The following is a 72,089-nucleotide window of genomic DNA, read 5'->3' as shown; positions in this document are numbered from 1 at the left end:
ATATTTACTATCCATTTACCTTGAGATACCATTGTAATTAGAAAATCAAACCGCCCTTAAAAGTAATTGTTATTTTTAGGAGGTTTTAAAAAACTACCTAACCTATTTCCTCTGATGATAAAACTTGAATTAATAAGGTAGTTTATCAAAAACTTTTATTGAAAACATTTTTTAAAGGTAATAGGATGTAAATATCTAATTAATAGGGTAGCAATTTGTAAAATTTTCTACTTTCAACAACCGCCCATGGGAGGAAATGGGTTATCGGCTCAGGTGGGTCCCACCGTGAAATTTAGGTGAAATTCATCCCAACAGGTGGGTGTTTGCATCTGAACTGTTTGCTATGGTGTAGCTAACCTGAATCATGGATAGTTTTGAATTTTGGGCCACTGGCCTAAATTTTAACATGGCATCTAATGAGTGGTTTGGATTTTATATCATCATTAGCTTATAAAAAGCAATGGTGGACATCTGATGTAGAACAGGTCATAGATAATTTCATGGCGAATATGGACCAAACGAGACCCATTTGAAGATGGAGATGATCCGGACCGTCAGAACTTAAAATGGATGTATCTCGCAAACCGAAATGAGTTATCGGATGTACCATATATTATTTTGGGGGACGAAGAGCTACTTTAGCCACCCAACCCCACTATGCTGGGTCGCACGCCAAATTTGCGAAATATCATCTGATTGACAATCGAATTCCTATTTTAATTTTGTTTTTACTATTTATATTAAGTTTTAGTTTGATTGTAACTCTTTGTACGTTGGGCTCAGAGTTGGGCATCGAGTCGAGTTGGACCGAGTTAGGGCTGACCTGACTCGATCCGATTTTGAAATGGGCCTCATCCGAACTCGACTCGATTCAGTATCGAGTCCAGCATGCCTAAATCGATCCGAATCTGGGTCTTGCCTGGACTAATCTGGATTGAATCCGACCCGGTAAAAGGTACTGAGTCGGTTCGAGTTGGAGAGAGAGAGAGAGAGAGAGAGAGAGAGAGAGAGAGAGAGAGAGAGAGATGATGGCCCGCGGAGAAGACGAGGGTGCTGTCAACATTCGTACTATTGGGCCAATGCATCAGCCCGTCGATTTGAAGGAGATGTAGGGAGATGATGGCCTAAAGGGCTTTGTTCTATTCAAGCAGCCACGACTCTCGATCGTTCCCATGCTAGAGAATGTCTAGGAGGGGGTTTGTGAGATGTGTGGTGGGTATGAGGAGGGAGGTGTTTGATGTGTGGTTTTTGAGAACTAGAGTGTTCATAGATGGGCCATAACCAATAATCTCAGGTTGAAAGTTGAAGAGAGTATAAGACCTGCAGGTCTCGACTTTCTAAACTAGAGTGTACATCGATGAGCCTCCTTGACTGTGGTTAGGATCACGCAGGTTTGGGTTTTATGCATATGGAGCCTCCGTTTCCTAATCCTAACCGTAGAGATGGGGTTTTCCACTTTTCTTTAAAAATAAATAAATAAATAAAAAGAAGAAGAAAGAAAGAAAGAAAGGGGAGGGTGGTTCCCGGGATTTAAAGAGGACGATGAGGGAGGAAAAGAGAGTTTAGGATTAGGTTAGGGTTATATATATATATATATATATATATAGAGAGAGAGAGAGAGAGAGAGAGAGAGAGAGAGAGATGGTCACACACAACTAGTTGGACCGTCCAACTAGTTCTAATTAATTAATGCTAGTTAATGTGGAAAGAGAAATTGGACTTTGTTTGGCGTCAGCTTTCAAAATGAGCATTGGCTTGAGTGGGACCTTTTGTGCTGTTAATGTAAAATCCACCCTGACCATCACGTGTGTCACATCATGTTAGACTTATGGACTGAAAATAAATCCCATTGTTGGTTCAGATGGAACACACAATTGGAAACAGTATGCTAAAAAAGCTCACCCTCCAAAATGATTGTTTGATGAGGCCCACTTGAATCACGTATGGATATGATTTTTAAGTCCCGCACCTAGCCTTTACTTTTGCATCTAATGGTTGGAGTGGATTTCACATGCTCATGATTGGGGTCCTGTAAAAATCAAAGGTGGATGTCACTCCTTCAAATATTCCATTGGTGTGGTTCACCTGAATTACAAATATACCTTATATTTTCTCTGCAGACCTACAATAAGATTACACATCTAATGGGTGGAGTGGATCTTGCATACATGATAAGTTGGGCCATATCAAAAATTGAGGTAAGCTTTCTCTCCTACCATGAAACTTCTTCGTATTCGAGGAAAAGGTGCCTCTTCCCAAAAACAGTGGGAGTACATTGGGTGCAGCCTGCACACATGCAGTTCTGCACATCCCTCATCCTGGACCTAGTTTGATAGACGTATTATATATCCATTCTTCACATCTATATTTTTAGCTAAGACAGGATTCGAAAAACAAAATAGATACATATTTCACGTAGACCACACCACAGAACTTGTAACACCCAGAAAATCGGGGGTCGAGCAGGAGCCCAACTCCTGAGTTCCAATGCATCACTTATGCAACATAGATAATGATGATTAAATGTTGTCTGTATTAGTGCATTAAACATGAGTGGGATTATACCAAAACAACATATCATACTCTAGAGACAATTTAATTATGCACGCGGAAGACTGTGATAAATATATAAAGCATATAAGTGATTGTAAGTCTCCTGAGTATGAACATGTCACCAGGTTAAATATTTACATGTAAAATTTTCAAAATATATAAAATGTATAATGTTCAACTAATCATATAATCCTGTAATCCCGACGATCAGAACGGTCTACATAAACCCGCCTGATAACTACATGTAGGAGAACTCCTCCTCATCATCGAAAAAGTCCGACTCTGCTTCGCAAGCATTGCCATCATCTGCAACTAAACAGGGTCTGGTTGGTGTTTAAAACACCGTCCCAGAATGTAGGAGCGAGTGATCAACTCAGTAAAACTATAAAGGAAATGTTAACATGTTATTAATTCAATCAAGCAGTAATGATAAAGCAATACAATCAAACATCCCTAAGTACTTTGGTTAATGCAAAGATGATATGTATTAATGATGCATGCCCTCGTCTGCACTCCCTCTTGCGACAACATCTAACGATCGCGGCATGCAGCACTCCCACTATGCTCAACTCCAACGCCAAAGGCACATACAATGCGATGCATGTGCGTGATTAGCCAAGTTCTTAATTAGGCATATTCATACAGCATGATTGGAAAGTTAAGGCACCTCCCTTATATCAATTCCCAAATAATGATCCATTCTAGGGTCGTCAGTCCTAATAAATCTCATACGATGTTATAGTTCTAGGTCACTATAAAGCGCTCGTCATCTGATCAGTGCAGGCCTAGTTTATACTCTAATTGATACAGAAAGGCTCGTCGCCTCAACACAGTCTCAGAGTATGCTCGAGGTCACTACAAAGGGCTCATCACCTAATCAGTGTAGGCCGATAGCTCGAATACAGTGTCCCATACCACCGTATTTGGCTCACGAGATGATGTTACTCACTGGTCACTACAGGGAGGCTCGTCACCCTAGCGTAGGCCGACAGCATGACCACGGTGTTCCATACCACCATGCCCGGCTCATGAGTCTTAACGGATCAAGGTACCATGGTTAGATGGGTTTTTACACTAGTAAGTTGGTACCTTAGATTCAAACAGTAGCGTCCATACATGGTGAATATACATCGGGTCAACCGGGTTACTTGACAAGCTAGACTGGTACGAGCATACGCCGAGCCAATCGACATAGAGCGCGTAAACACTTCGCGTGGCCTAACCACTGCCGACAAGCAGCGTACGACTCAGATTCATTGGCCGTGTCTGTCGTGGTTAAGCAGTTCAACCACCGTTCACAGACAATTACCGATTGCCTGGACTATATCGTAGCCCCAATCACATTCCAAAGATAGCATTCACATATAGTAATCCAAAACAGCATGTGACAACAGAAATCAGATATAAATCGTACTTAAGCAATTTAACAAACACATACTACACATAGTATCATACATAGACATTTCATCCATACTGCACATAGTAGTAAAATAGGTTATATAAAGGTTACTATAACCATAGTTAAAGGAATTGAAAATCCTATCCCAACGCACTCATTACATGCATTTAAATATGCATTTTCACATTCAAGCATTTTATCAAACACTTAGGTTACACATATTACATACATGTAATAACTTAATTAAAACACATATTATAGCAAATCTTTTCACAAAGGAGATGCCACGTATACAACGATCACTCATTTGCAATCAATAATTATGGCAAGCATGAATCATAATTCCATATTCATTCAAGCATATCAACAAACACATGGATTTCACTATATTCAACATAGTTCATATATATGTGTAAAGTGCGGAAAACATTGCATCTAAGCATGTGGTAGCATTCAAGTCAGTCATAAATTATTACTGACATTAAAAGCCTTGAAAACTATAACCTAAACTTTTATAGTCCGCACCTTTCACCGGTAAACAAGTATCGAACTCAGTTTGTATATCGAGTCTTTGTCTGTGACACAACGACAACCTACAGTATGAAATAGGTTAGCTATTTCATCACTTACACTATTTGAAACCCTAAAACAGATTAGGGTTAGGTTTTTTTACATAAGAACGGCGTCGGAATCGCTGGAATAACGATATAGAAGTGGCAGTTAGGTACGTGGAGCGGCGGGATTGAATCCCAAGAACGATCTCCCACTTTCTCTCTCTTTCCTTCTCTTTTTCTCTCTTCTCTCTCCTAGGGTTTAGAAATTCGTATGAGAGAGAGAGAGAGGTGAGTTTAAAGCCCTTATATAGGCCCAGAACTGATGGGAATGGCCCCAGGGCCACGATATACTTATGTTATAGCCAAATAGTGGTCGTTTCGGTCCAATGGAGCTGATCTGGAGGCCCTTTTTCTACATGCACTCGGACTTAAGCTTCCTGACATTGGATCTAGGTCAGGTTAAGATCTCGGCCCGATAGGATCGGTGGATCGGCCGCAGAGGACTAGTTTCAGTTCAACGGTCACCGGTACTCGATCAGGGCCATAAATACTCTGACATGTGTTGGACATTTTTCCTAATCTAAGGGTGTAATTGGATTAGATTCTAATGGTCCGAATCCTTAGATTTGACCCACAAGTAAACGAATCAATTCACTTAAGTTTCAATTCATTTCCTAAAGATATTCGCGTTTCTCACATACTTTGCTTCGGGCTCAAGTTGTGCGTTTCTGGATATCTTTAAGACTTAATTTCTGAGATGGTTTTCAAGTCCAACAAGGCGGTCATAACCTTATAGTTTTCGGGTAATTGGACTTTGGACGCGCGGTCCAGGTCCGATACGGAGTTTCAAAGCACTCCCAAGAGCAACTGGGTTTAGAGATTGATCCTAGGTTTCTAGGTAACGTAGCATTAGCAGTCCTACTTGTTTTGGATTTTTTAGTTCGTATATAAAGTGGTTCAAGCCAATTCTATTGATTACTCCGTTTATGCCCTAATTACGACAGAATATGGTCCTAGAGCAGTTCTACGCCCCTTTCTGGCACTTTTAAGTATTATATTATTTTAATTATTTTTAGTGGTTCATCATTAATTCTACTTCATCTCTACCAAATTTTATTAAATTTTATGTTGTAGAAAATTTTTAAAAATTCTAGAAGCGGTAGTTGTCCAAACTAATGAATTCCAGATAGTTGTCACAATGACCTATATTTAACTACATTAAAATTTTTATTATATTTTTTAATTATTTTTATATGAAACTAAACTTACCAAGCTTCAATTTGGCTTTTGAATCACCTAAATCAGAGTTATAACGAGGGAGATATGACTTTTTGAAGTCGGACAAAAAATTGTAGAAAATGGACAGAAAACGGGCCGCCTGGCACGCTGTGGCCCGCCCGGTTTGCTAACCGGCGAGGCCTCGCTGATCCAGCGATACCATCGCCACTGGCTGGACCCCCCCGGGGTGTCGAAAATGTCTGGGACCCACCTCAGGTACCCTTGATTTGTGTTGTTTGGCCCCCCGAGTCCGTTTGATGTTGTTTTGCCACCCGATACTTGAAATGGGTACATCTTTCAATCTGGAATGAGTTACACAACATGAAATATATGATTTTGGGGTAGGAGAAGATTTTCTATCCAAATAATCTATTTATTTGGTCAAATTTCATAAGGTTAATGGTCAAAATCCCATTTTATTTATTTATTTACTATTTATAGTAAATTTTTGTTTAAGTATTGTTCTTCATCATTTAAACTTTAGGATTAGTGTCTAATGTGAAATTACTTAGAAAATTTTGAAGGACAAGGTGGTGAAAGGTGAGATTTTGAAGGAAATGAGTTAAAAAGGGAATTTGAGACTTTGGGATTTAGTTCTGAGAAGTTAATAAGGTGTTAGGATCGACACATTGCCTAAGGACGCCTATTTCCAAGTTGGCAAAAATTCAGTATGTTACAATCTACCCCCCTTAAAAATTATTTCATCCCCGAAATTGCCTAAGGGGAGTACGTAAAGATTTGATTATTACATTTGCCTAGGTTTTATTGATTTCAAGTTTATATGCGTGGCAGAGTGTACATTATCTATACTAGTCTGGCTCGTTTTAGTCTATCTCCCTTAAAAACTTATTTCTTTATCTCTTGCTTTATACCCTGATGGTTTGCTACAATTTATTTTTTCATCTATTTGGAGTCTTGACGACGATTCTTATTTATTTAGAGTAAGATATATGTTTTCAATGATCGACCAATACGGAGAGACGGTCGTAGTGGGCTTGATCTTAATACATCGATCATCTACCTGACCAGGGTAGAAGGCTCATCGTATCCCTTCTTAGTCCTGGTAGATTCTGGTCTTCTAATCGGTTAAAGCAGTGAGTCCATTGGTACTCGCCCAGGATTGAGAATTGGGTCAAGCCGCAAATGTTTCGCAGTTATACATTTTAGTAATTCCGTAGTCCGATCACTCTAAAAGCTTAGGGAATGCCCAGCATTGAAAGGTTCAAATTTTCTATTTATAAGGTTGCCCTTTAGGTCTTGGTCTAAGAGAGTCCTCGTCTTAATTTATGTCCAAGGTAGGGGTTAATAAACACCTTAATAGATCATCATAAAAGGGTTTCTAATCGTATAACATTGGTTTAATACTCAAACCCTATTTATTGTTATTCCAGTAACTTTGTTGTTGACATTCTAAAGAAGGTTCAACTCTTATTTGGTGACCATTTAGTGACCTAATCTTTTGTCTAACCTGGATCAATTTTCTTCGATCTTGGGCCAGTGAGGCAGGGGCGCACCACGCTTCCACTGTGCCACTTTGATCCAAGAGGTGTATAAAAACTGACCTAACTAGATTGGGCTCATAATGTTCTACCCCCTTAAAATTTATTTTCACTCTCAAGGCTCAAGGATTTATGTCCTGATCCATATGTCGGAACAAGGTGTAATTTAGGACTTATCCTTAACATGAAATGGGATACGATCTCTCAATACATTGGCCTTCCTTTCATTGATGATGTGTGCTATGGCATTGGTACCTATGGTTATAGAAAGGAGCTAAAGTAATGGGTGTTGTGGTTGATTTTAGGGACGGGTGTGAGTTTGTGGCAAGATGCTTAATTCCCCCAAAGAAGGACTTTTACTACGGTCCCGACTTACCCTCTTTAATCATGTCCAGTTTAATACCATAATATAACCTATACATTATTAGTACACAAGGAATTCAGACAAAATAGGTTAACGGGCAGACTATCTTTCTAAGTTCATATGCATAATATGGATGCTAGAATGGCCTATAACTCGAGACCTAATTCATAACTGTCTGTTGCCCATTTGAGAAATTTCTTAGACCTAAAAAGAAAAAATCTCTATCGGCTACATATTCTTAACACTTCTCAAAGGTGAAAGGAATAAACGTTTAGTTATAAATGGTCGGGCTAACACGGAAGGAAAGTTGTGTAGTGGGTCTGAGCTAGATACTTAAAGAAGCCTATAAGTATCAAGGGGATCCGACGAAGGAATGAGGTCTCCCTCCAACCTAATCAACCCTACTAACTAAGTCTATCCTTCAATCTGCTAATCAGTCCTTTACATTCATTAGTATAACCAGTAGCCTAGTCTTAATTTAGGAGTAGTGGTAATCCACTAGTTGTAATCTAAAGTCTATGTTTATACGCTAGATGATTTTATACCATTTCTAATACAAGAAATTATTTTATCACTTAAGGTCAAAAGTTGTCTAATAGAAATTGAGTTGTCCGGAATTGAATTTAACTATGCTCGAGCACTTCACATATGCCCATACCAGCTAAGGAGGTCCTAGGGTTCACGTTATTAATTTATTGGGTTTTCTAACTGTCAGACTTTATATAATTCTCATTCCCAAGGTCCTAGTTATCTCATTACCTCGCTCTGAAACTCTTGGTTTGGGTCCATTTCAGGTTTGGAATTCATCAACTAACAACTCAAACCCATCGACTGACGGCCTAGAGGTGACCTAGGTCAATTCACGTGATTGTAGATATGTTGTGGACTAAATTACAGTATTCGATTTCGCCTGTCGATGAAACCTTGGGATCTTAATGTCGTCTCTAAATTCCATCGCCCCCTTCCTAAGTCAGAGTTCGACAGAGTACGTCGTGTTACCATAACCTAGATCCAGTTTAATCTAAATCATGCTCTGATACCAACTTGTAATGCCCTGAAAATTGAGGGTCAAGTAGGAGCCCAACTCCCGAGTTCTAATTCATCACTTATGCAACATAGATAATGATGATTAAATATTGTCTGTGTTAGTGTATTAAAGATTAGTGGGATTATACCAAAACAGCATATCAGATTCCAGAGACAGTTTAATTACGCAAGCGGAAGACTGTAATAAGTATATAAAGCATATAAGTGATTGTAAGTCTCCTGAGTATGAACATGTCACCAAGTTAAATATTTACATGTAAAATTTTCAAAATATATAAAATGTGTAATGTTCAACTAATCATATAATCCTGTAATCCCGATGATCAGAACGGTCTACATAAACCCGCCTGATAACTGCATGTAGGAGAACTCCTCCTCATCATCGAAAAAGTTTGGCTCTGCTTCGTAAGCATCGCCATCATCTGTAACTATAACAGGGTTTGGTTGGTGTTTAAAACACCGTCCCAGAACGTGGGAGTGAGTGATTAACTCAGTGAAACTATAAAGCAAAGATTAACATGTTATCAATTCAATCAGGCAGTAATGATAAAGCAATACACTCAAACATCCCTAAATACTCTGGTCAATGCAAAGATGATATGTATTAATAATGCATGCCCTCGCCTGCACTCCCTCTTGCAACAACATCTAACGATCGCGGCATGCAGCACTCTCGCTGTGCTCAACTCCAACGCCAAAGGCACATGTCATGCGATGTATGTGCGTGATTAGCCAAGTTTTTAATTAGGCATATTCATACAGTAGGATTGGGAAGCCAAGGCACCTCCCTTATATCAATTCCCAAACAATGATCCATTCTAGGGTCGTCAATCCTAATAAATCTCATACGATGTTACAGTTCTAGGTCACTACAAAGGCCTTGTCACCTGATTAGTGCAGGCCTAGTTTATACTCTATTTGCTAGGGAAAGGCTCGTCACCTCAACGCAGTCTCAGAGTATGCTCGAGGTCACTACAAAGGGCTCGTCACCTAATCAGTGTAGGCCGACAGCTCGAATACAGTGTCCAATGCCACCGTATTCAGCTCACGAGATGGTGTTGGTGATTAGTCACTACGGAGAGGCTCGTTACCCCAGCGTAGGCCGACAGCACGATCACAGTGTCCCATACCACCATGCCCGGCTCATGAGTCTTAACGGATCAAGGTACCAAGGTTAGACGGGTTTTTACACTGGTAAGTTGGTACCTTAGATTCAAATAGTAGCGTCCATACATGGTGAACATACATGGGTCAACCGGGTTACTTAACAAGCTCAACTGGTACGAGCATACGTCGAGCCGATTGACATGGAGCGCGTAAACACTCTGCGAGGCCAACCACTGCCGACAAGCAGCGTATGACTCGGATTTATCGGGCGTGTCTGTCGTGGTTAAGCAGTTCAACTACCGTTCACAGACAATTATCGATTGCCTGGACTACATCGTAGCCCCAATCACATTCCAAAGATAGCATTCACATATAGTAATCCAAAACAGCATGTGACAACAGAAATCAAATATAGATCGTACTTGAGCAATTTAACAAACACATACTACACATAGTATCATACATAGACATTTCATCCATACTGCACATAGTAGTAAAATAGGTTATATAAAGGTTACTATAACCAAGTTAAAGGAATTGAGAATCCTATCCCAACGCCCTCATTACATGCATTTAAACACGCATTTTCACATTCAAGCATTTTATCAAACACTTAGGTTAAACATATTACATACATGTAATAACTTAGTTAAAACACATATTATAGAAAATCCTTTCACAAAGGAGATGCCACGTATACAACGATCACACATTTACAATCAATAATCATGGCAAGCACGAATCATAATTCCATATTCATTCAAGCATATCAACAAACACATGGATTTCACTATATTCAACATAGTTCATATATAAGTGTAAAGTGCGGAAAACATCGCATCTAAGCATGTGGTAGTATTCAAGTTAGTCATAAATCATTACTGACATTGAAAGCCTTGAGAACCATAACCTAAACTTTTATAGTCTGCACCTTTCGCCGGTAAACAAGTATCGAACTCAGTTTGTATACCGAGTCTTTGTCTACGACACAATGACAACCTACAGTATGAAATAGGTTAGCTATTTCATCACTTACACTATTTGAAACCCTAAAACAGATTAGGGTTAGGTTTTTTTACATAAGAATGGCGTTGGAATCGCTGGAATAACGATACAGAAGTGGCAGTTAGGTACGTGGAGCGGCGGGATTGAATCCCAAGAACGATCTCCCACTTTCTCTCTCTTTCCTTCTCTTTTTCTCTCTTCTCTCTCCTAGGGTTTAGAAATTCGTATGGGAGAGAGAGAGGTGGGTTTAAAGCCCTTATATAGGCCCAGAACTGATGGGAATGGCCCCAGGGCCACTGTATACTTATGTTATAGCTAAATAGCGGTCATTTCGGTCCAACGGAGCTGATCTGGAGGCTCCTTTTCTACATGCGGTCGAACTTAAGCTTCCTGACATTGGATCTAGGTCAGGTTAAGATCTCGGCCCGATCGGATCAGTGGATCGGCCATAGGGGACCAGTTTCAGTTCAACGGTCACCGGTACTCGATTAGGGCCATAAATACCCTGACATGTGTTGGACATTTTCTCTGATCCAAGGGTAGAATTAGGTCAGATTCTGATGGTCTGAATCCTTAAATTTAACCCACAAGCGAATGACTCAATTCACTTAAGTTTCAGTTCATTTCCTAAATATATTCGTGTTTCTCACACACTTCGCTCCGGGCTCAAGTTGTTCAATTTCTGAGATGGTTGTCAAGTCCAATAAGATTGTCATAACCGTATAGTTTTGGGGTAATCGGACTTTCAACGCGCGGTCCAGGTCCGATACGGAGTTTCAAAGTGCTCCCGAGAGCAACTGGGTTTAGAGATTGAACCTAGGTTTCTAGGTAACGTAACATTAGTAGTCCTACTTATTTTGGGTCTTACAGTTTATATAGAAAGTGGTTCAAGCCAATTCTACTGATTATTCTGTTTAGTACTTAACTAAATTATGCTCTAATTACGACAGAATATGGTCTTAGGGCAGTTCTATACCCCTTTTTGGAACTTTTAATTATTATATTATTTTAATTATTTTTTTAGTGGTTCATCATTAAGTCCACTTCATCTCTACCAAATTTTATTAAATTTTGTGTTGCAAAAAAATTCTAAAAATTCTAGAAGAGGCAGTTGTCCAAACTAATGAATTCCAGATAGTCGTTACAATGACCCATATTTAACTATATTAAAATTTTTATTATATTTTGACTTATTTTTATATGAAACTAGACTTACCAAGCTTCAATCTGACTTTTTAATCACCTAAATCGAAATTATAACGAAGGAGATATGATTTTTGAAGTCGAATGAAAAACTGTAGAAAATGGGCTGAAAACGGGCCGCCTAACCCGCTGTGGCCCGCCCGGCCCCCTGGCCGGCAATGCCATCACCACTCTCTGGATCCTAAGGTGATGGCTCGCCTTGGCGGTGATGGCATCCCCCCCCCCCCCCCACGGGGTGCTGAAAATGTGTGGGACCCACCTTAGGTCCCCCCGATTTGCGTCGTTTGGCCTCCCAAGTCTGTTTAATGTGGTTTCGTCACCCGATACTTGAAACGGGTGCATCTTTCAATCTGGAATAAGTTACACGATATGAAATATATAATTTTAGGGTAGGAGAAGCTGCTCTATCCAAATAATCTATTTATTTTGTCAAATTCCATAAGGTTAATGGTCAAAAGCCCATTTTATTTATTTATTTATTATTTATAGTAAATTTTTGTTTAAGTATTATTCTTCATCATTTAAACTTTAGGATTAGTGTCTAATGTGAAAGTACTTAGAAAAATTTGAAGGACAAGGTGGTGAAATGTGAGATTTTGAAAGAAATGGGTTAAAAAGTGGATTTGAGACTTTGAGATTTAGTTCTGAGAAGTTAATAAGGTGTTAGGATCGACCCATTGCCTAAGGATGCCTATTTCCAAGTTGGTAAAAATTCAGGATGTTACAGAATTAGTGGTGATTGGCCATTAAAAACTTTTTGTGAGCCAAAAGTTTTGGATTAAGCTGAAATTTATTTTTATTTTTATTTTCCTTCGTTAAGGTTTTTGTGACTTTATCAATAAGTTGGGTGACAAGTAAAAAATTACGGTGGGCCTTAGAAAATTTTAATGGTAAAAGTTCAACTTTCATTATTTTCTATTTGGTGTGGACCACTCAAGATTTATAATTGGTTTGTTTTTGGATCACTATTATAAGGCCCGTATTATAGTCTATACCATTCCATAGGCTTTCGCGGTCATCTCGATTGAATTCCAGCAACCCTCGACCCGTATCCGACGTTTGCGCGTGATCGCAAGCCGAGTCCTGCATATTAGAGTCGACTTGACTCAAAACTTATACCCTAGCGACCGCACCATCGCCGCGGTTTCAACGCCATGACTCGCGCACCGATCCGATACCTGGGCTAAGAGATGTGGGCCCGCGTTCATTCCGAAGAAACATCGCGCGTTGCGAATTTCAAGAGAATCTCTACAACATATCACATCAAATCAAGTGAAGTACACCACCCATACCCTATGGCACCTCACCCTATTCCAAGTACAAGCATCCACTCATTCCTTTTTATAAGTCAACTCTCTCTCTCCCTACCCATCCCTCTTTTACCAAAATTTCCAACAAACCCATGCTTTCCCATTCCCCTTCCTTACAATCCATCATTCCTCTCTCTCTCTCTCTCTCTCTCTCTCTCTCTCTCTCTCTCTCTAGCAACTTCTCAAATCCCATGGGAGCTTCCAACGTCTAAGCTCTCTCTCCATGTGTGGCCCACTTTCCCACTCTCTCATCTCCCATCTCAACGTTCCAATCTCCATCAACCTCCATCAAAATTGAAGGCAAAGAGCATATAAGTCTAAGGAGCTAAAGAAGGAGGCTGATAGGTGGGTGATCCACTGTTGATTTTGATTTTTAAGGGCCCACTTGTTATAGGACCCACTTGATGTATGCATTGTATTTGGGAGGGCCCAATAGTGGTGGGGTCCCTCCCCTTCTTGTTTTTCCCTTCTCTCTCTCTCATGGATGATGATGTGTGTGTGTGGCCCACCATGAAGTATGTATTTTATCTATGCCATCCACCAAGTGGCCCACATTGCAGTTCGTTTTGGACGGGCCTAAATGAAGGAAAACATAAGTATCAGTTTGATCCGGATCTGATGTAGGCCACATGTGTGGACCCCACCATGATGTACATCCCTATCATGTAACAGTAGGGAGTGGGGACCACTCCACACGATGCTGCACGTGTGGAGATGGCCCACAACGGTACAACAGCTCCAGCCGTCCATCCAGCGTCCAGAGAGCCTGGACGCTGGCATCTCACTTCCTCTAACACACACGTGCATTTATATATAATATATTATATTATATCAGTTATGGTGAGCTACCCTCCCACGTGGGACCCACCTTTAACGTAGGTTATCTGTACCGTCCAGATGGATCTGGACGGTGGGCAGCCACTTCCTCATTGCATATATGTATTATATTTGATTATATAATATATGATATTATATTATAAAATATAATATACTGCTATGGTGGGCCATGCTCACGTGGGACCCACCGTACCTACTGCAGCTATAACAGTTGACGTGGGGTGAAAACCTCACCGTTCAGAGGTCTGGATGGTGGGACACACCGCTACAGGTATGGATCCCATCCAACCATCCATCCATCGATCCAGCTGGACGTGCACATGTTGTATTCCAACCGTCTATCCATCTTGCTGGAACCACGTGCAGGAGCTTTGAGCAGCCACCGTGATGAACGTGTTGTATCCCTACCGTCCATCCATTTGGTGTGCCAAGCACAGTCCCACCATGATGCACGTGTCGTATCCCTACCGCCCATCCATCTGACCTGATGGGCCATGTATGTGGACCCCACTGATGTATGTGAACCTTCCATCCTTTTGGCTAACTCGCCTTCAGGGTTGAGACAAAAAAATAAAAATAAAATAAGACAGATCCATTATCACATGGACCACACTGCAGGAACAGTGGAATTGAACGTTTACCATTGAAACCCTTTCTGGGATTTACAAAAGTTTTGAATCAACATAATATTTATTTTTCCCTCCCTGTTCAGGTCTTTGTGACCTTATAAACAGTCTGGATGAGAAATAAATGCTATGATGGGCCCTCTAAATTTTTAACTATGGGAATCATTATCATCGCTGTCATTTGTGGTATGGTCCAGATGATCTTTTGATCTAATTTATTGTTAGGATAATGCTCTAAAATGATCTCTATAGTTGGATGAATGGTGCGGCCCAAGTGGTGCGGCCCACTTGTCGTATTTAACATATTCGGGGCCCATGGGTGGAGGCCCATTATGATGTATTTAGAGGGTAGAGGCCCATTTGTATCAACCCAATTGATTCGGCCGATTTGTACCAGCCCATTTGATTCAGCCCATTCGATCAGCCCATTTAATTCGACCCATTTGATGTAATTGAGGCCCCATGATGATGTATATTAGGCCCTTGTGCTAGGCTGTGGGCTCCTATCCGATTGGCCCTATGAGCGTCATTCCTTGGGAGTAATGTTGGTTAAAGGTCTACATTAATGGGCAATGATGGTTGGACATTCACATTGTGACCTTCCCTTAGGCCTTGTTAGGCCCGTTCTCATAATTCTTTAGTGGGTTAACCCAAACGCTTAGGCCCTATTGATTTTTTTATTGATCTATCATTGACCGTCCATCAAATTATTTTTCATTGTGTTTATTTAATATAATATTATTTTCATAATGTTTTATATACATTAAATACATATGTATCATTTTAGCATGAAATTTTAAATCTTTACAAAGTATATACACTTCATAGTGTATATATATTTAGGTTGTATTATTCTTTGTATTTATATTAAATTAAATTACATGGTAACACTGAGTACTGGAAAGTACGGGGTGTTACACATTAAGTTTTTAAAAGAGAACATACTTTCCCGATTTACAGGACAAGCAGCCAACAAAGTCGAGGATCTACAAAGTCAAAGTCAAAGCCCCAGAGGCCCACATTTCAAAGCCCCATATGCCCACATTTTAAAGTCCCAGAGACCCACAAGTTCAAAGCCGCATAGGCCCACATTTCAAACCTTACAAGGCCCACAAGTTCAAAGCCCAAGAGGCTCACATTTCAAAGCTCATAAGGCTCACAAGTTCAAAGCCCCAGAGGCCCACATTTCAAAGCCCACAAGGCCCACAAGTTCAAAGCCCACAAGGCCCATAAGTTCAAAGCTCCAAAGGCCCACATTTCAAAGCTCACAAGGCTCACAAGTTCAAAGCCCCAAAGGCTCACATTTCAAAACCCACAAGGCCCACAAGTTCAAACTTACAAGGCCTACATTTCAAAAACCCACTAAGCCCATTTTCCAAAGGTCCATGGTTCAAGGCCTATGTTTTCAAGCCCATTTCCTAGGCCCACATATCCAAAGCAAGGCCCACTTCACAAGCCCGATTTCAAGGCCCATGGTCCTAGGCTCATATGTCCAAATCAGGCCCATGTTCCCCAATTGCCCCATTAATTCATTACTGGAGGCCATCTGGCTATTCGATCTAGACCGTATAATAAAAGTTGGACGACGACGCCCTCCCATGAGATCGGACGGATGATTCCAAAAAAAAATATTTCGAATAAAAACCATTAGCCCCGCTAGCTCATCAGTGGAGGCAATGCGACTATTAATTTTCAAAAATAAAAACCGAACAACGACGCCCACCCGCGAAATCAAACGATTATTTTCTAAAATCCAAAAATACTTTCAAATAAAATTCCTAAGGAGTCTAGTTCTAAAGGGAATAGCTTCTAAACAAAATTTTTAAAAAAAATGCACGCAACACGCAGTACACTGAGGAATCTTCCATATTCTCAAGTTGCGGTCAATGCAAACAACTAAATAAGATCTGATCTCTCAGTTTCCCCGAAAGATGATCAAATCCATACATGATACATGTACGATTGGCCTGATTTCTATATCTGGACAGTCGTACGGAAGCCAGTAAAAATGATTGGATCTATCTCTGGAAAGAATAATCAAACTTGAAGTAACAACAATCTATTGTAACTAAAGTATCAGAATCAGTAGACTGCATGACAAAGGATTACCTGCACATACCTAGTCCGGGATGTTCATAAAATTTGATCAAGTCCAAGTCGACGTAATGAGTTCCCCGTAAGGCGGTACTAACACGCAGGGCAACTAATCACTTTGATGATCAAATGGATCGAATACTCCTGGGGTGATTATGTAACAAAGGAACGACAGACTAAACAATACGTGAATCCTCATAAAGCCGCACCAACGTGCAGAGGCCCTACTTTTCAGACTTACCCTGCAAAGCTATTAACAATCTGACATGAAAGGGTCATGGTTGGTGACCCGTAATGCCACACCAACACACAGGGACAATCACAACGTTTTCCTCAACTCTCATGATATGTGCAAGTCATCTCTTTTCCAAACAGTCGACTGACAATGATACAATGGTAGGTAACAGATTTGAATCACTGCCCTTTTCTAACCAGAAGGGTGGGGTGTCCACTCACTTTGGTGCTTGGTTGCTCACAACCTCAGCCAAAGAGGGGCATCTGTAGACACCCCACTCAGGCTAATATCTTGAGAAAGCTAAGACAATTCGTGTAACGCCCCGACTTTTCGGGACTCGAATATACAACCCGTTTCCCAAAAATCCGAGTGTTAACCTTAAAGGATGGTCAAATTCAAATATATATATATAACTATCAGAGTAAGCAGATGAGCGTAGAATGGACAAGCATAAAGGAAAAATTACAATTACATTTAGAATATACAAGATGTTGCCCACAATGACTTATACAAACCAATGCCTCAACATTAAGAATTATAAGATTTACATATATGAGAAATATAAAACAAAATATATAAGCATAAGCCGTAAGATCGCGCAGCTTCCTTGACAGGTACAACCACGCGTCCTTGACCATTATAATGGCTCCTCATCAGTCTGAACCTGCATATCACTTAAGCCACCTGTACTACCTGTACGGTTGTATAATTGATGGATGAGTGGCCAACTCAGTGTGAATTTTCCTCAAGATTATACACCGCCACATTAGGTAAGCATAGTTGTGAAAATATACAAGACATACAAAATAATCATAATGTAGTCTTATTAAATGCATGGATGTATGAGTACGCATCAACTGGGGATGCTCATTTAGTTGGCTTTTGGGCAAAACCTATGCAATGTGACCAGTCACCAGCGAAAGTATATAGTACATACGTAGTGTCAAACTCACCAAAAGTGGGTCGATAGTCGATGGTTTGGGAGCTAACGAAACGATACTCCAACTAAATCCTACTGGGCACGTGCTACAACATGCAGAATTAGCCACCCATCATCGCCCAAATGCTATGAATGTATGATTAGCCCAACTATTATTAATCCGTTTACAACCAGCAGGTTTAATAAGCTCAAAGGTCACTACGGGGAGCTCAGAGCCCAGCGTAGGCCGACAGCTCGAGCATAGGTCCCATACCACCATCTCCGGCTCATGAGACTACCATCTTAGGATGTTTAATGGAAGCCTATCGACTAGTGGCCAATCATAATCCAGTATATGGGGCTTACCATCGCATGGTTACACAAATAATATAATGAACCCATATAGGAAAAATACCAAAATAAAGCCACCTAGGGCGATATCAAAACAAGCCACTTAGGGCAAATATTGAAATAAGCCACGTGGGGCGAGTATCAAAACCATGCGATAAAAGACCGTCCTTAAAAAACACTTAGACACAACAACCCTGGATGGTAAGCCCACACTCATGATCCATCTAGACCATCACTCAATAACCACTAACCCGAAGGTCTATTACAATCACAACTAATCAGGTTACATCTCAAGTATGGAAATATATTTATAGGTGGGGGTTTCCCACTGATGTACCAGTTTAAGTTTCATAAGTAATCCACAAGTAATCCAATAGCATGAATTAAATATACAGGATAAACATTAAGTATGTGATGTAGCAACTCAATTCCAACAATTAACACATGTGGTTATAGAATGGAGATATCATTTATAAATTAAAATAAAATAATAACTTAAGTTAATGGGAAAATGGAAAGCTCAAGGGGAAGAATCATCACCTTATGTTTGAATCGCCTTCTAGTATCACTGAGTGCTTAAGCCCTTAGGATTGTATCCTATCACAAATCATGAACTTGTCCGATTAGATCCAAGTTCTAAGTACTATCTAGGGCTTAAGATCATAGTCTAGGATTATCTTTTTAGGGTCTTAGTGTAAAGTTAGGGTTTTCATCCTAGGGTTTAGTCTTAAACTTAGATTCTATGATGCATCCTAAATCATTTTTAATATTATTATTACTATTAATACTGTGCAGTGGGTCAAATAATATTCATGATGGGAGTATTAATCCGTCAATATTAATAATGTTGGTTCATAAGTTCATATACCAATATTATCTAATCCTCTTATAATGACTAATAATCTATTAAATAATACAAGTAATAGTAACAGAATATTTACCAATGATAATATAATAAGGGCTACTACTAATAATTAAGTATTATACTAATTTCATAAGGAAAATGATGGACCTTTTCTAATGTTATTAGTCACGACTATTAATAATGAATCTAGCCATGGTAGTACATACCATGACCTACCATGAATTATAAGATTCTATAATTAGCCCAAACCTAACACAGTATCTACATTTAGGGTGTTGACCTAGAGTTTAGATTACATAGGATTTAGGCCTAAGCTAGATTCTTTAGGGTTTAGTTCGAGGAGTTAAACTAGAATGTTTGTGTAGTTTAAACACAATGCAATAATAGGGTTAATTACCATTTAAGGTTAATGATATAATTATATTTGTGACCATGGTAATAACAAGTATTACAAGGGTAACAAAATAGTAAAATCTATTATTAATGATAATATTCTCAAGTGATGGATACCATGCTAATATCATTAATGGTAGTTTCATTCATAAGGACTAATATTGGTGTAACATTTTAATAGTAGTCATTATGAAGATAATTAATAATAGAATTATAATTGATGATAATAATAATAACAAGACTAATTAATACATTGTAGTATTTATTAAACCTTCTAGGCAATAACATTAAAATAACATTAGTCGTTATACAATTAGAAACTAATAACGATATTATCCATAATAAAAGCAACTAATGGCAAATCTTATTGATGAAAAGAGGAAAAAATCCTTACCTTGTTGAATCGGTTCGAGCCGAGTTGACTCGGCTCAACAAGCACCCATCTACTCTCTCTCTCTCTCTCTCTCTCTCTCTCTCTCTCTCTCTCTCTCTCTCTCTCTCTCTCTCTCCTTCCTTCCTCTCCTACTGCTGGAAAATTCCAGCAAGGTGACTCACTGGTTCGAGCTGTGACTCAAACCGAGTCGAGTCCAGTTGACTCGATAGCAACCAACCCGACTCAACTCCCCTACTTATTCCTTCTCCTTTCTTCCTCATTTCTTTCTTTTCTTTCTTTACCAACAACCTAACGGCGGTTTGGGTAGACCCAACACAGTAGGCTCGGTTCGTTAGTGACTCGGCTCGGTTCAAGCGGGTGTAGGAATGTAGCCACCCACCTTCTTCATCTCTTCTTCCTTTCCTTCTCTTTCTCCTTCTCCTTTCCTTTTTCTTTCTTCTTCCTCTCTGGACTTTCACAGGGGTTTGGAGTAGCCCGAACCCATGCCCAACTCGGACCGAACTCGGTCCAGCGAGTTGGTCTCGCCAGCAGTCGGGTTCTCTCGACTCGGCAGCGAGTGCAACGGCTGCACTCACTCCCTTTCATTTCTCTTCCTTTCTCACTCTCTTCTCCCTCCTTCTCATTCTTTGCCTGCTACAGATCTGACAATGATAATGGGCCCTGCCTGACTCGGCCCGGACGAACCGGTCATGGTGGTGCGGTGCAACAGCCGCACCACCCCATCTCTCCTTCTTTCTACTTCTTTCTTCTTCTTCCTATCGTTTTCCTTTCTTTATTTATTTCTTTATTCCTCTCAACTACGACCAGAAAATGTTCTGGTTCGACCCGATTCCGCCCCTGACTCGATTTGGAGTAGTGGAGAGGATGACGGCCATTAATGGCGTCCTAAGTCTCCTTGCTTTTCCCTGCAATCCAGCCCTTTAGGACAGTCCGTATGGACTCTATGAAGCTCACAGATGTGTGGTTTTGAAGCTTGGGAGAGTCTTGGCCGGTGGGTTGGAGTTTAGAAAGAAACGAACTCTTTTCTCTCTTATTCTCTTTCCTTTCTGAAAACCTAGCTAGGACGGCTAGGATCAATTTAGAATGGACGGTATGGATGGAGAAAGAGGGATTCACATGGATTTCCAAGCTGGCGTGAAGACAGGTTTCCATTTTTTGGAATGTTGTGCTTTGTAGGGCCTGTTTACGGCAAGGATTGTGCGCACGCAGGTGCATTTGAACGTGCGAGACAGCTGTGTTTTTGTGGGACCTAATCTCTGGTCACGATGGATGGTTCAGATCAAGCATGTGGCCACAGGTGGTGGGCCACGGACCAAAACAGACGGACGTCTGTCCGTCCGCTGGCTAAACGGAGAGAGAGAGAGAGAGAGAGAGAGAGAGAGAGAGAGAGAGAAATCCCTCTATTTACAGAGAGTTCGGGTCAGCGGTTGCTTGACCGAGCTCCCGCTCCGGTGCACAGTGAGTGCACCAACCTGGTGCACATGTAACACATGTGTGGGGTCCAACACGATGTTTACGGGAAATCCACTCCGTCCATTATTTTTTGGGGCTTAATTGGGCCATCTGGACCGGGGATGAGACAGATCCAATGCTTATTAATTGAATAAGGATTTTACATGTCTCTTGTAATGATCCGATGGTCTCACTTTGCTGGTATCTTTGGTAGGAAGCCATTTGGTCCCACTTTGCTGGTATCTTTGGTAGGAATTTAGTGGGGGCCAGTTCAGTTGAGGGCAGATTGATTCAGTGGTGGCATGGCCCTTCTCCCAGGGCTGGGCAGAATCCTTGTATAGGCTAATCCCATGTGTGATCCTATGGGAGACATGGAAAGGCAGAATGAAGTTAAGTTCGAAGGAAAGCACCCTCCAGTCCAAGTCCAGATTACTCGGGTTAGAGGGTGGATCCAAGCGATCTCGAATAGATGGTTTCTTGCTCGGTCACAATTGAGGGCCAATAGTCGGGCCCTATCGGCATTGGGGATTGCAGTCCAATCCTTCCCAGGGAAAAGGAGTCAGGTGGTTAGGTGGCTCAAGCCTCCCTCAAGCTGTTTTAAGATGAACGTGGATGGCTCGGCCAGGGGCAACCCGAGTGAAGCAGGGGATGGGCGAATTTGTAGAGGAGAAAAGGTGGAATTCATTTTTAGATTCTTCGCGGGTTATGAGGTGGCATCAAATACAAGGGCAAAAATCAGGGCGGTCCACGATGGTCTGTACCTTTGCTTCAGTAGGGTTTTGGTTAACGTCATTATAAAATCAGATTCTGTGCTAGTGAGTTGGGAATGGAAGTATTGGCTATCGAGGATCAACGGCCTTTTGCAAAAAGGTCATGTAAAGGTTCAATACATATTTCTCAGGGAAGGGAACGGGTCAGCTGACAGGACCAGATTGGGTAGCAGATCTCAAGCTTCTGCTTTGATACACATCATCGCCGATCTTCCTAGAGAAGTCAGGGGTCAGATCTTCCTTGATAGAGTGGGTTTGGGCACAGTCAGGAACTAAATGTTCCTTGGCCTGGTTTTCTTCTCTCTACTCCTGTGGTCTTTATGTCTGTTTCCGGTCTTATGATAGGTTCCGTCTAGGTCATTTTCCTCGTGAGGAACCCGAATTTGTAAATCAGAGATGTAAAGGTTTTTTGTGATATGGAACGAAAAGCTTCATTTAAAAAAAAAATAAAAAATTGACCATGGACCACGACGGTGCTTGTGGGTGGTTGGTTAATTTGGTCTAACAGCAGGTGGGGTGTGACGGAAAGAAAATGTGCAACAATTTCGGCTACTCCTACTTTAGCATGAATGCTGCTAAACAAAGGTGATTTCAATCTGATTATTTCTTCTTTACTGAAGAAGTTATTGTATTTCAACTCAATAGGAGCGCCCTTCCATTGGGAAAGACCGCAACTTGGCATGGTAAAGGCATGGAATGTATACTCCTCGTTGGACGCTCCACCTGATTGTGAGAAATCCACCCCCGTCCATCCATTTTGCCAGTTCATGTTAGAACATGGGCCGAAAACTAAGTCAGATTGAAAACTCGACAGGAAACAGTGGGGATTGAACACCCACCGCTTAAACATATGTGAGACTACAAACGTTTTGGATTAGGCTAACATTTTATGATTTCAGTTCATACTAGTGAGAATGACCCTATGAACAGTTTGGATGACGCCAGGATTCAACGGAGATCTTCCTCATTTTTGGGCTCATGCCCGAACATGAGCTGGAAAAATGGACGAACGGGGTGGAATTCTCACAAACATCACATTGGGCCCCACCAAGAACTTCCAGTCCCCATATATCATCTATATGGTGGGCCCCACTTGATCTCAGCTCCATTGCCTTGCACATGTTCTAGGTTGGCATGTGTGGATCTCTGGAAGAGCACTGTGTTGCTAAGCACACACGGACCTCTATGATCAGCCATCCGATTCATTCATCAGATGGGTCCACCATGTATATGACCTGGCCCAAAAATAGGATCGCCAGCGCATCAGATGGGCTACGTGAGTTCACATCCAGCGTCCTCATGTGGGCCACATGATGCATATTCTGATATTTTTGGCCAGACCATTTACACAACGGGCCGCACATGATGCGGACAGCTCACATTATCTCGGTACCAGATACTTGAAAATACACTGATTAGGTAACCTAATCTCCCAGCCCCAACTAAAAATCTACATTGTCCTGAATGTAAAAGATATGCTCGCAATGTACATGAGACAATGAAAGTAAATGAGAAGTGATGGGAAGATTATACCTGGACGAGGGATTCAAGAAGCTTTTACACAAAGATCTCAGCATAAAAGCAAGTCAGCACAAGAGAGAAACCAACAAAAGAAAACTGTCCTAAAATAATGTAGAAAGCAAATTAACTTAGAACAGCATAAAGCAAACTACCCTAGTCCTATGAAAACAGGAAACCTACCTATACCTCCATCAGACTAGGAAATCAATCCTGGTAACAGGATCAGTCAGAGGTATGGACATGTCCTCTGAATCAAATTTCTCAACAAATGGCTTTAAGCGATGTCCATTTACTTTAAACTCCTTGCCATTGTCAGGATCTCTTATCTCAATGGCCCTATGAGGATACGCAATGACCACAATGTAAGGGCCAGTCCAACGAGATCAAAGCTTACCTGGAAAGAGATGTAATCGCGAATTATACAAAAGGACTTTCTGACCAGGTATGAATGATTTCCGTAGAATACGTTGGTCATGAAATGCCTTCATTCTGTCCTTATAAATTCTCGAGTTCTCGTATGCATTGTTCCAGTTTGTTCGAGTTCATTCAACTGAAGTTTGCGTAACGAGCCAGCGTTGTCCAAATTGAAATTTAATTTTTTGATTGCCCAGTAGGCTCTATATTCCAACTCCACAGGCAAGTGGCAAGCCTTCCCATAGACAAGTCTAAAGAGAGACATTCCAATAAGGGTTTTAAACGTAGTACGGTAAGCCCATAAGGCATCAGTCAATCGGATTGACCAATCCTTATGATCAGGGTTAACCGTTTTCTCCAAAATGTGTTTGATCTCCCTATTGGAAATCTCAACTTGCCCACTTGTCTGTGGGTGATATGGGGTGCTCACCTTATGAGAGATATCGTATTTCTTCATTAAACTCTCGAATGGCCTATTACAAAAATGTGAGCCCCCATCACTAATGATAGCTTGAGGCGTTCCGAATCAGGAAAGGATGTTCTCTTTTAGGAATTTAATAACCGTGCGATGGTCATTATTCTGACACGGAATCGCTTCAACCCATTTAATGACATAGTCTACAGCGAGCAAAATATATAGATTTTCAAAAGATTGGGGGAATGGTCCCATGAAATCAATGCCCCAGCAATCAAATGTCTCGATGATAAGAATGAGATTCAAGGGCATCATATTTCGACGAAACAACACTCCTAATTTCTGACAACGCTCACAAGCTTTGCAAAACTCATGAGTGTCCCTGAACATAGTGAGCCAGTAAAAGCCACACTACAAAAACTTGGCTGTGGTCTTTTTGGCAGAAAAGTGACCACCACAGGCCTATGAATGACAGAAAGAGATGACACTCTGATGCTCAACATCTGGCACACATCTCCTTAAGATTTGATCTGGACAATATTTAAATAAATATGGATCATCCCAGAAAAAGTTGTGTACCTCGGTGAAAAATTTCTTCTCATCTTGCGCAGTCCAATGTGTCGGTATGGAACCTATGGCAAGATAATTCGCGATATTAGCAAACTAAGGTGAATGGGAGACTCTGAACAGTTGTTTATCAGAGAACATATCATTGATATGTGTCGCCTCAAGGGAATCAGAGGTATTAAGGCGAGAAAGGTGATCGGCCACTACGTTCTCTACTCTATTTTTATCTTTAATTTTCAAATCAAATTCTTGGAGTAGAAAGATCCATCTTATCAGGCGGGGCTTAGAATCATTCTTAGAAAGAAGATACTTGAGTGCCGCATAATCTGTGTAGATAATGATCTTGGATCCGATCAGGTAGGACCTAAATTTGTCCAAGGCGAACACTACGGCTAAGAGTTCCTTTTTCGTAGTTGAGTAGTTCACTTGGGCAGGATTTAGAGTCCTACTCGCATAATGAATGACGTAAGGCCTCTTATCTTTTCTCTGACTTAGAACCGCTCCAAGAGCATAATTAGAAGCGTCGCACATAAGCTCAAAAGGAAGGCTCCAGTCGGGTGATTATATGATGGGTGCACTAGTCAACATGCCCTTAAGCTTAGTGAAAGCTTCCTGACATGGCTCAGTCCACTCATATGGTGCATCCTTTTGAAGTAGATTACATAAAGGACGAGAGATGAGACTAAAGTCCTTTATGAATCTCCTGTAAAATCCAGCATGTCCTAAGAAGGATCACACATCCCGTATGTTCTTGGGTGGAGGTAGGTTAGAGATAAGATCAATTTTTTCCTTATCCACCTCGATTCCTTTGGATGAGATAATATGTCCAAGGACAATTTCCTTATGAATCATGAAATGACACTTCTCCCAATTAAGTACCAAGTTCTTTTCTTCACATCTTTTCAGCACACATTTAAGACTCTCTGAGCACTCGCTGAAAGATGAATCAAAAATAGAAAAATCATCCATGAAGACCTCTAGATATTTCCCCACCATGTCAGAAAAGACACTCATCATACATCGCTGAAAGGTGGCATGGGCATTACATAATCCGAATGGCATCCTTCTGTAGGCAAAGGTTCCATAGGGACATGTAAATGTGATCTTTTTCTAGTCCTCTGGGGCAATTTCAATCTGATTGTAGCCTGAATACCTATCAAGAAAACAATAATAGGAATGACCAGTTAGCCTTTCTAAGATTTGATCAATGAAAGGCAAAGGAAAGTGGTCATTCCTCGTGACGGTATTCAGCTTCCTGTAGTCAATGCACATTCTCCAACCAATAGTAACTCTTGTTGGCACGAGTTCATTATTGGCATTGGCTACGATGGTGATCCCGGACTTCTTAGGAACCACCTGAGTTGGACTCACCCATTGACTATCAGATATGGGGTATATGATATCCACATCCAATAGTTTAAGAACCTCGGCCTTAACCACTTCCCTCATGTTTGGATTTAGTCTATGTTATGATTGCCGAGCGGTCTTCGCATTATACTCAAGATATATGCGGTGAGTATAAATCGAGGGGTTGATTCCCTTGAGGTCGGCTATCGTCAATCCAAGGGTTCCCTTATGCTTAATGAGAGTAGATATGAGCATACTCTCCTATTCTTTTTCCAGATGGGCAGAGATCACCATCGAGTATGTCTCATCTTGACTTAAATATGCGTATTTCAAATCAGAGGTCAAAGATTTTAGGTCAAGCTTCGGTGGCTTGAGGTTAGATGGTAGAGACACTACATCGGTTTGTGGTAATTCTTCAAATTGTAGCCTCCACCGGTTAACTTCAAGTACCGGTGTAGTATCAAGCAAGGCACACGTCTCCCTAATCATGTCATCATCAAAATCATGGGAGTGGGCCAGAAACATCTCTAGAGGGTCAGAGGATAAGGTCAGATGTGTCGTATCTTCCACTAAAGAGTCAATCATGTTAATGTCGTGGAAATCGTCATCATCCACTAAGTTTCTGCCGTTATTGAAAAAGATGTTTGACTCCAATGTTATATTCCTAAAAGACATAGTCATAACATCATTCCTACAATTGATAATTGCGTTTGAAGTGGCAAGGAATGGACAACCAAGAATGACGGGAATCTGAGTGCTCATGTTATTGATAGGTTCGGTGTCCAGGATGATAAAATCTACAGGGTAGTAAAATTTATCAACTTGGACCAACACATCCTCAATTATCCCTCTTGGTACATGAACAGAGTGATCAGCAAGTTGTAGTGTGGTTAGGGTGGGTTTTAATTCCCCCAAACCTAACTGTCTGTATACTGAGTAAGGAATCAGATTGACGCTCGCTCCTAAGTCAAGAAGTGCATGATCAATTCGATGGTCCCCGATTACACATGATATAGTTGGGCTACCGGGATCTTTGAATTTTTGTGGCACGTTTTACTTTAGAATGACACTCACTTTCTCAGTCAAGAAAATCTTCTTTTAAATATTCTGCCGTCGTTTAGTCATGCATAAGTCTTTCAGGAATTTGGCATATGAATGTATCTGTTTTACGACATCTAGTAGAGGAATGTTGACCTTCACTTATTTCAACACCTCTAGGATATCTTGAGAGTTAGAGAGAGGTTTTGGTGCGACTAATCATTGGGGAAATAGAGCAACTGGTTTTTCTAGAAGTTCCGGTTCTAATTTTTGTGGGGCATCACTAGGTCCATCATTGTTGTCCTCTTCTAGTTCTTGAGGCTTTTCAGGCCTAACCGGAAGGGTTTTATTAATGATATTTTCACTCCTAAGAGTAGTGATGGATTTAGCGTGCTCCATTTGATTTGAAGAGCTAGGGTCACTTATTTCATATTGCGGTTTGAGATTGGGGAGAGGTTGAGCAAGAAGCATCCCATTCCCTCCACTTGTTAATTGTGACTCTATCCTTTGAATAGACGACGCAAGTGTTCCTAATGATGTGTGGACATCATGAAACGCTTGTGCCGAATTTTGATTAAGTAGCTCTTGTTCTCGAATATGTTTTTGAACTGGATCCTCTTGAGGTTTCCCTTGATTTGGAATTTGATTGAAGGAACCTTGAGGGGTAGCAGTTTGTCCATTTCTCCAACTAAAGTTTGGATGATTTTTCCAACCAGGATTGTACGTATTAGAGGTCGGTCCATTGAAAGGTCTTTGATAAGTATTTACGGCATTGGATTGTTCATTCAACACTTCTTGAAAGGCGGGTATTGTAGGACAATTTTCAGTTGTATGAATGTTGCAATCACAGATGCCGCAAACACTTTCATTAACCTTATCCTTCTTTCCTTCCATGGCCTCAAATTTCCTTATGATCGTAGTCACTTTATACTTGAGATCATCCTCTTCTTTTAAGAGATACAATCCACCTTTCTCCTTAGATTGAGTCAGCCTAGACGTGGTGTTCGATTTTGAGTAATAGTTCCATGATTGTGTTTTTTCAGCAAGACTATCGAGGTAATCCCATACCTTGTCGACATTTTTATTAATGAATTCTTCATTACACATTGTCTTGACCATTTGGCGCATAAAAGATGTCAGTCCATCATAGAAAAAATTTATAATGCGCCACGTTTCAAAGCCTTGTTGTGGGCATGAACTGACCAAATTCTTGAACCTTTCCCAACATTAGTAAAATGTTTCATCCTCCTTTTGGGTGAAGTTCATGATTGCTTTTCTAAGGGTAATCGTTTTATGATGTGGAAAAAATATCTTTATAAATTCCCTCTGCATATCATTCCATGTGCCAATGGATTTAGGACACAGTGAATATAACCACGTCTTAGCCTTTTCCTTCAAGGAAAAAGGAAAGAGTTTCAGCCTGACTGTGTCCTCAGACACATTTTGAAAATATAAAGTAGTTATGATCTCATCAAACTCTTTCAAATGTAGATATGGTTCTTCAGATTCAAGCCCATGGAATTTAGGAATGAGTTGGATAATCCCTAGCTTGATGTCCATATGTCCTGTATTTTTAGGAAAAATCATGCATGAGGGCGTACTCACCCCCGCTGATTGTAAATAATCTCGTAAAATACGAGGCGGGGGTGCTGATGCACCTTATTCTCATCCTGAATGTCCTCCACCCTATGTTGGGGTAAAAGAGGTTGGTTTTCAGCCATCACTTCAATTAACTCAGGAGATTTCGAGTGGTGTTTAGTCCTGCGATGGATAGTTAACCCCTCAACCAATCCTCCTTCAATCAAGAGACGTCAAGTGTTGTCACGGGCCCACTTGGGTATGAAACACTCGCAGCCCTCAATCAAATTCGAAACCTAATCCTAAGAAAGGAAAAGAAAATCTAGAAAGAAAGAGAGGGTTGGAAAGAAGTTACCAAATTGGAGTCCCTAAGTTAAAAACCTGCAAAAGAAAACAAAATAAGTCAGTTTCTAAAGAGAAGGTCTAAAATTAGAAATTCCTTAAAAAGAAAGATAGAAATAAACTAGTTTATAAAAGAAGAAATTCCTAAAAGAAAGTGAAAATTTAAAATAAATTAGGAAAGTCCTAAACTAGAAAGTAAGTTACTAAAAGAGATCTGAAAAATAGAAAGTAAAGAAAGGGCTTACTGAATTAGAAAGTTCTATCTTAAAAGCCTACAAAATAGGAAGGTTAGTTTCTAAAAAAAAATCTATAAGTAGAAAATTCCTAAAAATAAATTAGGAAACAAAGTTAGATTCTAAAAGAGTTAGAATTAGAAACTTGCTAAAAAAAAATAAATCCTAATTTAGAAATAGCAAGAAAGAATTTAAGAAAGAAATTACCAATTTAGAAACCTGTCTCAGAATCCAAATTAGAAGTTTATGTCAAAATCTTACAAAATAGGAAACAAGTTAGTTCTAGAAATCAAATAGAAATAAAAATCTAAAACTAAAGTTAGTAAAATCCTAATCTTAAACTAATTCTAAAACTAATTAATTTCAAAGAATCGTAACCGTCAATCCCCAGCAACGGCGCCAAAAACTTGTTCACTCCCCAAGTATAGGGTTGTGATGTAGTAATAAACTCGGTGAGACCGAGGTCGAATCCCAAGGGACTGAAACCTGTACGTTATCTGAAACTAGGTAGAATTAGAATTAGACTAAGATGAAATCTAAATTGATTATAATTTGAGGAATAATGGTGAAATATTAATGTAAAACTTAAGAAATTTAGAGGTAGGAAACTAGGGATTCAAAGGATCCACTTGTAAAGATCAGAGAGATCTTATGCCTGTTTCAAGAACTCAACTGAACTTAGAGTCTCATCTTCATTCAGTTGAAGGGTGTAACCATGAAAATCAACTGAACTTCCCTTGATATAGTTTTCAAGAGATGAAAGGTATATGAATTAGAATGGATTCCATCACTAAACCATGCCTAGGAGACAAAGTAAACAACAGAATTAAACTAATTAAAAACCATTCAACATGATATGAAGGTTAGGAAAGGTACCATCATCCGACCATGCCTAGGAGACGATGGTGAACAACAGGGCTTCCTGACGTCATAAACATAAAAAGGAAAGGAACATGCTCAAACCTATCGCAGACTCATTGTAATTTTAGCCATAACAGACCATTAAAAACTAAAAAAAAAAAATATTCTTTTAATAATCAAACTAATATCAAGTTCAGTTCACAAATTAAATCAAAGGCATAAAGTAAAGTCTCCCATCACGTTACAAGCTTCACCTCTTAGCCTTAGCTAAGAGGTTTAGCCTAAGATAGACATGATTAAGCTGATTCCTAAATAAAAATAATAAAAATAGAAAACAAAAGAACTCAAACTGCTCCACGTCCACCACTGCTGGCCCACGGATCTCAAGATGCTCTATCTCACGTTCTCTCTCTCACTTATAGGATGTTCCAGTCGGTGGCTGGAGGGAGTGTTGGAGTCGGTGAACAATTCTTATGCAGGTTTTGCAATTGCAACCGACTCTGGTTTCTTGGGCAGCAGTGATCGGCGTAGCGTGTAAATTCACAGTCCCTTCTGTTGATAAGTTCCACCTCCATAGAATCAGATTCTTCATCCGTGAAGTTTGGACGGTCCTGATCAGGGCCAAGATTTTGGTCGTAGAGCTCTCGGACGTGCAGTCTGCTACGTAAACTTCTTACGTTGAAGCTTGGTGGGGCACTGAAGCTTGGTGGAGCCCATTATTGATTTCTACGAAAGAATCCAAGCCGTCCATTATATGCAGGACGAAAAACCCATCGGGAATGGACGATTCTTGACTGATTTTGGTGTGGTCCACGGAGTTCTTCTTGCACCGTTCGTCTTCCCTTTAGACGGTTGAAAATCGATCTTCATTTCTTCCTGTAATTTCGTCATCTAGGCTTGGGTGATAGGAAGCGTGACTTCTGATGGACGGTCCAGATCAGATCATTGAAGCACAGTGGCGGCCCACCAGATTTGTCCGCAGGCTCTGTTTGCGAAACAGAGTCGACGCATTCACACTGTGATGGTAGGTGGGTCCCAGATTTACAGTGATGGAGAAATCCACGCCGTCCATTAGATTCACAACGAAAAATCATCTGGGAATGGCGAGATTGGATTGATTTAGATGTGGTCCACTGAACTTTACTCGCTGCTGTCCATCCTGCGATTTATGGTGGAGATTTCCTAAGTACATGTATGGGACCAAATGAGCACAATGAATGTGATCATACCCACAGTACGGGCACAGCGCACAGTCTTGATCTTTAAGAGGATCAATGGGTGGGGCCCACAACATGAAAACGGACGAACAACGTCGTCTGCTGTTTGGTTTACACATGGGCTCGGGTCAGTGCCTACTGACCGAGTGCCTTGATTTGGTGTGGCTCGGGAGTGCACCGCACGATGCACTCCCACCTCACATGTGGGGTCCACTCGTGATGCTCGTGAGAAACCCACACCATCCTTCCGTCTCATCATCTCATTTGAGACGTTGAGTCCAAATTGAAGCATATTCAGATATCAGGCGGCCCCCAAATCAGGATTTTAGGGGATGATTTGTCCGTTGTACCACTTCCACAAGGATCCAATAGCTGAAATTTTATTTATACAGTTAAATTATGGTCCTCAGGCCATATATGAAGTTTTGAACCGAACGAATGCTGGGAACCTTGTGACCTTGTGAGTGGCCTGATTTTCTCGAATCTCTGACTTCTAATTTCTTCGATCTTGGACCCTTGGAGTCCGTCCCTTCCCTTGGTGACTTCAGAGCATCAAATCCACACTTTTAGTACCTTTTTTCAGTCCAAGCTCTTAAATTCACCTTGCATCACAAACACGATTAAAATAGGGCGTTAACCGGCATCATGCTCATAAAATTGGGTAATAACTGGGGTCTAATATGCAATATTTGACCCTCAACAAACGGATGTGGAGTTCTGCGCTAGAAACTTAGGTGGGGCTCACCTCGATGTTTATGAGAAATCCACACAGTCCAATCGTTTTTTTAGATCATTTTAAGATATGAGGCCAAAAATAAGTCAAATTCAATACTTAAGTGAGCTGAAAATGTGATGATTGAACATCCAAGGTTGAAATATTTGTGTTTTCAGTTCATCTCAATAGGACTTATTAACATTATAAATGTCATGTAAGCATAACCATTGACGGATAGATTTCAACAATAGGAATTTCCCTACCCACCTTTTTCTTTAGTGTGGCCTACTTGATTCTTGGATCCTTTTCATTTTTGCTCTAAGTACTAAAATAATCTCACGAAATGCATGGATGGGTAGATATCTGACAAACATCACTATACCCCACTTAGGTTTCGAGCGCAGGAACTTCTTGCCAAAGGCTTTGTTGGCTGTGAACCTGTATAAAGACGCCTTTGGTCCCACTGTGATGTAATGTTTGTATTATATCTACATTGTTTATTCATTTATTTTTTTTTCAGCTCATTTTAGGGCCTGAGCTCAAAATTGAAGCCTACCCAAAGGCCAAGTGGACAAAAAAAAAAAAAAAACAGTTGCATAATGACATCCATTGTTGAAACCTTCCTAAGGACCACACCTAGGGCCCACGGTGATATTTATCTGTGTATAACTTGTTCAAGAGAGTTCATAGAAATGGATGAATGGAAAACACCCATATAATCTCGTTCTAAAATTTTTGTGTCCCTAAGAAGGTTTCAACCATAGGCATTTTAATCCTCACTTTTGCGTGTGGTGTGGTCCACTTAACCTTTCCATCTGCTTCGTTTATAATTTCAGATACTAATTTGGATATGCTTCATTCTTATGATCTAGCTCTAAAATAAACTCCCAAAGAAGATAGACCGTGTGGATATTCAATGCATACATCACCTACCCACCTTGCTGGTCAAGTCTCCCTCAGCCTCAATGCCGTGTGGGTCACGTCGGGCAGACCGCGTCTCAATGCTGCGTGGGTCCAGTCGGGTAGACCACGTCTCAATGCCGCGTGGGTCACGTCCGGCAGACCGCGTCTCAATGCCGTGTGGGTCCCGTCGGGCTTAGGTCTCACACAATTGGGGTACCGAACTAACTTGGTCGCATTTTCACATTGCATTATAGCAGATAAACATTACGGTACGTCTTAGGAAGTTTTTAATAATGATCACTGTTTTCAATGCTGTGGTCCACTTCAGATATAGATTCATTTCATTTTTGGGACTAAAATGAGTTCGAGAAAGTGATGGATGGCATCGATACAACGCATGCATCAAGGTGGGCCACACGGTTAGTTTTTTTTTTCCAAAGACATGCACCAGACACATGGAATCTTGGAAATTAACCAGAACGTGGATCTTTTTCAACATATCACCGGCTCCATTGAAATGGACATAAATAATTTTTTATTTTAAAATTGAATCTCTCAAATCCTTAAGGGGCTGTTTAAATTTTAATTTCCCTAATAAATACATGAAAATAATTAATTATGACTTACTAAATTGGAAGGAATTACGTTTTGAAAGTTGGTGTATAAAAACTATGTTATTACCAATTTAAATATGTGGGACCATCATGATATATGTGACTTATCCACACCGTTCATTCTTTTTAACAGAACATTTTAAAGTATGAGCCCAAAAATGAGGCAAAGCCAAAGCTCAAGTGGACCATATCATAGGAAAAAATTATCATAAAGATGTCAGCGGTTGAAAGTTTTTTTCTCAATATGGCCTACATTGATGTTTATCACGCAGTAAAGCAAATTGTAAGTGGCGTTGGTGGGTTCCAAAATTCTAAGTTATTCAGTCCACCTGAATTGTGAATGAATGAGGCTGATTTTTCAGCATTAGGCGTAACGTAGGGTGACACTTGTTGGTTAGAGGGGATTTCACATCAACGCTACAATGCTGCTCACTCGAGCTATGGACCCTCATTGGCACATCTAAACCTAACTTCCCTTTAAGCAATCTTTTAACTTCCCTTAATGCAATCTCAACGGATGATGAAACTTGAATTAATGAGGTAGTTTATTAAAAATCTTTATTGAAAGCCTTTTTTGAAAATGATATTTAAAAGGTAATAGGATGTAAATATCTAATTAATAGGGGAGTAATTTGTAAAATTCTCTACTTTTAACAACCGCCCATTTGAGGAAATGGGTTAGCGGCTCAGGTGGGTCTCACCATGAAATTTAGTTGAAATTCATCCGGACAAGTAATTGTTTGCATCTGAACTGTTTGCTATCGTGTAAGCTCACTTGAATGATGGATGGTTTTGAAGTTCGGGCTGCTGGCCTAAATTTTAACATGGTATCTAATGAGTGGAGTCGATTTTATATCATCATTAGCTTATAAAAAGCAATGGTGGACATCTGATTTAGAGCAGGTCACGGATAATTTCACAGCCAAGATGGACCAGAATAGGCTTGATCGGAGGCGGAGATGATCCGGACAGTCAAAACTTAAAAAGAACGTATCTCGCAAATCAGAATAAGTCATCCGATGTACCATATATGATTTTTGGGGTAGGAGGAGCTACTTTAGCCACCCGACCTCAATACACGGTCGCATGCCATATTTGCAAAATACCATAAGTTTGACAGTTGAATTCCTATTTCAATTTTGTTTTTATTATTTATATTAAGTTTTAGTTTGATTGTAACTCTTTTGGGCTTTAGGAGTTGTGTACAACGCCAAAAGTGCTTAGAAAAGTTAGGGAAACGCCATGGTGTGGCTAAATAGGACAAACTTCACTACCATGATGTGAATGGAAGCTTGTTTATCTGCCTTCTTTTGTACTCTAACCTTCCAAGTCTCTCTTCCATTATTATCCGGTATACCCACCAATTGAGTTGTTCTCAGCACCAGAATGTTGCGTCCTAGATATCCTATGACACCTATTAGTTTAGGGGTGTCGACAAGCCCAAGCAAGATCTTGTTGAGCCCAACCCACACTATTCAACATAGGCCTGAGCCCATCTTAAGCCCATGACAGGTCAAAATACTCCAGCCCAAGCCCAGCTTGAAATGTTTCTGTTCAACCCAAGTTGAGCCCAAGGGTTAGTGTGTGTGTGTGTGTACACACACACACATGCACACATACTGAAAAAGGTAGCATGATGTAAAAACCCATTACATAACCCTAATGGCCATATCTAGGGCAGATTCAGGTCAGGCTGTCAAACTGTTGTACATGGTCCAAACCCAGTCCGATTGGAAAATGTGCCTGAATTTTAAGACTAGGTCAGATCTCAGTCTGATTTCTAGCCCAAGACCAACCCAAGAGGGGGCAAGTCCAAAAGCCAATCGGGCCAGCCTGGCCCATTAACAACCCTAATAAGGATTTCTCTATTCTCATCAAAGAACTACCAAACACATGCAGACATGAGTTAGTGGGAGAAAAACACTGTTTATCAGGGGTGAAAATGGGTCCATTCAACTCAAGGTTGCCATGCCCCATGTGAGTGCTATAAAATCACAAATAATGGTGGGTACGTTCAACTAAACCATTATTCGAAGCGATATAGGCCGCAAGTCAACAATAGAGAGCTCAGATCAAAGATCATCAATCTGGACCGTTTAAAAGACCTGGGACGTCCTAAATTATCTTCTTGAAAGTTAATAGCTGAAATTTAAGTCCTAGAACTGCCAATTTCAAGAAACTAAGTAATCCATAGGCCCAGATCTACTTACAGGTAGAGGTGTCAATGGGCCGGGTTAGGGTAGGGCAGGGCCAAGCTCTATCAAGGCCAGCCCGCATTATTCAACATAGGCCTGGTCAGCTCGGGCCCATGACAACCCAAAATAATTCAGTCTGACAAAAAATGCTTATGATAGGCCTAAGATCGGTAACGAGTGTTTCTTAAGGGCCCGTTTGGCCGGGTGGATTGGGAGGGATTGAATGGTATTAGAGTGGATGGCATGGATTTCTAGGTAATGATGATGTTGTCAGTGGATTGTCTGGAGATCCATGGGATTGCAATATCCCTGGATTGCTATATTCAATCTGTTTGGTGCGCCCGGCCAATCCTGGGATTAAACCTTCTCATCCCTTCCAATCCCTCAAACCAAACACGTCCCAGGCAAATTTGAAAGGATTAGGTTGGATTGGATGGGATTTAAAGGTAATGATGGTGTTGTCAATGGATTGTCTTAAGATCCATGGGATTGGGATCAGATCACCGCCTCTGTTTGGCACGCCAGGCCAATCCCAGGATTTGACTTTCAATCCCTTCCAATACCATCCAAGCCCTTCCAATCCGACCGGCCAAACGGGGGGGTTTGCAATCCGCAGTGATAGCTTGGATTACACCTAAAATCATTTCAATAATTGCAGGTGTAACATGTGTGTCACTGTACACTATCATTTTATTGGGCATATGGCCCACTAATGATGATCAGCACCATCCAAACATTGTCCATATTAATCAACAATTAAAAATCGTTGGTTAGTCACTCAGACATGATCTTGTGCTTGTAGTCTATCCGAGACTTGGAATTTCATCATTTTCAGGCAAAACAGATATTTCAGCGGACTTATCACAACCACAGTGTCAAAAATTATATATCTCACTAATTAGGGATATTAAAGTTGAGTAATTAAATTCAAACCCCCGTAAATAACCATGCATAGGTATTTTTGAATTAAAGTTGATTCACACTCTAGGGTGCCAAACACACCAGGAGTATTGCCAATCCTGAGGTTCCGAATCCAGGGGGTTCCAAATCCAAGCTCCCAAACAGGCCCTTGAAATGACAGGCTGTTGTACATGGTCCAAACCTAGCATGATTGAGAAATGGGCCTGAATTTTAAGCACGAACCCAAATTGTGAGCCTATATTCCAGCCCAAGTCCATCCCAAGGTGGGCCATCCTGGTCCATTCATTGCCCTACTTACAAGAGCTGAAAACAATCCATGGATGTGATAAAACTCCTAGAAACCTTGGCAGGATACTAGTAGTAAGAAAACAAAAACCCAAGTAGGCCGAATACACAGTTTTGGTTGCATAACTAGGTTACTTTGGACTAAAGGTACGGGCTGGTGGACCGGGACTGGCTTGTGCCTGGTCTGGCCTAGCAGGGCCAGGGCTTGGGCCTGATGTCGGAGTGGGCCACGGCCAATGGAATTTATTGTGGATAGAAGATATACTAAAAAAAATCTTAAACTGGACCTCTTTCAAACCCTTGATCGGTTAACTATCGAAATTAGCTGTCACGCACTTTGATGGCTTGCATCTAGATCTCCTCCACCGTTCGTATGTTGGTCTATTGCTAGAGACAGACGGTCTTGTCAGGGACTCTGTGAGCCCCACCGTAATATATATGTTTTATCCGAACCGTCCATTTATTTTGGCAGGTCATTTTAGGGCATTATCTAAAAGAAGAGGCAGATTGAAGGCTCAAGAGGACTAGCAGTGGGGATCGAAAGCCTACCATTGAAAACTACCTAGGGCCCAACTTAATGTTTATTACCCATCTAACTTGTTTATAAGGTCACATGGACCTGGATGAAGGGAAAACATAAATATTAGCTTGATACAAAACTTTCTTAACTAGAAGTTTTCAACGGTAGGCTTTCAATCCCCACTACTTGATGTGGTGTGGTCGTGGTCCACTTGAGCCTTTGATATGCTTTCTTTTTAGAGCTTATGTCATAAAATGATGTGTCAAAATAAATGGATAGCGTGGATAAAACATATACAACATGGTGGACCCAAAAGAGCCCCTGAATGGACCGTCAGCCTTTCGCTAGGTCTTGGTGGGGTTGACAGAGGAGATACAAGATCCGTAGAGATATTAACCATTGAAATCAATATAAAATTATTTTAATCTAATTAAATACCCTAATTATTCTAATTAATATACTTCTAAAGATATTGGGCTAGGGTTGAGCCCAAATCTTCCCGAACCTGGCCCATGTCTACTCAAATCCAGGTGGACCCCACAAAATCAAAGAAAAATACATACAATAAAAGCAAATTTTACAAAGAAGATAGACCGTGTGGATATTTCATGCATACATCACCTACCCACCTTGCTGGTCAAGTCTCCCTCAGCCTCAATGCCGCGTGGGACACGTCCGGCAGACCGCGTCTCAATGCCGCGTGGGTCCCGTCGGGTAGACCACGTCTCAATGCCGCGTGGGACACGTCCGGCAGACCGCGTCTCAATGCCGCGTGGGTCCCGTCGGGCTTAGGTCTCACACAATTGGGGTACCGAACTAACTTGGTCGCATTTTCACATTGCATTAAAGCAGATAAACATTACGGTAGGTCTTAGGAAGTTTTTAATAATGACCACTGTTTTCAATGCTGTGGTCCACTTCAGATTTAGATTCATTTCATTTTTGGGACTAAAATGAGGCGGAGAAAGTGATGGACGGCGTCCATACAATGAATGCATGAAGGTGGGCCACACGGTTAGTTTTTTTTTTCCAAAGACATGCACCAGACACATGGAATCTTGGAAATTAACCAGAACGTGGATCTTTTTCAACATATCACCGGCTCCATTGAAATGGACATAAATAATTTTTTATTTTAAAATTGAATCTCTCAAATCCTTAAGGGGCTGTTTAAATTTTAATTTCCCTAATAAATACATGAAAATAATTAATTATGACTTACTAAATTGGAAGGAATTACGTTTTGAAAGTTGGTGTATAAAAACTATGTTATTACCAATTTAAATATGTGGGACCATCATGATATACGTGACTTATTCACACCATTCATTCTCTTTAACAGAACATTTTAAGGCATGAGCCCAAAAATGAGGCAAATCCAAATCCCAAGTGGACCATATCACAAGAAAAAATTATCATAAAGATGTCAGCGGTTGAAAGTTGTTTTCTCCATATGGCTTACATTGATGTTTATCACGCCAGTCAAGCAAATGGTAAGTGGCTTTGGTGGGTTCCAAAACTCTACGCTATTCGGTCCACCTGAATTATGAATGAGGCTAATTTTTTAGCATTAGGCGTAACGGATGAGGGTGACACTTGTTGGTTAGAGGGGATTTCATATAAACGTTACAATGCGGCTCCCTCGAGCTATGGACCTTTATTGGCACATCTAAACCTAACTTCCCTTAAAGCAATCTTTTAACTTCCCTTAATGCAATCTCACAGATGATGAAACTTGAATTAATAAGGAAGTTTATTAAAAACCTTTATTGAAAGACTCTTTTGAAAATGATATTTAAAAGGTAATAGGATGTAAATATCTAATTAATAGGGGAGTAATTTGTAAAATTTTCTACTTTTAACAACCGCCCATTTGAGGAAATGGGTTAGCGGCTCAGGTGGGTCTCACCATGAAATTTAGGTGAAATTCATCTGACAAGTAATTGTTTGCATCTGAACTGTTTGCTATGGTGTAAGCTCACTTGAATGATGGATGGTTTTGAAGTTCGGGCTACTGGCCTAAATTTTAACATGGTATGAGTGTCGTCGATTTTATATCATCATTAGCTTATAAAAAGCAATGGTGGACATCTGATTTAGAGCAGGTCATGGATAATTTCATGGCCAAGATGGACCAGAATAGGCTCGATCGGAGGTGGAGATGATCCGGACAATCAGAACTTAAAAAGAACATATCTGGCAAATCAGAATAAGTCATCCGATGTACCATAAATGATTTTTGGGGTAGGCGGAGCTACTTTAGCCACCCAACCGCAATACGCGGTCACATGCCATATTTGCAAAATACCATAAGTTTGACGGTTGAATTCCTCTTTCAATTTTGTTTTCACTATTTATATTAAGTTTTAGTTTGATTGTAGCTCTTTTGGGCTTTAGGAGTTGTGTACAATGCAAAAAGTGCTTAGAAAAGTTAGGGAAACGTCACGGTGTGGCCAGATAGGACAAACTTCAGTACCATGATGTGAATGGAAGCTTGTTTATCTGCCTTCTTTTGTACTCTAACCTTCCGAATCTCTCTTCCATTATTATCCGGTATACCCACCAATTGAGTTGTTTCTCAGCACAAGAGCTTTGCGTCCTAGATATCCTATGACACGTATTAGTTTAGGGGTGTCGACAACCCCAAGCAAGTTCTTTTCGAGCCCAACCCACACTATTCAACATAGGCCTGAGCCCATCTTAAGCTCATGACAGGTCAAAATACTCCAGCCCAAGCCCAGCTTGAAATGTTTCTGTTCAACCCAAGTTGAGCCCAAGGGTGTGTGTGTGTGTGTGTACACACACACACACATACACACATACTGAAAAAGGTAGCATGATGTAAAAACCCATTACATAACCCTATTGGCCAGATCTAGGGCAGATTCAGGTCAGGCTGTCAGGCTGTTGTACACGGTCCAAATCCAGTCCGATTGGAAAATGTGCCTGAATTTTAAGACTAGCTCAGATCTCAGTCTGATATTCTAGCCCAAGACCAACCCAAGAGGGGGCAAGTCCAAAAGCCAATCGGGCCAGCCTGGCCCATTAACATACCTAATAAGGATTTCTCTATTCTCATCAAAGAACTACCAAACACATGCAGACATGAGTTAGTGGGAGAAAAACACTGTTTATCAGGGGTGAAAATGGGTCCATTCAACTCAAGGTTGCCATGTCCCATGTGGGTGCTATAAAATCACAACTAATGGTGGGTACGTTCAACTAAACCATTATTCGAAGCAATATAGGCCGCAAGTCAACAGTAGAGAGCTCAGATCAAAGATCATCGATCTGGACCGTTTAAAAGATCTGGGACGTCCTAAATTATCTTCTCGAAAGTTAATAGCTAAAATTCAAGTCCTAGAACTGCCAATTTCAAGAAACTAAGTAATCCGTTGGCCTAGATCTACTTACAGGTAGAGGTGTCCATGGGCCTGGATAGGGTAGGGCAGGGCCAAGCTCTATCAAGCCCAGCCCGCATTATTCAACATAGGCCCGAGTCAGCTCAGGCCCATGACAACCCAAAACAATTCAGTCCGACAGAAAATGCTTATGATAGGCCTAAGACGGATAACGAGTGTTTCTTAAGGAGTCATTTGGCCGGGTGGATTGGGAGGGATTGAATGGTATTAGGGTGGATGGCATGGATTTCTAGGTAATGATGATGTTGTCAGTGGACTGTCTGGAGATCCATGGGATTGCTATATCCCTAGATTGCTATATCCAGTCTGTTTGGCGCGCCCGGCTAATCCTTGGATTAAACTTTCTTGTCCCTTCCAATCCCTCAAACCAAACACGTCCTTGGCAAATTTGAAAGGATTAGGTTTGATTGGATGGGATTTAAAGGTAACGATGGTGTTGTCAGTGGATTATCTTAAGATCCATGGGATTGGGATCAGATCACCGAATCTGTTTGGCACGTCAGGCCAATTCCAGGATTTGACTTTCAATCCCTTCCAATACCATCCAAGCCCTTCCAATCCGACCGGCCAAACGGGGGGGTTTGCAATCCACAATGAGAGCTTGGATTACACCTAAAATCATTTCAATAATTGCAGGTGTAACATGTGTGTTGTACACTATCATTTTATTGGGCACATGGCCCACTAATGATGATCAGCACCGTCCAAACATTGTTCATATTAATCAATGATTAGAAATCGTTGGTTAGTCACTCAGACATGATCTTGTGCTTGCAATCCATCCGAGACTTGGAATTTTATCATTTTCAGGCAAAGCAGATATTTCAGCGGGCTTATCACAACCATAGTGACAAAAATTATATATCTCACTAATTAGGAATATTAAAGTTGAGTAATTAAATTCAAACCCCTGTAAATAACCATGCATAGGTATTTTTGAATTAAAGTTGATTCACACTCTAGGGTGCCAAACACACCAGGAGGATTGCCAATCTTGAGGTTCCGAATCCAGGGGGTTCCAAATCCAAGCTCCCAAACAGGCCCTCGAAATGACAGGCTGTTGTACATTGTCCAAACCTAGCGTGATTGAGAAACGGGCCTGAATTTTAAGCACCAACCCAAATTGTGAGCCTATATTCCAGCCCAAGTCCATCCCAAGGTGGGCCATCCTGGTCCATTCATTGCCCTACTTACAAGAGCTGAAAACAATCCATGGATGTGATAAAACTCCTAGAAACCTTGGTAGGATACTAGTAGTAAGAAAACAAAAACCCAAGTAGGCCGAATACACAGTTTTGGTTGCATTACTAGGTTACTTTGGACTAAAGGTATGGGATGGTGGACCGGTCCTGGCTTGTGCCTGGTCTGGCCTAGCAGGGCCAGGGCTTGGGCCTGATGTCGGAGTGGGCCACGGCCAATGGAATTTATTGTGGATAGAAGATATACCCAAAAAATCTAAAACTGGACCTCTTTCAAACCCTTGATCGGTTAACTATTGAAATTAGTTGTCACGCACTTTGATGGCGCGCATCTAGATCTCCTACACCGTTCGTATGTTGATCTATTGCTAGAGACAGACGGTCTTGTCAGGGACTCTGTGAGCCCCACCGTAATATATATGTTTTATCTGAACCATCCATTTATTTTGGCAGGTCATTTTAGGGCATTATCTAAAAGAAGAGGCAGATTGAAGGCTCAAGAGGACCAGCAGTGGGGATCGAAAGCCTACCGTTGAAAACTACCTAGGGCCCAACTTAATGTTTATTACCCATCTAACTTGTTTATAAGGTCACATGTACCTGGATGAAGGGAAAACATAAATATTAGCTTGATACAAAACTTTCTTGACTAGAAGTTTTCAACGGTAGGCTTTCAATCCCCACTACTTGATGTGGTGTGGTCGTGGTCCACTTGAGCCTTTGATATGCTTCCTTTTTGGAGCTTATGTCATAAAATGATGTGTCAAAATAAATGGACAGCGTGGATAAAACATTTACAACATGGTGGACCCAAAAGAGCCCCTGAATGGGCCGTCATCCTTTAGCTAGGTCTTGGTGGGGTTGACAGAGGAGATACAAGATCCGTAGAGATATTAACCATTGAAATCAATATAAAAATATTTTAATCTAATTAAATACCCTAATTATTCTAATTAATATACTTTTAAAGATATTGGGCTAGGGTTGAGCCCAAATCTTCCCGAACCTGGCCCATGTCTACTCAAATCCAGGTGGACCCCACAAAATCAAAGAAAAATACATACAATAAAAGCAAATTTTACAAGCCTTAGAATTGGTGGGCCACAACAAGAAATGGCACTAATGAAGTAATGCTAACCTTTCCATTAGAGAAATTATTATAGAACAGTATGGACAGTTAAGATATTTGGGCCCCACTTTAAATGGACCTGTGTTGACATCCGTTGAATTTAGACCGCTGGCTATTTTCCTTTTTAACCATCCATTTGATGCCTGACAATCAAACGGTTAGGATCATCTTTTTAGATTTTTTTAAATTTATTTAATCATTTTCCTTTTTTACCATCCATTAGATTGATGTACACGTATACTGAATAGCCCCACGCTCACCCCTCCCCACACGTGCACATGCAAACCTGAAAGTGCATGAAACATCCTCGGATCGGCCGAGCTGAGCCTTACATCTCAAAGGCAGGAGACGTATTCCGACCACATACTCTGACCACAAGGTCCTATCAATGGCTGAGAGCCTAGCTCTTGTATGGAACTCTCTCTCTCTCTCTCTCTCTCTCTCTCTCTCTCTCTCCATGTGAGAGAGAGAGACTTCGGTATGCTAGACACTAGCTTACTATTTTAATTTGAACAATTATTTCTAACAGGTTCTGGGTGGTACCATGGGTTCATCCAGATATTTGAGGGTCCATCTGATCCTTTGCAGGGCTCTGAACGTATGACCTCAAGGCTTGAGGAAGCAATACATACATGGGGCTGAGGACCATGTAATTTCCTCTTGTCCTTTCATTAGTTTTAGGGCTATCTGATTGCAGACTTGTCCTCGAATGAGTTGGTGTTGGGGGCCTTGCACAAAACCTTAGGATCTATCCTCCCAAAACAAACCAGAATTATGGAATAATAAAGCAATGAAATAAATCAAAACATAAACCACAACACACAAGAGATTTTTACGTGGAAAACCCTCAAAGAGGTAAAAACCACGGGACTTCGTCCAGATCAACAATCCACTATGAAGTAGAACGTTACAACCTTCTTCACTCACGCAGGAGTGGATAAACAATAAGAGAAACAAAGAAAACGGAGAGATCTCACCGATTACGAGGACGTGAAAGCACTGAGATATAGTAGATCATCTCTACGAGTATAGCCTCCCTTCCATAAGCTTCCTCTCTCTCTTTCTCTCTCTCTCTCTCACACACCTTTGATAGCCCTAAGCCCTCTTAGAAAACCTTTATGAAACCTTAGAATACCCTAAAATGGAATTACTTTAATCCCGTTTTGGAACCCCTTAAATAGAGAATCGAAGGAATTAGAGTCACATAAGGAAACTGCGCTACCTCTCCTTTGAACTGAGGAGGAAAACCCCATCAAATCTCCCCTTTTCCGACTCAGGAGGAATTTGTATTCTTCAAGCCAAACAGGTTTTTACAAACCTCAAACTTGCCCTTGAGCAATGCCTTGGTCATCATGTCTAACCCATTATCGTCCGTATGGACCTTCTCAAGCTGTAACATATTCTGTTCCAAAGTATCCCTAATCCAGCGATATCGAATTTCTATGTGCTTCGACTTGGAGTGCTGACTTAGATTCTTGCTCAAGTGTATAACATTTTGACTATCGCAATAGACCACGTGCTGCTCTTATTTTAGGCTAAGTTCCTGTAGGAACCTCTTCATCCAAAACATCTCTTTACATGCCTCTGTGACCACAATGTACTCGCCCTCTGTCGTTGACAATACTACGACCTTCTGTAGCTTGCTCTGCCAACAGATTGCTCCCCCTGCAAACGTGAACATGAACCCTGATGTAGACTTCCTAGAGTGTATGTCACCTGCCATATCTGCATTTGTATAGCCCTCTAACACAGGTTTTTCATCACCATAGCATAGGCTCAACCTGAATGAGCATCTTAGATACCGTAGTATCCACTTCACCGCTGCGCAATGCTCTTTGCCAGGATTGACAAGATACAGGATGACAACACCAACCGCATATGCTATGTCTGGGCGTGTACACACCATAGCATATATCAAACTTCCTACTGCTAATGAGTAGGGTATCTTCTTCATCCCATCCACTTCTGCCTTCGTCGAGTACCTCTTGGACGGCTGTCTATCCCTAGATAACCTCCTCACCCGTGGGTCAATCGGTGGATCAAGTGGGGGCTGCTCCCCTTGTCCATCTTCTGAAGGAACTCCCTCGTCCTCTGCACCTTGTTGTACTCTCCCGTCATCAGGCACAATGGGAGGAATAATTAGATCAATGTCCTCTAGCTCACCTGAACTAGGCTGGTTCTTCTCTTGCTTACCAATGTCTTCTATATACTGATCTTTAAAGAAAATCACGTCTCTGCTCTTGACGAGCTTCCTCTCGGTCAGATCCCACAATCTATAACCGAACTTTTCATCTCCGTACCCTAAGAACACACACTGTCTGATCTTCATATCGAGCTTGGACCTCTCGTCCTTTGGTACATGAACGGATGCCCTGCATCCAAACACCCTGAGATGACTGTACGATGAATTTTGTCCAGTCCACACCTTCTCAGGTACTTCTCCATTCAACGGGGTTGATGGAGACCTGTTTCTCAGATACACTGTTGTGTGCATTGCCTCTCCTCAGAACGTCTTGAGCAACTTCGCATGAGATAACATGCATCTAATTCTCTCTACAATGGTGAGATTTATTCGCTCAGCCACACCATTATGCTGGGAGGTCTTGGGAATCGTTTGTTCATGCTGTATACCCAGGGACTTATAATACTCATGAAAGTCGCCAATGTATTCACCACCATTGTCAGTGCAGATGCACTTCAATGATCTACATGTCTCTCTCTCGACCATAGCATGAAACAATTTAAACACACCAAAGACCCCGTCCTTGGATTTCAAAGCATAAACCCAAACCCCCATAGATGCATTATCTATAAAAGTGACAAAATACATGCGCCACCCAAGGTTTTTGTCCTCATAGGACCACAAACATTAAAATAACCAAATCTAATGCATGTACTTTATTAACGTGAGAAGAAGTTTTAATAAATGAAACTCTATGCTGTTTCCCTGATAAATAATTAATGTAGGTTTTGAGAAGTGCATCTGTCACGTTTAGAAGGAGCCGCTTCTTTGCTAGTACCTGAAGCCATTTTTCACTCATGTGGCCTAGACACCTGTGCCACATGTCAGTAGCTGAATCTTCTGCTGCGTTCAACCCACCCTTATACAAACTGACACTTGCCTTGTAAAGGGTGCAACACTTCTTTCCTCTAGCCGCAATTAACGAACCCTTGATGAGTTTCCATCACCCACCAGCAAACCGGCTTTCATAGCCATCATCATCCAACCTTCCCGTCGACATTAAGTTGAGGCGAAGGTCTGAGATATGCCTCACATCACTGAGAACTAATGTGCAGCCCACATCAGTCTTTACACAAATATCACCGACCCCTACGATCTTCGATACGCCAGAATTTCTCATCTTCACTGTCCCATAGTCACTTGACTTGTAGCTTGTGAAGAAGTCTCTGCGTGGCGTCGCATGAAAAGAAGCTCCTGAGTCAATCACTCAGTCGGTGCCCTGACTCGTAGCCATGAGACATATATCGTGATCTACTGAAAGAATAACTACAATGTCACCATCTGAAGTGACCGCAGTGGAATCTGATTTATCTTCCTTTCCTTTTTCTTTCTTATCATTCTTAGCCTTACAACATTCATGCTTATAGTAGCCCTTCTTGCCACAATTCGAGCATTCAACATCCTTTCTGTTACTCGACTTGCCTCTTGATTTATCTCGGGTCTTCCCGCCCTTTCTATTCTTTTCTCTCCCCCGTTCCTGTGTCACAAGGGCCTCTTATTGAGTAGATCCTTGAGACTTCCTCCTTGTCTCCTCATTGAAGAGACAACTAGTAACTTGTTCCATAGAAATCTTTCTGTTTGGCGCGGAGTTACTTAAAGACACCACCAATGTCTCCCAACTGTCAGGCAATGAACTAAGCAATAGCAAAGCCTGCAATTCATCATCCAGACTCATATTCATAGAGGAGAGTTGATTCACTATATTGTTGACTTCATTCATGTGCTCGGCCACAGAACTATCATCCTTGAACTTGAGATTCACAAGTCGCCTTATCAGAAAAAATTTATTATCGGCTGTCTTCCTCTCATACAGCCCTTGTAATTTCAGTCATAGGCTAGCAGTTGATATCGCCGTAGACACATGGTGGAATACGGAATCGTCCAACCATTGTCTAATAAACCCTACCGCCTTCCGGTCCATCTTCTTCCAATCATCATCAGACATATCCTTGGATTTCGCTGATATGCCTAAAATTAGAGAATATAAGTCCTTGCAATAAAGTAAGTCCTCCATCTTAGCCTTCCATATGGTCTACTTAGAACCATTGAGGCTGATTATCCTTGATGAACCACCTTCCATAATTCAAAACCGATCCTACCCGTTCAATGAAAACTTAGCTTTGATACCACTTTGTTGGGGGCCTTACACAAAACTTTAGAATCTAGCCTTCCGAAACAAACCAGAATTATGGAATAATAAAGCAATGAAATAAATAAAAGCATAAACCACATCACACAAGAGATTTTTACGTGGAAAACCCTCAAAGAAGTAAAAACCATGGAACCTCGTCCAGATCAACAATCCACTATGAAGTAGAACGTTACAACCTTCTTCACTCACGCAGGAGTGGATAAACAATAAGAGAAACAAAGAAAACGGAGAGATCTCACCGATTACGAGGACGTGAAAGCGCTGAGATATGGTAGATCACCTCTATGAGCATAGCCTTCCTTCCACAAGCTTCCTCTCTCTCTTTCTCTCTCTCTCTCTCTCTCACCTTTGATAGCCCTGAGCCCTCCTAGAAAACCTTTAGAAAACCTTAAAATACCCTAAAATGAAATTACTTTTATCCCATTTTGGAACCCCTTAAATAGAGAACCAGAGGAATTAGAGTCACATAAGGAAACTGCCCATAAGCGGAGGAATTAAAGTCACATAAGGAAACTGCGCTAACTCTCCTCTGAACTGAGGAGGAAAACCCCATCAGTTGGGACTGGTATGTGTCGGTACCATGAGTCACCACCCCAATTCAGCCCCAACTTGGGCAAGTCAGGCCGATTTGCCCCTGATTTGGGAAAGTCTGCTCCACCCCGAACATGTCGGGACAAGTCGCCTAGTCAAAAACCATGCTAAAGGGGCCTTGCATCTGCTGTGGTTTATTATAAAGCACTAACAGTTATGCAGATCTGATTTCTTTGCGAAAAACAAGTTCTCTTTTGAAATCTTGTAACCTTCTTCTCTTCACAATCCACAACAGGACCGAAGGAGTTGACCTCTGTGTTTTACAGCCTTCAGAACTTGCAGGTAAAGACTCATGAATCATGAACCTGTTTGTTTATGCTCAGGCTAACGGTGCTGTTGATTTATTTATATATCTTAAATGTGCATTTGTGGAACATGATTTCAGGGGATCTTCGAGAGGTTTGATAGTGATAGGAGCGGGAAGATCGATGCCTCAGAGCTACTAGAAGCTCTTCTGAACCTTGGATTTTCAGTTTCTCCAGTCATCTTGGATTTACTCGTCACCAAATTCGCTAAGAGTGGGAGCAAAAATAAGGCAATCCAATATGATAATTTCATTGAGTATGAACCTTCTCCCTCTGCACTTAATTTCACTGCTTGAGCATTCCGTTGGGCATTCGAAAAGAATTACTTACACCCAGTTTTTTAGATTCATTCATCAAATTTTCTATTTTCATGATAAAATAGTACTTTTGGATCGCATTCTACTACCATACCTAGAAACTGTGTATAGTATTTAAAATAATAATTAAAAAAAACAGTATCAATATTAAGCAGCAGCTTCATATGTGTCTGTTTTTAAAAAAAAAAAAAAAAAAATTTCATTGATTCCTTTTATTTGGCTCTTATTCAGGTGCTGCCTAACTGTTAAGGTGAGTCTGGTTCTTATCTTTGAATGAAGCCAATATGTTACAACCTTATGTTTTTTATGATCCCTAGATTGCATGTTTGGAATTGTCAAACCAAAGTGCTGCTATTTTGGAATCATAGGCAATACAAAGTGAGAACTACTAAATAGATGTTTCAAGAAGATGATTGGACCTATTCTTTGCTCAATCTTGACTGTCCATTTTCCATGCTCTATATGAATGTTCAGGATCATCTGATTGGCATGATTTTTGCACCATGGTTGTCCCTATGCAAATGAATGGATGGCCCAAATCGACAATTGGCTGTCTCATGTGTCATTTAAGAACCTTAGGGATGTTGCTAACCTCCACATGGAGGTGGGGATATTAAGGTATCCCCCGTACATGGATCTAAAAGCTGTGGTTATTTGAGTGCAGGGGCTGACAGAGAAGTTCAAGGAAAGGGACACCGCGTACTCAGGCTCAGCAATTTTCTCGTATGAAGCTTTCATGTTGACCGTTTTGCCCTTCCTCATTGCTTAGAAATCTCTCCCCCCTTTTCCTGGCTTCGTTGTATGAAGTTAGATGTGGTTTCCGTGTGCTTTGGATTTGTTATAGTGGAACTAGAGACCCTACGTGTTTCTCACCACTTTTTTTTTTTTTTTTTGTTACTAATCTAAAACGTGTACTTGTAATATTAGGGTGTGTTTGGACGTGCCTTGAATTGCAATACAAATAATGCAATCTAGTCAAATATCATTCCCCTCCATTTTGAATTACGTTGATGGTTTTAACTGCAAAATACCATTGACCATGGTCCACGACAGTGCTTGTAGGTGGTTGGTTCGGTCTAACAGCAGGTGGGATGTGACGGAAAGAAAATGTGCTACAATTTCGGCTACTCCTACCTTAGCATGAATGATGCTAAACAAAGGTGATTGCAATCTGATTATTTCTTCTTTATTGAAGAAGTTATTGTAATTCAACTCAATAAGAGCGCAGGTTTGCATTGGAAAGACACATCAACTTAACATAGGAAAGACACGGAATGTATATTCCTTCGTTGGGCGCTCCACCTGATTGTTAGATCATGTGCCCAAAACTGAGGCAGATTGAAAACTCGACAGGAAACGGTGGGGATTGAACACCCACCGTTTAAACATATGTGAGACTAGAAACGTTTTGGATTAGGCTAACATTTTACGATTTCAGTTCATACCAGTGAGAATATGACCTTATGAACAGTTTGGATGACGCCAGGAAGGTTTCAAAGGTAGACATTTCCTGTCGTATGGCCCACTTGAGTTTTGGATCTTCCTCATTTTTGGACTCATGCCATAGCACGAGCCGGAAAAAAAAGGACCGACTCATCTAGTTGGATCTATGGGCCGGGCCTATTCATAATTTTGATTTTGCTCGGCCTGTGCCATGCAATCTTTCCTGATAACATCACACTCATACATGACATCTGCAACGGTGGGCCCCACCATGAATATTACAGTTCTCGAACATCAGGTTGATCCATTCACTAGGTGGGCCACGCCTATATGTTGAATCAGACAGACAGTTATCCAATGATTACAGTGATGTGGCCTATCTGATGAACAAATCAAACTGATTTTTGTTCCAGTCGATCATCAGGGTGGAGCCTGAATGTTTTGATGGCATGGATGTCCCACACAAGTAGCACTTTAGATCATCGGTTCTCGCTGAGAAAACCACTTAGGCTGGTTGGGCTCCCATCGAGATGCAACCCGTCGTGGCCCATTTAGGTGTCGGGCCCACATCCAATCTATGGGTTGTTACACATCCAAACCCAGCCCAAAATAGACTGGACTCGGACGGAGCTGGGCCTGTCTAGCCCAGCCAATTTGAACTCTTAACTCTTAACATTTCTTTTGCTACTATGAAATGGTTTTAAGACATGAACGAGTCGAGTCAATCCAACGAGTTACTCAGATGAGTCACAACTTGACTCAGACCAGACGAGTTGGGCTGAGTCGACTGAGTCATTTAAACATGACTTTATCCAAGTAACATACATATCCACAAAAGGGAATAAAGACAACATGAATACAAATATTAGGTGGTTTAACAGCAATACAGAAAAGCAAGCCCAGGCCCAGGCCCATATCAAGGCCCATGAACATTTTCAGCACTTATATTAATCAAAAGCCTAAGCTAATGCACCATACTTATGGTGTATAGTAGAAAACATGTCTGCCTATCATTGGTTGAACTGACCTTGCATTTTGCTTAATTTCCTGTATTAAAAAAAAAAAAAAAAAAAAAAAAAAAAAAAAAAAAAAAAAAAAAAAAAAAAAAAAAAAAAAAAAAAAACTTCATTAGATGAGTAAATAAAATAGGAGAATGTGACCCAACTACCCCAAGTGGGGCCATGGTTCAGTACTCTGAATGTATTGATGAAAATCCCGGTGCGGATTGGGTACTACCCCCACCAGGACCTACCTAGAGAGGGACTGTCATGTCAGGCCCTCTGTGGGGCCCACTGTAATCTATATGTTTTATCCATGCCTTCTATCTATTTTGAGAAATCATTTTAGGGCATGAGTCCAAAAAAGAGGCAGGGCTCAAGTGGACCACACCGCATGAAACAGTGGGACTGAACTCTCACCGTCGAAAACTTCTTAGGGCCCACCATGATGTTTATTTTCAATCCAACCTGTTAGTAAGGTCACATAGATCTTTGTAAAGTGCATAAATAAATATTAGGTTGATCCATTTATATGCACACTGTACATATGCATCTATGCATATTGAACAAAGGATGTTTGGAAATGAAAAAAAAAAAAAAAAAAAAGAAGAAGAAGACGAAAAAGAGGAAAGACAATCAACCATGGAAAGGCAAGAAAATGAATAGCTATGATCTTTGAATCCAAAAGATTTTTGTTGAGTACTCTTCATCAACACCGGTCTACCTCATTAGGATTGTTAATGCTTCAATAAAGGCCCGAGAGCCTGCTGCTGAGCCAGGCTCATTTGTACTTAATGGTCCAGGCTCAATCATGAATTTCAGGCCAGATCATCAAATGGGCCAGGACTCATTTAAGTGTTTAACATGACGGTGAATGCTCAGTGCATTCAAGTTTGGAAAGATTTTTTCAGAATAAATGAACGGTTAAAAGAAAATGAGGATCCAATATATATGTGGCCCATCTCATGCTCTTATATAACTGACCTTTGAGAAAAGGCAACTATATAGTGTTGGTCACATGATCCTTATTTATGTCTTTATTTTTGTTGTGTGTGTGTGTGAAGTTGGACAGTACCAATACATGCTTTATTAAAAAAGGAAAAATTACAAGAGATGGAGGGGGGCAAAGAACCTGACCTCCAAAACAAACAACATGTGTTTATTAGAAAAACAAGGCAGCAACCCAGCAAACTAGTCTTCCTAGATAGATTATAGATTGACATGAATTAAAAGTAAATCCATTGAAAAATAAAATGTACACAATTCCTTGAAACAAAACCAAATGAAAAGCTGTTGTTGATTTCCTCTCCAACTCTCCTCATATTGGAGTGGATCATTGAGATGGATAAATGGTGATATTCAGGATGTGGGCAATCTTGTGATGATCTTCTCCTCCATCTTGGCAGCGCACTTTTAAGAGTGGACAGTCGATGATCTTCAATCGTTGAAGCATTGTGAGGTGTTGCAACTACTCCGGTAGAGACCTCAACTCTGGACAATTACAGATCTGCAGAATTTGGAGGGCTTTGAGTTGTCCCAACTCCTCTGGTAGAGACTCCAACTGTCGACAATTCCAGATCTCCAGAGTTTGGAGGGCTTTGAGTTGTCCCGACGACTCTGGTAGAGACTTCAACTGTCGACAATTACAGATCTTCAGAGTTTGGAGGGCTTTGAGTTGTCCTAACTCCTCTGGTAGAGACTCCAACTGTGGACAATCCAAGATTTCCAGAGTTTGGAGGGCTCTTAGTTGTCCCAACCAATCACCAGGTAGTGACGTCAGCTCACGAATTCCATCAATCCTCAAATCGTTAAGGTTGGGGAGCACAGGTAAGGGCCCTCCTGATAACATCTTAATACTTTTTAAAATCAACCTCTGGAGGAGAGGTAGAAGGTTGCAGTGCAACGCCTTCAGCTTTGGGCAGTCATATATCCTTAATTCAAGGAGTGATGGCATAACCTCTCCATCTCCACCTCTCAATTCCCACTCCTCCCAATTTGGCATTTTATTGAAAAAGTGGGTCTCCAGCTTGGGGAATGAGACACCACCACCACCACTTCCATCATTTTGATCATCCCCACTAAACTCACCACCCACTTTTTTCACCTCTACCATTCCCTTAATAATAAGGAATTTAAGGGACGGTAGTTTCCCAAGACCTGGAAGTTGTATACACTTGAGACAATGCGAGAGTTTCACCTCAACTAGATTGGAGAACATTGGATTCCCTATCCACTTGGGAAGCTTGGAACCTTTGTAATACCGTATGTTCAACTCTTTCAAGTTTGTGTGAGGCTGGAGGCTTTCGAGCACATCCTCCATCCTCTTCACCTCATCATCCAACGGTTCACCATCTTCGTCATCGTACTCCAAGGATAGAGCATGAAGGTGCTGCTTCTCATGCAGTTCTGCATCGCTAGCTTCGTCCCTGCTCTTGACATTTTGCAAGCCGGTAATTCGAAGACTTCCTTGAAGATGATTGAGGTGTTTCAGTTCACCACATTTACATCCTTGGTTGTCACCCCCCACAATGAACTTTGTTAGCGTCCGAAGCTCTGTTAGTCTCCCTATAGCCTCTGGTAAGTAGCTCAAACCATTGGAGTCTTCAAATTCTAGATGCCTCAGGCTAATCATTTTCCTCATCCCACTAGGCAGTTTTCTTAACTTCTGACAGTAATTGAGTCTCAAGGTCTGTAAATTGATGCAATTACTCAATTCCTTAGGCAACTCCTCTATGCCTGTCATAGATAAATCAAGATATCTCAAGTGTTTCAACTGTCCCACCGTCTGAGGCAATTTCTTGATGTCAGTGCCACTCAAGTCCAATGCTCTTAAGCGTCTCAAATGATGAAATAACTTGTCTGGCACCTTGGAGATTCTTGAGTATTGTAGTAGCAACGTCCGCAACTTGTGGGCCTTATGCAAGGTGGCCGAAATGGAAGCCAATTTATAAGCTTCATCACCATCTCTGTCATAGTCAACTAAAAAAGAATGCCGGACATTATTTAGGCCTAACGAGGCTTCCTTGCTAATCTCCACCACTGAACAATCACTTCCTGCAACATATTGCGCTAGATCATGAACTAAATCATGCATCCTGCACCTGAATATACTGTCGTCACTATTGATTTCTGCATCTTGGAGCAGTGAGCGCCTTAGCAAATCATCGAAATACAGTTTGCCAATTTCCTCCATGTCTCCACTTCCATTAATGGAGCAGATGAAACCTTGTGCCACCCATAACTTGACTATCATATCCTTCTCTATCTCCCAATCTTTAGGGAAGATGGAGAAATATGCAAAGCACTGCTTCAGAGCAGGAGTCAAATCATAGTAGCTTAGTAACAAAGCTGGTAAAATGCCTTCAAAGACATCACCTGAGTTCCACATCTCGCTTTGCAAGACAAGCTCCCACTGGCTTCTAGTCCTTCTCGACTGCATGACACTCCCTATTGTCTTTGCAGCGAGAGGCACCCCACCACATTTCTTTACGATTTGCCTTCCAATCTCTTCCAGCTCAGAACACTCTTCTGCACTCCGATGCTCCAGCGCTTTACTTCTGAACAATAACCAGCAATCCTCATCGGATAAGACTGCCAGTTTGTGCATGTGATCAATGCTTCCCATGATGCCTGCAACATCTTCAATACGAGTGGTTACAATGATTCGACTCCCGGGTGCACTAGCTTGGAAGGGAAGTCTCAGCTTCTCCCATTTCTCGCTGTCTTTGCTCCAAACGTCATCAAGCACCAGCAAGAATTTCTTTGCTTGCAACTTACGACGGAGGAGATGTTGCAAAGGGTCCAGGTCTAGATGATCATAATTAGAGTACTGGTCTGCATCTAATGACTCGCAACCAGTCTCACGACCAGTCTTAGTTACAGATTTTATGATTGATTTCGTAATCTGTTTCACATTAAAATCTTCAGAAACACAAACCCACATTTTCATGTCAAAATGCCCCTCCACTTTCTCATCGTTGTAGATGAGCTGAGCAAGAGTGGTCTTGCCCAAACCCCCCATTCCAACGATAGAAATGACAAAGGGCACCTCAGTTACCTCCTGCAGCAGCAAGCCTATGACTTCATTTTTTTCACCTTCTCTGCCTATCACTGAAGGTGGGTCGACTAAGGAGCTTGTCTCTCGCTCTCTGTTCTCACCCCGCCTGATCAATTCACTAACCACTCTCTCACCCTCCCCACTATCTGCTTTAAGACCCAATTGATTCTTCTCTTCAGTGATATCATGTAATCTGCCCCCCACTTCCTTTATCCTACTCCCAATTTTGTGGCGTAACAGGACATGTTTGAAGCAAGTAATAGGCGAGAGGAAGTTTCTTACTTTCATCTTGCTGAAACAGGACTCATCACCTTCATCAGGTGCTTGTGATTTGAGAGCTTCTATCATCCATTCATCTAGTATGTCATCTACATCATAGGCCACATCTTTGACATTCTGCAACCAGATCTTCACAGCTTCGTCATTCGATCACCGAGTTTCAGCATCTTTAAGCACAGCTTGGATTAAGGCGAACGTACGGGAAAGCTTTTTGATCTCATCGGTGACACCAACCAACAAAGCCACCTCAGCTTGAAGGAGGTTGTTCAATTTCTCTGCTATGGTCGAGACCAGAGGATAAGCCATGTTTTTTTTTTTTTTCCTATCGGGTGTGTGTGGATCAGAAGAAGGGAGGAATTTGAAGTGTGAGAAAGATTTAGAAGACTTAGAAAATATGCAATGATAAGGATTTTCACAAGTAAGAGAGGATAGAGAAGCAAAAAATACTCACAGACAGAGGGAAGCAAGGAATTCTGAGAGAGAGGATGCAAATGTAGAAAAGATTAGAGGAGACAAAATTCTGAGAGAGGATGCAAATGTAGAGAAGATTAGAAGAGGCGGAATGCTGAGGCCTGAGAGAGAGGATGCAAATGTAGAGCAGAATAGAAGAGGGGAAAGAGTGGTAAGGTGCCGATGGTGCATATGGTTAGGAAGACTATAGCAATGGTTAAGATGTGTTACATTGTAACATTATGATAGATTTTGGGTCATGGTCCATCTACTCTATGACCAAAATCAGACGACTTGAACAGTTCAATCAATCAGCCCAAGCTTTCGGTTAGCTCTAAAATCAAACGACTCCAAGAATCCAATCGGCACCTTATAAAATGGACGGTTGAGATTATTTGCACATATTTGAGTCTAATCAACAAGATGAACCATCTATTTGTTAGAGATGATCATGGATGCTTATTGTTTTAAAACACTTCTTTTACAGGCAATGTTATCCATTCCATGGACAGCTTAGAAAAACAAACAGCTATCTAAAAGAGAAAAATCATGGATTGCACCCCTTTTTAAAAAAAAAAACAAAAACAAAAAAGAATAAAAAAAAAGACCTATGTTCCAGATCTAGTCAACGGTTCAGATTCAACTATTGGAATTTCCAAATACCACGGTAGACTCCATGCGGATTGCCTGTGCCCCAAGCCACAGAAGTTCCTGTTTTCAGAAGCTACGTGGGCCATAGAGATTCCCGTTATAAATCAACTCCGTCCATCGGTTTCAGGCAGATCCAAAACGTATGTGGGCCATACCTACACAGCTTAGCCATTTTAATCCTCACTTTTGTGTGGTCCACTTAATCTTTTGGTGTGCTTCATTTATAGTCTCATACACTAAAATGAGCTGGCAAAACAGATGGATAGCATGGGTAAAATATAGACCAAAGTGAACCATACATGTCTTTACATCAGGGAATTGCGTGGCCTTAGGTTCACCTTACAATCCGCGTCTCAGAGGAAGTATTCAATGGCAAGTGGGTGGATATTTTTTACAAAGACATAGATTAAAGGAAGAAGTATTCAATGGCAAGTGGGCGGCTATTTTTTAACAAAGACAGAGATTGAACGAAGAAGTATCACTACGTGAAAAATGAAAAAAAAAAAAAAGAAAAAAAAAAAGACAGATTTAGAGACGGTTCTGGACTGTCTCTAAAACTCCTTGGTTTAAAGACCCTTTAGAGACGGCCGTAAACCGTCTCTAAAATTTTAGACAGCCCCTATCTATCTTTAATACTGTCTTAAAAATTTGAACGTCCACAAATCATTTAAGACGGTCGTTGAGCATCTTATATGGGTCATCTGAGACACTCATTGGCCGTCCGCATTAGAGACGGTCCTTGACCGTCTTATATGCGGACATCTGAGACGGTCACTGGCTGTCTGCATTAGAAATGGTCATTGGCTTCTTTTGCTTGCAATCTGAGACTTTCAAAGACCGTCTCTATTAGAAACGGTCGTAAACCGTCCACTCGAAAAAATCATGAATTTCGAAAAAAAAAATAGTTAAAAAACTTAGAAAAATAATTAACAATGTTTAAGAAAAATTTAAATTTTGAAAAAAAAAAATGTTGATAATTTTGAAAAAGAAAAAAGATTTCGATAAAAAAATGATATTTTGAAAAAGAAATTTTAAAAAATTAAACAAAATTGTGAAAATTTTGACAAATTGAAAAAAAATATATTTAAAAAAAAAAAGAAAACTAGATTTTGTATTTTGACAAGAAAAATTGAAAAGTTATATATAACAAAAGTGAGATTTAAAAAATGATATTTTAAAAAAGAAAATTTAAGAAATTAAACAAAATTGTAAAAAAATTGACAAATTGTGTATATATATATATATATAAAGAAAACTAGATTTTGTATTTTGACAAGAAAAATTAAAAAGTTAGATAACAAAAGGGAGATTTTGATTTTAAAAAATGATATTTTGAAAAAGAAAATTTAAAAAAACAAACAAAATTGTAAAAAAATTGTCCAATTGTAAAAAAATATATTTTTAAAAAAAGAAAACTAGATTTTGTATTTTGACAAGAAAAATTGAAAAGTTATATAACAAAAGTGAGATTTTGATGATGTGTTGTATATCCTTGCCGCTCATACGTTTCTCCAACCCATTTTTTGGCCGGGTATAAAAAATTGTGTAGATTTAAATCTTAAGTGGACCACACCACTGGAAAGAGTGATAATATAGTACCTCCCCATTAAAAATTATAAAGAGCCTATCGTAAGGTTTTAGTAATGTTTATTTGCAATCCAACTTGTTGATAATGTAAAGAAGATCTAGATGAAGGTAAACTACAAAGATCAAATCAATCCAAAACTTTTGTGGCCTTCAAAAGGATTTTAATGATTATTCATCATATTATTTTGATTGGTATGGCTCACCTAAGATTATTTAGTTCTTATGATTTAAAACCACATTCTAAAATATGATGGAAAAATATATGGACGGTGTCAATATACATAAAATATATCAAGGTAGGCCTTAAACTGTTAGATAACACCTAAACTTAAACTTGAAAACCCAAACTTAAACCCGATCTCGAACCCGATTGCTGTAATAATGTAGCCCAATCACATGGCAACAAACAAGAATGTATCCCTTTTAACACATGCCCCTCTTTACAAAGCTTTAATTTTTGTTGTTGTTTTTATTGACTTGAATTGAAACACTTTTTTGCATTATTTGCTTGCATAAGTTTTATTTTAATGATCAGTTTTATTTTTAAAAAGTGCCCACTTTTTTGGAAGTTTATGCAATTCTTGATGATTCTGAATTATAATATTTTATTGGTTGAATATTTTTTTATTAGATGAAAGACACAAAAAGAAAAGTATTGCTGATTTTTTTTTCTTTTTTTTATTTATGATGTTAAACTTATATGTATTATGCGTGGATGAATGTAATGTGGATAAGATTGTGTTTGGATGGATGTAGTTTATGTTTGGATGAATGTAGTTTATGTTTGGATGGATTTACGTAGTTTGGGTTTAGATGGATGTGAATGTGAATATGATGAAATATATTATATAACAGGTGTACATCAAGAAGAATACGATGAAATATATTGTAACAGGTGTATATTGACCATCCAAAATTTGAAAATATTGTTTTAAGGGTCATAAGAGATAATTAGTAGCAGTCCTTTTTAAGGACGGTCCATGACCGTCCTTTTAAAGGACAGTCCATAGCCGTCCTTTGAAGGCTCATAAGAGACGGTCTATGACAATCCTTTTTAAGGACGGTTCATAGCCGTCCTTTTTAAGGACGGTCGGCTGATAATAGACAGTTTATGACGGTCCTTTTTAAGGACGGTCCATAACCGTCCTTTTAAAGGACGGTCCATGGCCGTCCTTTGAAGGCTCATAAGAGACGGTCTATGACAGTCCTTTTTAAGGACGGTCCATGACCGTCCTTTTTTCGTTAATAAAAATGACAGTTTTCAACCGTCCTTTTAAGTAATACGACACGTCAAAATTTGACAGCCTATGCGATGGTCCATGACCGTTCTTTTTGATCATTTGAGACGATTTTAGGCCATTCTTTTTTCACTGTTTTGGCGTAGTGAATGAAATGGAAGTGGGCGGCTATTTTTTAACAAAGACATACATTAAAGGAATCTCGTGAATCATGCAGCACTTGAAAATTCGCCTAAAAAGAAGTATTTAATGGCAAGTGGACGACTAGTTTTTTTCCAAAGACATGCACCAGACACATGGAATCCTGTGGATCAGGTGTACTTGGAAATTAGGTACTGCCCCGCCTGTTTGGATCCGGGGACAGGCGCTCCTAGGGTCACTGAGGGGCTAGTGTGATGTATGAATTTTTTCCACACCGTCCATACAGTCTTTCATATTATTTTAGAATATTATACCAAAAATGTAGAATATCAAACTCTCAAATGGGACACACGGTGGGTATTAAATTCTTACCTTTGGAAAATTCTTAATGACCACCAAAATTTTGGATCAAGATGATACTTCTTTTCACTTCATCCGAGTGTATATGACCATATCAAGGGGTTGGATGGAAATAAAACGATAAATTGGGCACTAAGAAGGTTTCAACTGTGGTCCTCCTTAGCACCACTGCTTCATATGGTGTGGTCCACTTAATCCTTGGATCTTTGTTATTTTTGGTTCAATACAATAAAATGATATGAAAAGAATTATGGACGGTGTGGATAAGATTCATACATCATGGTGGCCCCTCAGTGGCCCTCGGAGCCTCCGCCTGTCCCAAGCTCGGTGGTACCTAATCCGCAAAATTAACCAGAACGTGGATCTTTTTCAATCACCGGCTCCATTGAAATGGACATGAATACTTTTTTATTTTAAAATTGGATCTCCTGAATCCTCAAGGGGCTGTTTGATTTTTAATTTTCCTGATAAATACATAAAAATAATTAATTATGACTTACTAAATTGGCAGGAATTACGTTATGAAAATTGGTGCATAAAAACTATGTTATTACCAATTTAAATATGTGGGCCTATCATGATATATGTGACTTATCCACACCGTTTATTCTTTTTAACAGCACATTTTAAATTATGAACCAAAAAATGAGGCAAATTCAAAGCTCAAGTAAACCACACCACAGGAAACAATGATCATAAAGATGTCAACAGTTAAAAGTTGTTTTTTCCTATGGCCTACATTGATGTTTATTTGTCATCCATCCTGGTCATAAGGTCACACAGTTATGGATAAAGGAGAAATAAAAATACCAGGTTGATCCAAAACTTTTGGGGTCCTCAAGAAACTTTTAATGATAGGAGTTCAATTCTCATTGTTTCCTATGGTGCGGTCCACTTGAGCTTTGGATCTGCATCATTTTTGAGCTAACGAACTAAAATGAGCTGGTTAAAGGTTAGACACATACATCATGGTGGGCACCATAATTTAACGTTTTTTTAATCCTCCGTGTACGTAGAGGAGTGCTATAAATGGCTGTCAACGATCACCTTGAAAATCCAACAGTAAATATAGAAGTGGATTTTTATTATCCATTTATCTTGAAATACCACAGCTATAGACAGGTTGAGTAGCGAGACTAGCTACTAAAGTGATGTCACCAAAATATTTGAGACCCACCATGATGTATGTGTTGTATCCATACCGCTCATCTAATTGGAAAGATCATTTTAAGGTATAAGCCAAAGAATGAGTCAGATCCAAAGCTCGACTGTACCCCACCATAGAAAATAGTAGAGAGAGTGACGCCCACCATTAAAATTTTCAAAGGGTCACAAAAGTTCTCGATCAAGCTGAAATTTATGTTTTCCCTTCTTTCATGTTTGTATTAACTTATGAACAAGGTGGATCTCAAATAAACATCATATTGACGTCACCAAGATATTTATATTCCTCTCATTTGTTTGATCAAGCCCTAAAATGATATGTAAAAATGGATATGAACGGAATGAATGAAACACATACATCATGTTGGGGCCACAGATCACTGACCACCAGCCACCGGCAGGGGAGTAGCCATGCGGACTGCGTGGTGAACCGACGCCGAGTTCTGCGCTGGAAACTTAGGTGGGGCCCACCTTGATGTTTGTGAAAATCCACACGGTCCATTCATTTTTTTTAGATCATTTTAAGATATGGGGCTAAAAATAAGTCGGATCCAATACTCAAGTGGGCTGAAAACATGATGATTGAACATCTACAGTTGAAATATTTGTGCTAACGTTATGAATATGAAGGTTATAGATGTCATGTAAACATCACTGCCAAAAGAGAGGTTTCAATGGTAGGAATTTCCCTACCCACCTTTTTCTTTAATGCGGCCCACTTGATTCTTGGATCCTTTTCATTTTTGCTTTCAAGTACTAAAATGATCTCACCAAACGGATGGACGGATATATATCTCACAAACATCACTCTGCCCCACCTAGGTTTCCATCACAGGAACTTCCTGCAAAAGGCTTTGTCGGCTGTGAACCCGTATAATTACCCCTTCGACCTACTGTGATGTAATGTATGTATTATATCTACACCTTCCATTCATTTTTTTCAGCTCATTTTAGGCCCTGAGCTCAAAATTGAAGCCTACCCAAATGTCAAGTGGGCCACGTTATAAAAAAACAGTGGCATAATGACATCTATTGTTGAAACCTTCCTAAGGCTCACACCTACGGCCCACAGTGCTATTTATCTATGTACAACCTGTTCATAAGGGTTCATAGAAATGGATGAATGGAAAACACCGATATAATCTTGTTCCAAAATTTTTGTGTCTCCAAGAAAGTTTCAACCATAGGCATTTTAATCCTCACTTTTGTGTGTGGTGTGGTCCACTTAATCTTTGGATATGCTTCATTTATAGTCTCATATACTAAAATGAGTTGCCAAAACGGATGGCTGGCATGGATAAAACACAAAGATTAAAGTGAACCATACATGTGAACTCCCTGGCCATGGGGTCACCATGCAATCCGCATCTCAGAAGAAGTATTCAATGGCAAGTGGGCGGCTATTTTTTAACGAAGACTTGACATTGACGGACACTTGGAAATTCGTCTCAGATGAAGTATTTAATGGCAAGTGGACGCCTAGTTTTTTTTTTCCAAAGACATCAGACACATGGAATCTCGTGGATCAGGCGGCACTTGGAAATTAACCAGAACGTCGAGCTTTTTCACTTACCAGCTCCGTTGAAATGGACATGAATAATTTTTTATTTTAAAATTGGATCTCCCAAATCCTTAAGGGGCTGTTTGATTTTTAATTTCCCTGATAAATATATGAAAATAATTAATTATGACTTACTAAATCGGCAGGAATTACGTTTTGAAAATTGGTGCACAAAAATTATGTTATTACCAATTTAAATATGTGGGCCCATCATGATATATGTGACTTATCCACACCGTTCATTCTTTTTAACAGAACATTTTAAGATATAAGCTGAAAATTGAGGAAAATCCAAAGCTCAAGTGAAAAACACCACAGGAAACAATGATCATAAAGATATCAATGGTTGAAAGTTGTATTTTTCCTGTGGCATACATTGATTTTTATTTGTCATCCATCCTGGTCGTATCCTTGCTCTTGCTCGGGTGGTAGACTCTCGGTAATTTCAACACCCGGTCAAGGGTTCGAGTATCTATAGGTGGTGAAAAGCCCACTGCGGTGTGAGTGTGTGGGGTGCGTGTGTGTTAAAAAAAAAAAAAAAGAACTGGTCATACAAAGAACTGGTCATAAGGTCACACAGTTATGGATGAAGGAGAAACAAAAATACCAGGATGATCCAAAACTTTTGGGGTCCTCAAAAAACTTTTAATGATAGGAGTTCAATTCTCATTATTTCCTTTGGTGCAAATCTACTTGAGCTTTGGATCTGCAGCATTTTTCAGCTCACGACCTAAAATAAAAGTTGGGTAGGGTAGATAAGACATATATTACGGTATGGTCAGTGTACCATGGGGAGTGCTATAAATGAAGGTGGCTGTTAAGGATCTTTGCTCCCTTTTTTAAAAATTTTATTTATTATTATTTTTTTTCCTGTTAGTTTGTTAGTACAGCCATTGTCAATTCACACTTCACTGTTAGCCACCCCTCTTGGGGAATTGATACGGAGACCGCGCTGTTGAAAGGAGATATCTTTCACTAAGTCTACCACTTGAGCTAGGGATTTAGGTGTGGATCTTTGCTCTTGCCCTTGAGGTAGACTCTTGGGAGTTTCAACACCTAGTCAAGGGTTCGCGTATCCATTGATGGTGAAATCCCACTGTGGCAAGAGTGTGTGGGGGTGTGTAAAAAAAAAAAAAAAAGTGGCTGCCAACAATCACCTTCAAAATCCAACAGTAAATACAAAAGTAAATATTTATTACCCATTTACCTTGAAATACCACTCTAATTAGAAAATCAAACAGCCCCTAAAAGTGATTGTTATTTTTAGGAGGTTTATAAAACTACCTAACTAATATATAATTTACATTAAGCTACCTCATTTAATTAATTATCATTCTATTATATTTTTAGAGAATTTTATAAAATTCTACATTATTACATATGTTTTTACATCATGCTACCTTTTTCAGTAAAGGTTTTCAATAAGCCACCACATTAATTCAACTGGTCACGCCATGAAAGCAATGGTAAGTGGGGTGACGCTTGTATTTCATATAAGTGGTGGGTTTTAAAATTCTTCTTTGTTATTCATATGGTCCACTAGAGTCATGAATGAGGCTAATTTTTTAACCTTAGGCCTAACATGGGGTGACACTTGTATTTCATATAAACGTTGTAATGTGGCTCATGACTCGAGCTAATGACCCTTATTGGCACATCTAAACCTAATTTCCCTTAAAACAATCTTTTAACTTCTCTAAAAGCAATCTCACGCATGATGAAATTTGGATTAATAAGGTAGTTTATTAAAAACCTTTATTGAAAACCTTTTTTGAAAATGATTTTTAAAAGGTAATAAGATGTAAATATCTAATTAATACGATAATAATTTGTAAAATTTTCTACTTTTAACAACTGCCCATGTGAGGAAATGGGTTAGCGGCTCAGGTGGGTCTCACCATGAAATTTAGGTGAAATTCACCCCGACAAGTAGGTGTTTGCATCTGAACTGTTTGCTATGGTGTAAGCTCACCTGAATGAGGGATGGTTTTGAAGTTTGGGCTACTGGCCTAAATTTTAACATGGTATCTAATGAGGGAAGTGGATTTTTTTTATCATCATTAGCTTATAAAAAGCAATGGTGGACATCTGATTTAAAGCGGGTCACGGATAATTTCATGGCCAAGATGGACTAGAATAAGCTCAATCAGACGCAGAGATGATCTAGACAGTCAGAACTTAAAATGGACGTATCTCGCAAATCAGAATGATCCATAAGATGTACCATATATGATTTTGGGGTTAGATGAGCTACTTTAGCCACCCAACCCCAATACGCAGGGTCGCATGCCATATTTGCAAAATACCATAAGATTGATGGTTGAATTCCTATTTCAATTTTGTTTTTACTATTTATATTAGGTTTTAGTTTGATTGTAACTCCTTTGAGCTTTAAGAGTTGCGTACAATACGAAAAGTTCTTAGAAAAGTTAGGGGAACATCATGGTGTGGCCAAATAGGACAAATTTCAGTGCCATGATGTGAATGACGCTTGTTTATCTGCCTTCTTTTGTACTCCAACCCTCTATATCTCTCTTCCATTATTATCCAGTATACCCACCAATTGAGTTGTTTCTCAGCACAAGAACTTTGCGTCCTAGATATCCTATGACACGTGCACGTATTAGTTTAGGGGCGTCGACAAGCCCAATCAAGTTCTTTCCGAGCCCAACCCACACTATTCAACCTAGGCCCGAGCCCATCTTAAGCCCATGACAAGTCAAAATACTCCAGCCCAAGCCCAGCTTGAACTGTATTTGTTCAACCCAAGTTGAGCCCAAGGGTTAGTATGTGTGTGTGTATATATACTGAAAAAGGTAGCATGATGTAAAAACCCATTACATAACCCTAATGGCCAGATCTAGGGCAGATTCAGGTCAGGCTGTCAGACTGTTGTACACGGTCCAAACCCAGTCCGATTGGAAAATGTGCCTGAATTTTAAGACTAAGTCAGATCTCAGTCTGATATTCTAGCCCAAGACCAACCCAAGAGGGGGCAAGTCCAAAAGCCCATCGGGCCAGCCTGGCCCATTAATAACCCTAATAAGGATTTCTATGTTCTCATCAAAGAACTACCAAACACATGCATACATGAGTTAGTGGGAGAAAAACACTATTTATCAGGGGTGAAAATGGGTCCATTCAACTCAAGGTTGCTATGTGGGTGCTATAAAATCACAAATAATGGTGTACGTTCAGCTAAACCATTATTCGAAGCGATATAGGCCGCAAGTCAACAATAGAGAGCTCAGATCAAAGATCATTGATCTGGACCGTTTAAAAGATCTGGGGCGTCTCAAATTATCTTCTCAAAAGTTAATAGCTGAAATTTAAGTCCTAGAACTGCCAATTTCAAGAAACTAAGTAATCCATTGGCCCAGATCTACTCACAGGTAGAGGTGTCAATGGGCCGGGTTAGGGTAGGGCAGGGCCAAGCTCTATCAAGCCCAGCCCGCATTATTCAACATAGGCCCGAGTCAGCTCCGGCCCATGACAACCCAAAATAATTCAGTCCGGCAAAAAATGCTTATCATAGGCCTAAGACTGATAACGAGTGTTTCTTAAGGGCTTGTTTCGCACCATGGATTGGAGGGGATTGGAGGGGGTTTCAAATCCCCTTGGTTGTTTCGCAGCATAAAATAACTGGGGGTTTCAAAATCCAAGGGGTTTCTAATCCCCTCTCGGAGGGTGTTTGCAATCCATGGTGAGAGCTTGGATTACACCTAAAATCATTTCAATAATTGTAAGTGTAACATGTGTGTCAGTGTACACTATCATTTTATTGGGCACATGGCCCACTAATGCATTGTCCGAACATTGTCCATATTAATCAACGATTAAAAATTGTTGATTAGTCACTCAAATATGATCTTGTGCTTGCAGTCCATCCGAGACTTGGAATTTCATCAATTTTAGGCAAAGCAGATATTTCAACGGGCTTATCACAACTATAGTGTCAAAAATAATATATCTCACTAATTAGGGATATTAAAGTTGATTTAGTAATTAAATTCAAAACTCGTAAATAACCATACATAGGTATTTTTGAATTAAAGTTGATTCGCACTCTAGGGTGCCAAACACACTAGGAGGATTGCCAATCCTGGGGTTTCGAATCCAGGGGGTTCCAAAGCCAAGCTCCCAGACAGGCCCTTGAAATGACAGGCTGTTGTACAAGGTCCAAACCTAGCCTGATTGAGAAACGGGCATGAATTTTAAGCACGAACCCAAATTGTGAGCCTATATTCCAGCCCAAGTCCGTCCCAAGGTGGGCCATCCTGGCCCATTAATTGCCCTACTTACGAGATCTGAAAACAATCCATGGATATGATAAGCAACTCCTAGAAACCTTGGTAGCATACTATTAGTAAGAAAACAAAAACCCAAGTAGGCCAAATACACAGTTTTCGTTGCATAACTAGGTTACTTTGGACTAAAGGTATGGGCTGGTGGACCGGGCCTGGCTTGTGCCTGGTGTGGCCTAGCAGGGCCAGGGCTTGGGCCTGATGTTGGGGAGGGCCAGGGCCAATGCAATTTATTGTGGATGGAAGATGTACCAAAAAAATCTTAAACTGGACCTCTTTCAAACCCTTGATCGGTAAACTATCGAAATTAGTTGTCACGCACTTTGATGGCTTGCATCTAAGATCTCCTACACTCGTTCGTATGTTGGTCTATTGCTAGAGACAGACGGTCTTGTCAGGGCTCTGTGAGCCCCACCGTGATGTATATGTTTTATCCGAGTCGTCCATTTATTTTGACAGATCATTTTAGGGCATTATCTAAAAAAGGAAGCAGATTGAAGGCTCAAGGAGACCAGCAGTGGGGATTGAACTCCCACCGTTGAAAACATCCTAGGGCCCACCATGATGTTTATTTTCCATCTAACTTGTTCATAAGGTCCCGTAGACCTGGATGAAGGGAAAACATAAATATTAGCTTGATTCAAAACTTTCTTGACTCCAAGAAGTTTTCAACGGTAGGCTTTCAATCCCCACTACTTGATGCGGTGTGGTCCACTTAAGCCTTTGATATGCCTTATTTTTGGAGCTTATGTCCTAAAATGATGTGTCAAAATAAATGGACAGCGTGGATAAAACATATACATCATGGTGGGACCATAAGAGCCCCTAAATGGACCGTCAGTTTTTAGCTAGGTCTTGGTAGGGTTGATAGAGGAGATAGAAGATCCGAGGAGATATTAACAATTTAAATCAATATAAAAATATTTTAATCTAATTAAATGCTCTAATTATTCTAATATACTGCTAAAGATATTGGGCCAGGGCTGAGTCCAAATCTACCCGAACCTGGCCCATCTCTATTCAAATCCAGGTGGACCCCACAAAATCAAAAGAAAAAATACATACAACAAAGCAAATTTTACAAGCCCTAGAATTGGTGGGCCACAACAAGAAATGGCACTAATGAAGTAATACTAACCTTTCCATTAGAGAAATTATTATAGAACAGTATGGACAGTCAAGATATTTGGGCCCCACTTTAAATGGACCTGTGTAGACAGCCGTTGAATTTTGACCGCTGGCTATTTTCCTTTTTAACCATCCATTTGATGCCTGACAATCAAACGGTTAGGATAATCTTTTCAGTTTTTTTTTTTTTTTTTTTTTAAATCATTTTCCTTTTTAACTATCCATTGGATTGATGTACACGTATACTGAATAGCCCCACGCTCACCCCACACGTACACATGCAAATCTGTAAGTGCATGAAACATCCGTTCCGTACATATGGTGGCCTACGCCGAGAAGGTCACCATATGTAAAAATTAAGCTGATCTAGACATTAAGTGGGCCACCATTTTCATTGGATGCAGACCTTTGGCTTGTTGTTTAAGAACCGTCTATTCATTCTCTCTTTCGTATATGTGGCCGAGAAGGTCACCATGTGTAAAAATTAAGTTGATCTAGACACCACACATTTTCATTGGATTTAGACCTTTGGCTTCTTGTTTATGAACCGTCTATTCTCTTTCGTATACGTGTGATGAATGGACCAGCCTGATTTTTGCATGTAGTCATTTTTAGATGGGAGCGACCTTGTGAAGCGCTTAGATATCGTACACTTGATGGGTTGGGACGTGGGTTGCATGCAAAGTGTTAAAATAAAGAAGCTTTCCTAGCCCCACGAAAACTCTACATATGCGTCTTTACACGTGGGACACGTGCTAACGTAGAAAGTTGTATGAGAACATGTGCAAGCATAAAGAGGTCTACTCATCTAGCCAGATTGATTTTCGAGTATGATCATCTTCAAAGTGGGGTCCACCCAATGAACCGTTTGGATGTCTTCTGAACTTGCCAGGTTGGACCGTGCGCTGCGTGTGGAGAGGGGCGCATGTCGGGCTAGCAAATCTCTAAATAAATCTCAAATTCTATAATTTAGAAGCGATTTACTGGAATACATTTCCAACGTACTGAAATAGGATAGAACGGGAACTTGGTATTTGAATTTGGGGCCATCTGTTAATAATCCAAACCGTTTATGTGATGGGACCCACCTCAGATGGGGGATATATAAAAAAGAAAATTTTATATCAGAATATTTTAAACTATTTCATCATTTCTCTTTTTCCCTCTGAATATGGACGGTACTTTTAAACTATGAATAATCGAAGGGTTGAAATATTTCAATCTGGGAGTTTTTCTCGGAATCCCCATCATATAAACGGTTTGGATCATTGGAAAGGACCACGAGGTTCACCGTAAACAAGCCTTTGCCAACAATCAATTCCATCCTCTCTCCAGGTGGGCCCACATATGAACGTAGATGCAGATCGCTGTTCACATTTTTTATAGCTGTAGATTTATCATAGACCACGTGAGCTACATGATTTAGCGGTGGGTCGTCATCTTTATGGTAGGACACCTGATGAGTGGCATGGATTTCACGCACGTGTGCTTCGATTGTGAAACGAATCACCTCTTCAATGCACGAATTGCCTTAAGATACAGGTGCACTCACCACCTCATGTGGTAATGAGGCACGCGTGTGTGATAAAGGAGCCGCTCATCGGTCTATTCTTACCATGCAGATCCCACTTCTCAAAAATTGGGCTGACCAGATCATCAGGTGGGCCACATATACATATCTAATTTGGACCGTCGGTTACTAACCCTTGACTCTTCACGTGTACTTTCACGCCTGATGAGCGATTCCAATATCACACACGTGTGCATGGCTTCCATGAATGCATGCACTGAACATTTATCATCACCACCTTCTCTCGATAGACATAAAGCGTACCGTCCATTCAGCCGGGACAGCCGATGTGTTACTTCACATGAGATCCAAACCGTTGAAAATGTAGGCCCCACTTTGAAGATCACGGGGTGAAAAAATCAGGCCTATCCATTGGTCAAGACTAGGTATTGGACTTGAAGATGGGCCGGGCCTAGGCCCAATTTTAGTTCATGGGCCATGATTTCTTGTTTAGTATAATCTTTGGATTGAGGCCCATCAATAGCAGAGCCCAGAAGTTCCATTGATTACCTTATCTGATGCACTGTCACGTGCCAAAATTCTCCATGATCCAGACCGTTAACCAGATGGATCCGACCATTGAGGGACCATCATCCGATTGGCAGACCTTTTCCTTGTCAACGGATGCGATGAATCTTTTCTAAACCTCATTCTTGCAATTTTTTCACTCGTGGAATGGTTTCGACTGTCCAATCGCCTGGGACCCACCCAATGAATGATATCTGACAAATATACCAATTGATGGGCCCGGGATACATCTTCTTAGTCACGGCCCAAGCCTAGCCTGATTATAAACGGGTCTACATATAAGGCCCGGCCCGTCCAAACGGCCGATGAGTTTGATACGAGCCTGGGCCTAGTATGATGAGGAACTTTTGGGCCCGACCCGACCCGACTGAGGCCCATGTTTCATTGATCTAGTGACCTCCACGGTGGATGGACCCTTCCGTACATGTCTCCAACCATGGAAGATCCTAGCCCTCCAATTTTTTGCCATTTTTGGTTGAATGTGGATCATCACGAGCTTTTATCTCCACCGTCTATCTGCCCAATTCAAGGGTTGAGATAGCCCTACCAAAGGAGATTTTCAGGGTATGTTCCATCCACTGCAGGGACCATCGAATCACCCACCTGATGGGCCCCACTTCAGTTCAATGATCCCATGCTTCTTACTGACTCTCACAGCTCGTCCATTGGTTGGCCAATCTATAATGGACTCAAGTTCGCCACGTGGACGGATGATCACCCATCTGATAATCACATCCGTTGATGTGCAATTTTATAAATATCACCTCCATTCATCAATCCTATCCGTACGATTAACAGTTAAAATTGAAATAAATCCAATGGTCCTATTTCAACAAACAAGTGTCAGGATTTTTAACCCAATATGATTTAATCTATCTTTTAATTTGATTTTCTTCTTTTTAGTGCCTGTGTATCAAGAGTCGCCCTGCCAGAGTATTATAAAAATAATAATAATAAACAACAACAACCAAACAGTTCCACACGTTCGACAGGGAAAATACGGCAGGTTAGGATTGTCACATAGGCGTGGCTTAGGCTTTTCTGTACAGTCGTTCATCAGATGTGGGGCCCACCATGTGGACGGTCCTAATCACCTGACCCTTGCAGCCACTTGCACGCATGGTATGGACGGGCCCAACGGTGGTTTGATCCCCTCCGGCTCGACGAAGACAAATCATCTCCCAGACCGATTTACACGTGACATAACAGGTGATGGTGACACGTGCCGATTTGAAGGTATCTGTTGACAACAACGTTGATATGTGGGCCACACGCATTAACGAACTTCTCTGATGATTTTTCCCACCAAATCTTGATATGTCACCTCCCACT

General features: G+C 40.5%; 1 protein-coding gene and 1 non-coding gene across 2 annotated transcripts; one reads left to right on the top strand and one right to left on the bottom strand.

The window, feature by feature from the left end:
- Positions 1–28,734: 28,734 nt before the first annotated feature.
- LOC131252403 (small nucleolar RNA R71) lies at positions 28,735–28,841 on the top strand. The gene has a single exon (XR_009174425.1). It is a non-coding gene; the product is annotated as a small nucleolar RNA R71 (small nucleolar RNA).
- A 24,366-nt stretch (positions 28,842–53,207) lies between these two features.
- On the bottom strand, positions 53,208–56,381 carry LOC131251890 (disease resistance protein RGA2-like). The gene is made up of 2 exons (XM_058252884.1): positions 56,276–56,381; positions 53,208–56,212 (listed from the first exon to the last, which is right to left on the bottom strand). The coding sequence occupies exons 1-2, from the start codon at positions 56,379–56,381 to the stop codon at positions 53,208–53,210; spliced, it is 3,111 nt and encodes a 1,036-aa protein (XP_058108867.1).
- Positions 56,382–72,089: the final 15,708 nt, after the last annotated feature.

This window comes from Magnolia sinica, chromosome 7, assembly GCF_029962835.1.
Source record: "Magnolia sinica isolate HGM2019 chromosome 7, MsV1, whole genome shotgun sequence".
NCBI lineage: Eukaryota > Viridiplantae > Streptophyta > Magnoliopsida > Magnoliales > Magnoliaceae > Magnolia > Magnolia sinica.
This window is presented reverse-complemented; position numbering and strand designations above follow the sequence as displayed.

Excerpts from the sequence above, each read along its gene's own strand:
- LOC131251890 (XM_058252884.1), bottom strand. The coding sequence starts at position 56,381 with ATGGCTTATCCTCTGGTCTCGACCATAGCAGAGAAATTGAACAACCTC. Across the intron at positions 56,213-56,275 it reads TGAGATCAAAAAGCTTTCCC|CTGTGAAGATCTGGTTGCAG; the intron begins GTACGTTCGCCT and ends CGAATGACGAAG.